We start from the raw sequence: 72,089 nt of genomic DNA, 5'->3' as shown, positions 1-72,089 counted from the left end.
CAATGAGTTTAGTAAACATGCTGAATAAGATACAATTCACAAAGGAAACCTATTTATCTAAATGAAGGAAAACTGAATTTTCTTGGTATAATTAGAGCAATTAATTTAACCGTTGGCTCTGACCATAGCTTGCTTATGTTGATTATTGAACTAAAGTCTAGTAGAAGAAGATTTATAATGGCTAATGTGACATGCTTAGCCACCATAAATTATGATGCTGAAGTAAACTTAAGCTGCACAGCCTCTTCTCATTTAGATTTGGTACAGACTTGTTTATTGGGATTTATTAACTGCTTTTATGAAGAGATTCACCCAAGGCGGTGAACAGCAGGTACAGTTTAATATAAACTTACAATTTCGTTAACAGCTTTGCAATAGTAAAATGACCAAACATAAACATAAATACAATAATGGGTCCTTTAAGAAAGCTGCTGTAAGAAGTGACCTTAGCGCACCCTTACGTGGGTTTTTCCCCGCATACTAAGGCCATATTTACTGCAACAGTAAAATGACCAATTTTCCATTTTTAATATTAATGGCCATATGCTAATGTCAACACAATAGTGGACCGTTTGTTCACCATGAAATTATATATAAGGAGAGATGGAGGAAAAAGTCTAATTTATCACCAGGTCATATTGTTGAAAAATCCTTTGGTGATTAATATAATCATCGACAAAAAAAAACCCTCCATCCAAATAAAGTGACCCAAAATTGGTACTTTAAATAACACTTTAAGTGATGCTTGATGAATCAATCAATCAATTGAAACAATGAATATTGTGCTGGGTGACAAACAAAACCTGAAAAACTATGGAAGGGCTGCATTTATCTTTGGCTCTCCAAATCCCAATGGACATCCAATTCGCCATCAAGGGATACGAGCCTGGATGCAGTAGCTTTACACCTTCTGTATATTGTCACCATTAGCATGTGGACATTAAAAACAATTACTACATGAGCACTTACAGCCTTACAATTTTGTAGGCTGTAAGGGTTCATTTGGTAATCCTGCCCTAATCAGTAAACATACTACTACTACTTATCATTTCTATAGCGCTACTAGACGTACACAGCGCTGTACACGTGAACATGAAGAGACAGGCCCTGCTCGACTGAGCTTACAATCTAATTAGGACAGACAGACAAACAGAACAAACAAGAGATAAGGGAATATTAAAGTGAGGATGGTAAAATAAGGGTTCTGAACAAGTGAATAATGGTTAGGAGTTAAAAGCAGCATCAAAAAGGTGAGCTTTTAGCTCAGTGGCGTAGCCAAGGGTGGGCTTGGGTGGGCCCAGGCCCACCTACTTTGGGTTCAGGCCCACCCAGTAGCAGCATACCTATGATGTGGCTGGCAGGGATCCCCAAGCCCCACCAGCCAAAAACTCCAAACAAGTGTCCCTCTTGCATACCTTGTAAGTAGCAGATCTTCGCCTGCAGTGAGCAGTGACATACATACTGCTCGCACCGGCCCCACAGCCTTCCCTCTGATGTATTTCTGCCTAGGTGGAAACAGGAAGTTGCATCAGAGGGAAGGGTGTGGGGCCAACATGAGCAGTGTGTATTAGTTGCTGCTCGCTGCTAGTGAAAATATGCTATTTAAAAGGTATACGGGAGAGGGGGGATGTTTGAGAGACCATATGGCATGCAGGCGAGAGAAGGAGAGACCAAATCACATGTGGGACAGGGCGAGGTTCTTCTGCTCACCCATCTTGGGCCCAGGCCCACCCAAAATTGGGTGTCTGGCTACGCCCCTGTTTTAGCTTAGATTTGAAGACGGCCAGAGATGGAGCTTGACATACCGGCTCAGAAAGTCTATTCCAGGCATATGGTGCAGCAAGATAAAAGGAACGGAGTCTGGAGTTCGCAGTGGAGGAGAAGGGTGCAGATAAGAGAGATTTACCCAGTGAACGGAGTTCCCGGGGAGGAATGTAGGGAGAGATGAGAGTGGAGAGGTACTGAGGAGCTGCAGAGTGAATGCACTTATAGGTCAATAAGAGGAGTTTGAACTGTATGCAGAAATGGATAGGAAGCCAATGAAGTGACTTGAGGAGAGGGCTAATATGAGCATAATGACACTGGCAGAATATTGGTTGTGCAGCAGAAGTTTGAACAGATTGAAGAGGAGAGAGATGGCGAAGTGGGAGACCTGTGAGAAGCAAGTTGCAATAGCCTAAGCGGGAGGTAATAAGAGTGTGGATGAGGGTTTTGGTGGTGTGCTCAGAAAGGAAAGGGCAAATTTTGGTGATATTATAGAGAACGAAACGACAGGTTTTAGCAGTCTGCTGAATATGTGCAGAGAAGGAGAGGGAGGAGTCGAAGATGACCCCAAGGTTACGAACTGATGAGACAGGAAGGATGAGAGTGTTATCCACAGAAATAGAGAATGGGGGAGGTAATGTAGATGTGCTAATTGATTAGAGCAGACATACCCACTCACCAGCCCCAGACACAACTCTTCAAGCCAAAAACATATTTGTTTTAGCGTGTGGGTAGCGCACATATTTGGGGTTTACCATGGGATGCCTGAGCACATTCTGCGATAAGCCCTTCAAAGCTTTGTAAAAGGACCCCTAAATGAGGTAAACTTGGAAATGACAAATCAAAACCTATCACAAACTGATACTAGTCAAGATCTTCTGAGGACTCCAAAATTAAAATGTTAACCTTTTTATCTTGTCAAAGGTAGAATGATATCTCCTGAGAGATAACTGCAACAAAATGCCTCAGACAAGAAAAAAATCCGTTTATATTTCAGATATAGATAGATTAAAGCACAAGTACCCAGAATCCTGATGAGTGTTGAAAAACAGGACCTGCTGTTGCTGGTAAGGAATCTGTATGTATGAATATATACTTGCTGGGAAAAGATGCTTTAAAACGGATGAAATGGAAATCGTGGGTTAAAAACTGATAAATACAATGTGTATTTTTTTTAAATTAAGCAGTAGATTAGTTAAAAGCATTCTGCTAGTCTATTTTTAAAAATAAGTAAACATTATTTTGGAGACATTGGTGTACTTTTAAAAAGCTTTCTGTTAATATATTTAAAAAATATAAGGGCCTCTTTTATAATGCCAACAAAGCCCATTCACTTTGAGTGGGCTTCGTCTGCATTGCCACGCGGGAATCACTAGCAAGGTTTGGTAAAAGAGGCCCTAAGTAAGGAAGATTCTAGTTAAAAACTTTTGAAAATTTCTATTTATATTTACAAAGAAAAAAAATACTTTGAAAAAGGAAATATGGTGGGTTAATCATTAAGAAATAATAAACAATCAAAACAATAAATTCAAACAAGGAATTAAATCAAAGCATAATCCACCTAATAGTCCACATAAAGAGAAGGATTCGAGGCATGATACGGAGGAGGATTATACTAAGGAAATTTTTCCAAGAAAGCAGTTATAACAAGCATTACACTAATTCTAAACCCTGATCCAGAAATACAAGAAGCAAATTATAAACTCCTCCGTCACTGATCCCTTATCCTCTAGAAAGGATTGTAGCTGTAAATAGATAATGAACCAGGGGCCCAGAGCAAAGTTTGGGGGGCCCAGACCCCCGTGGCTTCACCTAGCTACACCACTGGACCATATCTAGATATTTAGTGCCAGTACTGAATATCCAGACCTAACTCTGCCCATTCATGTACACTAGCTAATTTTCATGTCCCTGGAAGTTTCATAATCCAGATTTGTACCTAAGGCAATGGAGGGTAAAGTGATTTGCCCAGCAGCAACGGTATTTGAACCAGGAACCCCTAGATGTCAAACCTGGTTCTCTAACCACTAGGCTGCTTCATCCAGTTGAAATGTGTTAGTTCAGTCACTGTGTGGTACTTTGGTTCTAATGTGTGCGAAAGGTAAGAAAGAATATATAGTACATGGTGGAAAGGATTTCTGTTACTGCTTCACTGCCATTCTCTTTAGTAGGTTAGGAACTCTGATTCCATTAGCATGTTTAGCACATCCTTATTGCTGATGTTTTCAGGTTAGGTTGAATGATATAAGGAGATGAAAATTAGTAAAAGTAGGTCCTATGTGACTTAATTTCTGCTTCAAGATCACTGTAGTGCATAACACTATACATTTGATTGATTCATTGTGTCAGAGAGTTAGAGTATTACAAATGAAGGAATTATTAACAGATTGAGTCTCTCAGGATCAATTCAATACCTCGGCTAAGCAACAGAAGAGGTAAGAAATTTGCATTTGAAACAGTGTTGATTTTTTTATATGCTGTCAAACTCACTATTTAATTTTCATGAAATTCTCTCACAAAGTGAGAAAGGAACCTTGGCCATCAAAAATGAAAAAGAATAATTCCTGCAACAGCCTCTACTGGCAAGAGTAGCAGAGGGGAGGATGAGTGGGAGCCCATTTTTTTGCATAACAATGACAACTACTGACTTAATCCCTTAGATATATATATAATAGGGCACCAAATAAGTTATGGCTTGTGACACCTTATTGAGGATCAGTTATCATGGAAGGATAATGGAAAATAGAAGAGAAGTCTTATGGTAGTATTGCTCTAACTGAAGCAGGTTCTGACTGAGAGAGAACAGTAGGTTGCCTTGTCTAATTAAATAAACAATACGTACTTCCGAGGGAGTACTGGTCTTTGGAATTTGAGAAGAATATGGTTGACGTGATATACATGAGTGTTAACTATATGGGAAAGTGTGGGAGGAAGGATCTAATGGCGAAATTGGGGTTTTCAGCAGATGTCTGTGGTTCAGAACCTTATGGGGTAAAACTGGGGAATGATCCCTGTTCGAATGGGCAGGACCCAGAAGGGAGGTGGAATTCAAGACTCTCAGTGTGTACATAGGACAGTGTTGCAAGAAGGAGGGATTTCAATTTGTTGGGAACAGAACAACATTCTGGGAAGGGGTGATTGTTGTGGGGGAAGGAGGGAGGGAGGTAGAGATTACCTTGGCCAGAGTAGAGTCAGGCTGTTAGTGCTGGCATTTGAACAAGAGACAGCAGATTTGGACTGGAATCTGAGGAAGGACTAACAGGTGTCAGAAGTGCATGGATCAGAGTAGGCTATCATCAAGAGATACTGGCCAAATGAAAAGTTAGAATATCCTGATAAAGATATGATAAATGCTGAAGTAGCCAAGAATTATTTATATAAAGAACTGACAGAGATAAATGATTCCAAATTACTCTAATCAACCGCTACACCATTTGTAATACAAATAATAAATATTCTTTAAAATTGCATGCAAATGCCAGAAGTAGATAAAGAGTTAAATATAATTCCCCCCCCCCCCTTCTATAAAGGTTGGCAAAAATTGTATGCAGAAATTTAGGCATGTTCCTGATTTGCATGCACCATTTAATATAATAATTATCCAATTAGTGCCACTAATTGGCTTTTAACAAACAATTATCAGTACTAATTACGTTTAATTGGGACTAACACATGTAAAGTTGGCACAGGATCCACGCCTAAAATTTACTTGTGATCCAAAAAAGGGGGCGTGGAAATGGGAGGGTCATGGGTGTTTCGGAATGGAACAGGTGCATGGTTTTGAGTAGCTCACGTAATTACAGAATATGGGTGCTCCACACGTAAATTTCGGTATGGGCTTTTACACCACGTTTTCATGAGTGCAAATAGCAGTACCTAAATTTACATTTGATATCTCCACTTATGCAGTTATTCTGTGCTGAACGTTAGGTACAGCTTATAGAATATCACTTTTGCAGGGATTTTTGGGCACTGATTTTTTAGGCGCCACATATGGAATCTAGCCCAATAGGTATTAGACCAAGTGATAGGAGCACAATCAATAGGATACTGGGATACACAATGAGGTAGATCATACTGGTAGAGTGGTGTATTATACGTTAAGGATGCCATGGAGTCAAACAGGACAAACATTCTACAAGATACAAAATACAGTGTGGAAAATATGTGTCCCGCTGAGTGAAAAGGTACCGAAAAGTGGGGTTACAAATAAAAGAGATAAAGGCTACAAAATTTGGGGGGCAACTTTTATTTTTGAAACTTTTCTGTACTATAGGGTCAGTAGAATGGGAGTATGCAATTTTTTTATTTTTAAGAACTTTGATGTTTTTCATAATCTATAGCCTAAACACTGCAGGTACCTAAAGTGGGATATCTGATTTCTGAGGTTAAATACTTTTTCATCAATAAAACTTTCTCATTTTTTTAAAGATGTGAGACTAGTCCATGCTCTAGTCTGACATTTTACAGGATTATATATTTGATATTCCTCTATTTTGTGGCATAAATAAGTCACATACCCCACTTTTAGCACCTTTTCATTCAGCAGGTTGCAATGAATAGAAATTGCATGTGAAATACTAACCAAAACTAGGAAGGCTGACAAACTTGGTAACAACATAATAATGGGAGATTTTGATTAGAAATATAGACATTTGATTACTTTGTTACAATTAGAATTGTTATCTGTACTGTTGAATTGAATGTTCCAATAAAGACCTCCTTTAAATTAAAAAAAAGAAAGAAAGAAAAAGAAATATAGAAACAAGACAGCAATTAAAGCCCGCATAGTCCATCCAATCTGACAATTCACACCATCCACTGTCTCCTCCAAGAGATCCCACATGCTTGCCCCATGATTTATTGAATACAGATAGAGTCTTTGTCTCTGTCACCTCCACCGGGAAACTGTTCTACACGTCCACCACCCTTTCCATAAAAAAAGTATTTCCTTATATTACTCCTAAGCCTAAAACCTTTTAACTTCTTCCTCTGCCCTCTCATTCCAGAGTTTTCTTTAAATTGAAAGAGACTCCCCTCCTGTGCATTAATGCCAGAGAGATATTTAAATGTCTCTATCATATCCTCTCTCTTCGGCCTTTCTTCCAGAGTATGCATATTGAGATCTTTAAGTCTGTCCTCATATGCTTTTTGATGAAGACATTGGACCAATTTCATAGCTGCCCTTTGGACCCATTTTGAAATTGTCAATGTCTACATTATCAACTGAGTCAACTCACTAACATGATTTTTGCATGTGCATGTATCAGCATATACAAATGTATGTTGACATTTTAGTCAAGAAAGGAGTAGAGGATGAACAAAAGGACAATCAACCGTGGGGATATGGTTTTCAAATCTTTATTAAAAGTATCAGTGCAATGGGAACCAACACCCTACCTCAGGGGTCACAAAAATAACTATATAAAACATTTATCAGACTTTTTAATGTTTTATATAGTTATTTTTGTGACCCCTGAGGTAGGGTGTTGGTTCCCATTGCACTGATACTTTTAATAAAGATTTGAACTTTTTATACGTCTACAGCTTGAACTTTTATCAGACTTTTTAAAGTTCAAGCTGTAGACGTATAAAAAGTTCAAGGAGAGGACAGAACTGAGAAATAAGCATGTAGACATGAATAAAACTTATTGATCAGAATATGTATAAAATATGCAATTAATGAAAAATACATAAAAGAACATATAGAATGATATTTAGAAATACTGAGTCCATAAAGATATAAATGTATGAATAAATATGTGCGATTGAACATGACATGGCAAATTGACCCAAAGTTGCTATAAAAATAAGACATCCATACTGTAAATGAGACATCCATAATAAAAATATGATAAGGAACAATACTATATGCAATATGTATGGCCATCTACACAATCACCCTCCCTCTAAATATTTTTAAACTGCTAACTCACCAAAATCACTCTTAATATGCCAGGATTTATTCACCCACTTCTTCATCGGAAAGCAGTGTGTTTTTTTAAACAAAGTTCTTTATATGTGTTTCTCACATACTTTTCATTTTCTTCTGTGGCTATACAGCTACTAAGTGAAATAAATCAAACTTAAAAGTTTTAACAGACTGATACTCATCTTTTGTTGTTGTTATCAGCTGGAGATATTTCTTTGCCGACAAAGACTATGTGTCGCTTGCCCACTGTATGGAAGCTTGCCCCCTAAAACGACAAAAGTATGGGTTATGAATAAAAACCATACTCAAGTCTGCCTCTTATCCCAATCTTTATTATCCCACCCTTTACATGCTAAGAATGACCTCTCTGCCTTCCTGGCCATATTTCTTCCCAGCATAAGAATGGCATTAGGGTTGTATGGTTTTTATTTGTGCATGCAAGTGCATGCAAGTGCACTTCCCCCAACTGAGTTGGGGAGGGGGCCAGGGCCCAACTCTGACTCTGAGTTGTGACAATTCTGGGTTCACTGTGGACCTTGGTAGGATAAGAGGTGGCCTCAAACTACTGGAGGGCCACTCCAAGCCGGACACCTTGCTTGAATTGGTAGATGACGGATGGGGAAAACCCACTGAAAGGACATTGTATTGAAGTGTGAGGCTGGGACTGCTATAGGTGAAGGTCTGGAGGGTGGAGTAAGGATCACAGCGTGTAAATGGATTACTAATAGCATACCCAAAGGTTTTTACCTTTTAACATATTTATAAATAATCTGAAGATAGGCGTGATGAGCGAGGTGATCAAATTTGCAGACTGAATAATTCAAAGTATTTAAAATGGGAGAGGATTGCAAAGATTTGCTAAAGGATCCTATGAGAGGCAAAGACTGGCCCTCTAAATGGCAGGAGACTTGGGGGGGTCCCTTTGGGGGAGGAGGTCTTTGTGGAGTCTTTTCAGCATATGTTAATGCCCTTGATGCATATTAGGGCCTTCTATTAAGCCATGGCAAAATTTGGGCTTGCCCCCCTAAATCTGCAAAAGTTGTCAAAAATTGTGCACAAATTTGAGCGCACACCTAACTTGCACCTGCAATTTAATTAAATAGTAAGATAATTAGTGCCAATAATCAGCTTTTTATCAAACAATTATTGGTACTAATTAAATGTAATTGAACATTTGCATGTAAATTTAGGTGTGGGATCTACACCTAAATTTAACATGTGATTTGAAAAAGGGGTGCAGAAAGTCATGGGTCATGGGTGGAAAGAGAACATTCCTAAAATTAATGCACTTATTATAGAATAATGGTGATAGGTGCATATATTTGCACCATGTTTCAGTCAGTGCAAATGACCACTTCTAAAGTTAGGCGCGATTCCTGGATGTAAGTACTATTCTATAGAATAGCGCTTTTTTCAGTGCTGATTTTTTTTGGCACAATATCTAGAATGTAGACCTTAATGTCTGCTAATGCAGGACTTTTTCATGCTAAACACAGATTTACTGCAGCAGCATATTAAGGATTTTGTCTCTTTTTTTGTTTTTGCAGGTCATATGCTAATTTTTCCATTAACACGCGGGACTTGTAAGAACGTTAACACTGAGCTCCTTTTTAGGTGGTGCTAAGTGCTCATGCGTTAAGTCTGCATTACCCATGTAGCAAGTGATAATCAGAATGTGCTAGCAGAATAATGGTCCCACACCTGGTACATGCCCCTCTCTAAAAATATTTTTAAAAGTAAATAAGTAGCGCATGATCAACATGCCCTAAGAAGAAAACTAAGCATGCATTAGCGCATAATAAGGTGTAGGGCTCCTTTTACCAAGCTGCAGCAAAAGGGGGCCAGCGCTGGCATCCGCACTTGTTATTCAAGCGCTGAAGCCCTCTTTTTTTACTGCAGCTGGTAAAAGGGAAGTCTGGCCTTCCTGTAGGAAATGGCCATGTGGCAAGTAAAGCACTTGCTGTGAGGCCATTTTGGGGTGGGGGGAGCCATTACCGCCACCCATTGAGGTGACGGTAAGGGCTCCCGCGTTAGCTTGGTGATAACCAGGCAGCATGTGGCACTGCCCGATTACCGCTGGGTACACTCCAGCGCTACAAAAATAAATACATTTTTGTAGTGCTGGAAATGATGGCGCGCTAGGGGTGGGAAGTACCACCGGGCTGCTGCGGTAGCCCAGCGATACTTCCTGTATAGCGAGCGGTAAGCCCGCATTGGGCTTACCGCCGCTTAGTAAAAGGAACTCTTGATGAAAGGGCCTCATTATTAGTAACTATGGGCCTCTTTTACTAAGCTGTGCTAGTGATTCCCAGTGCAGCAAGTGAAAGGAAACCCATTCAATTCCTATGGGCATCCTCTCATTTGCCACATAAGAATCGCTAGTGCGACTTAGTAAAAGAAGCCCAATGGGAGGAAGTTATCAACATGGGCTACTGTTGTTAGGTTATTTCACCGCAATTCAGGTTGTTTTGGTGCAGGGTCCCATTATATGTGATGAGCCATTGTGCTAAAATAGCACGTCTTGTGGTAAAATAACCCAACTTAACAGTAGACCATGTTGATAACTTCAACCCTAAATTCCTTTCCTTAAAAAGAGACCTGTGGTAAAATAATGCATATTAATGGCATTAGCGCCCCCTATCTAGCTGTTAGAGAGTGGCTCTGAGGAAGTACAACAGCATTTTCAGGAGTGATAAAACGTTAATTTGAAAGACATCCTCAGCAAATGGATAAAGGAAGCATTCATGATTTTTGACAGCCATATAAACTACTTTTGGTCAAAGATTTATAACTAATCAAATTGGCTAAGAATTTAACCACAGTCTCAGTGGAAGCACCAAGAAGCTTTCATGAATAAAAAAAAGATGCATCCACTACTTCTAAATTATTTTCTTCTACAATAGCAGAGATAATGGATGAACAAATCACACCAATGTCTATGAGAGGAAAGGCAAACTTGACTCATTGTGGCATAAAGAAATCTCTGTCTCCAAGATCTGTCTGGAACAATCAGGCCACTGATTAAAAATATACAAATAATTCAAAGTTGAAATTGAATCACGGAGCTCAGGGTGGTTCTTGCAGTTCCACTGACAGATTGGATCAATCATTCTTTAGAGAGTATAAGGTGCTTCAAGAGCACAGGAGAAGGATAAATGTTACTTCTTACCACAAAAATCAAACTAGGGAGGAATCTGGAAATTACAGGAGAGTTAGGGCAAATTCAGAATTGGGTTTTCATTTAAAATGAAATTCACAAACACTCTTCCAAGTAGAAATACTGGCAAGCCATATAAGTTATAAAAGAGATAGAAACTCTAAGGCAAAAATATAGGAGCTTAAGAGCTTTAGGAATTTACAGGCAATCACCTCATTGGCATGAAAAAAAAACCTCCCATACTTAGGAGCCCTTTTACAGAGCAGTGATAAGCCCAACGCAGGCAATGTGGCCACCAGCAGTAGTCCTGCCCTTATCGCCACCTCAGTGGGTTGCGATAAGGGTTCCCCACCGCATGGCCACGCAGTAAGAGTTCTCTCAGGGGTTCTTTTACTAAAGCTTAGCTTGACTAACTGCAGCAGGGTCCATTTTATTCCTATGGGCCCTGCTGCAAATAGCTCAAGCTAATCTTCAGTAAAAGATCCCCCCCCCCCCCCCCGGCTATGAGTGTCTGGGGGATATTTACCCTTTGCGGTAAAAAGGACCCTGCTGTGTACTCCAAAGTAGGAGTTGGGCGAATGATGTGTCCATTCAGAGTTATAATGAGTGAACATAAGAGTTGTTTGAAACATGCAAGACTACAACCTCCGATGGTTCCACACTGTATAGAATACAAGGACGGTCAAAAAAGTCTCCAACAATGGGAACAGTTTTGGATATTTAGATTGGCCAGTGTCATCCCTTTGATTTAAATAGGGTTGGTGTCCTGTGGCCCTGTTTGGGGGACCTAGTGATGATGAAAGTGAGCAGCGTGTGAAAGGCAAGCCAGTAATTTTGAAGCTGATTGCTGTTTTACAGTTCTAACAAAGATTTCATGTTTTGAGTTTTTTTCTAGTTAAGTATTGGAGGTTTTTTATGCCTATGAAGTGATTGCCCATAAATTCCTAATGTTTTATAGAGTGGTAGGTTTGGCTCTGAGGCTTTTTCCTCCCACATTTTTGCATTTGAGTTTTTGCACCTTTATAGCTTGTATTTGGAAAAGTGTTTATGAATTTCATTTGTTTTCTACCGTTGCTTCTGGGATTGATTCATTTAGGGCCCTTTTACTAAGGTGCTCTAGCATTTTTAGTGTGCACTAAAATTAGCACATGTTACATGCTAGAAACACCCATATATTCCTACGGTTGTCTCTAGCCTTACTACGTGCTAAAAACGCTAGTGCGGCTTAGTAAATAGGACCCTTAAAATGAAACAGGAAATGAAAGAGATTCCATGTTTTATTTTGTTTTTGAACACACAATGTAAAGCAAAAATGGTTCATTTTGATTTATGTATACATGTATTTAAGGACCATTGTATTAAACGGCAGTAAGCCCAATGTGAGCTTACCGCTTGCTAATAGGGAAGTACAGCCAGGCTGTCGCAGCAGCACGGCAGTAGTTCCCTCTCCCAACATGTGCCATTTCCAGTGCTGCAAAAATATTTCAATTTTTGTAGCATCAGTGTGTACCCATTGGTAATCGGGCAGTGCTGCATGCTTCCCGGTTACCGCCGGGTTAGTGCGGGAGCCCTTACTGCCACCTCAATGGGGGGGGGGGGGGGGGGGGGGGCAGTAAGTGCTGCGTGGTAAGTGGTTCATTTGCTGCACAGCCATTTCTTTAAGAAAAGGGAAACCTGCCTTTTACCCGCTGTGGTAAAAGGGAGCCTAGGCGCATGTAAAAAAACACTCGCCAATGCCAGCTCAGGCCGTCTTTTACCACAGCTTCATAAAAGGACCCCTTATTGATTTTACTGTGCAACTTTCCTATAAGGATATGAGGTGGTTTACAACACAATCAACATCCACACATAAAAATTTAAAACAAATTATGCTAAAATAATATCACATTCACAACTTAATCAACTCTTTTTTTTTAATAGCAAGTGTTTTATAATGTTAAGGTAAATTTATTCCATTTGCTTAATCCAGTGGTTCCCAAACCTGTCCTGGAGATGCCCCAGCCATCATGTTTTCGGGATATCTGCAATCCTGAAAACTTGACTACCTGGGGTTCTTCCAGAACAGGTTTGAGAACCACTGCCTTAATCCTATCAGAAATATTAAAGGAGCTTGCTGAGATGAACAGAATGTTTTACTAGGAGCATAAAGGAGCATTATTGTAGTCACCTCTGCTTTGCCTAAGTAGGGATAAATAGAACAGATATTATGATAAGGCTACTGCCAGGGTGGCTAGGATGAAGCATTTAGACCCTGAAATACAAGTACCAGAAGCCATTGCAAGGAGGGAAGCAGAGAGTAGACAAGGGAATGGATTCCCAGCTCCAGCAGGGAGAGCCAGGGGGATAGCCAGGCTGAGCCTATAATTTTGTCACCCACTAGGGGGAGGCGGAGGGAAGAGGCTCAGTTCCCCTGGATATGCAATCAATATACCATGCAGCCCAGATGGAATAAAGAGGGGCCCATGGAGAGGGAAGGAGATGATTGGATGGATTATATGGAAGGGGGGTAGATCAGAAGGAGGAGGAATCCCAGGTGGGAGGAGAAGCCTCTATGGAGTGGGAAAGTTCGAAGGCTGGGATGGCCAGCTCATGAGTGTTTGGGAAGGGTTGGAGGTGAGAGTAACCTGCTTTATTGGAAGCCTGATGTATTTGGCAACCTGCTTTAGTGGAAGCCTAATGTGCTTGGAAACCTGCTTTATTGGAAGCCTGATGTGCTTGGAAACCTGCTTTATTTACCTGCTTTATTGGAAACCTGACTTATTTGGAAGCCTGCTTTATTTGCCTGCTTTACTGTAAATCTATGTTCTGAAGTTTGTGACAGCTGTTATTGGCTTAATAATAAAAACTGTTTAACCTAGCCACTATCTGCAATTGTGGTGAGATCTGGAAGAATGACTGGTGGATGGCTTCACCTTGCTGGGAGGTAGTGGACCCTTTTCACAATATGCCATTAGTGTAACATGTGCTCCTTTAACACTGACTCAATCTGTTTCTGCTTATTGAATAAGGATTATTATCATACTTCAAGAATTTCCCCTATTGCACTAGCCAGAAAACACATATATACTCTTTTTATCCAAAACATCTCAATTTAATCACTTGTTGCCACCTACCCCCTTCCCCCGATATTCTGTGGCACTAAAGCAGGCAATGCCACTGAATATTGCCTATGACCTCTGCCAAAAAAGGGGGCAGGCTAACAGCAGTACGAGGGTCGGCGTTAGGGAGGAGCCCAAGGTTATGTGGGTGCCAGTAATATTCACTGCCAGCACACATATAGCAAAGCAGCCAAATTTAGTACAGTTCCAAAGCTAAATCTTGAGCTGGGGCCTGCATAACTATTTTTTAATTTAAAAAAAGCAACAGAGCCCCCTCCCAACACCCAGTAATAGCCCTTGTTCCTTCCCCCTCCCCATCCTGCAGCAAGAACCTCCTAGCCGTCCAGGTAGGTTCTCCACCCAAGCCTACTTGTAGCCTTGGAGGTCCATGGTGGTTGTTGGGGGCAGGAACACAGACCTCTTGCTCTTGCCCCTGCAGTTGCTGAAATAAAATGGCTGCTGCGAACCATCTTGACGGCTTCAAGTACTATGTAGTACTGTGAGCTGCCGCGAGAGGTTGCAGCAGCCATTTTCCTTCAGTGGCTCAGGTACCTCGCTCCTGCCCCTTGTGCCACTGACCACCACGGACCACCAGGGCTACAGGTAGGCCTGGGGAGGGTCTACATGGAATGTTGGGGGAGGTAGGGGGCCCTCTGGGAGGATTTCCTGCCACAGGCTGGGGGAAGGGGAAGGAAGGAGGGCTGTTGTTGGGGGCAGGAAGGGGCTCAGTGGATTTTATTTAACAAAAAAAAAAGTTATGCGGGCCACAGCTCGATATTCAACTGAGGTTGCATAACTCTTATCTAGGCAACAATCAGCATTTTAAAAAATGTAGACTGCCACTGGCTGACTATTGGGGGGATTATTATTATTATTTTTTACACAATGTAATGGGCATACACTGTAATCCCTTATTAGGTTGGGATTACTAAGAGAGTAGGTCCCTGTAGAGAGTCACTGGGGGGAATGACTGGGAGGTACCTGGATGTAAGGAAGCCCAGGCCAAGGGGAGTATTTTGGAAATAAAATGCAGAGAGAAAGTACACTGAAAGGAAGAGTGAAAGGGGAGGTGAAGTTATTGTTAATAAAAGAGTTAGTTGCTCTTTAGGAGGGGGATCTAGGAGAGCTGAATTTCTGTTTATAGCTGTGGGTCTTAGGTTGCCTGCAAGCCCCTGCCAAGTGACCCAAAAAGAAGAAGGGGGAATCCCATTGAAAAGAAGTGAATCCATTGGCTAAAGAAAAGGAGAGCTGCTGTTAAGAGAAGCTCTATATAGGCAGTGGAGAGACTCATCCCAGGAATGTGGGATAGGAGCCAGAGAATGCCCATCCCACAGCCAGGGTGAGCCAACGCAAAGGTCACCTTGGGTGGAGGTCAGACCAGGAAAGTCTGAACCTGAAGCACAGAGAGGAGCACAGCCTTTGTGTAACCAGGGTTAAAAAAATAAAAAATAAAAATGTTTTTACCTGGGTCTCTGGGGGGCTCAGGGGAGCTGCAGGGTCCGGGCACGATTTTGGGGGGCAGTCTTTGGGGCCGCAGTGAGGTGGTCTGTGGATCCCTGCGTGTTGGGCCATTTTTTTTCGGGTCCGGCGATTTTTGGGCCGATTTTGGGCCCATTTTCGTGGATGGGAGCGCTGCGGGGGAAGAGTGGCGCTCCCGAGAGATTTTTGGGGCTATCCGGTGCCTGGCAGTGGGGTCCAGGCCCATTCTCAGGAGGGTGGAGCGGCGTCGCCGGTTTTGGCTCCCAGGGTTGATTGAAAACGTCCCCGGAAGTGAAGAGGACAGCGCCGCGGTTTCCGGGGCCAGGAGGAGCACGCGACGTCTGGGTCCCGGGCCGACGAGCGAAGAGTGGCAGCGGTGGAGAGCCGGGTAGGAGGACGTCGGCTGGAGGCGAGGGAGACGCAAGGAGAGCACTACGGGTGTATCGGGGGTGCGCCTGCTCGCATTTTGCTGGAGCTCCGGCGAGGCCTAGAAGCCTGGGCCTCGATTTTTGAACCGGAGTTCCAGCAAAATGGCGGTTTTTGGGACTGTTTTTATTTTTCGCTCCGTTTTTGCCCCAGGACGTGCGGGACCGGAACCGAGGGCAGGCATCGAGTGTGGAGAAAATCGACTACAAGGTAAGGGGTTTTAAAACCCAAAAATTTGATTGGTTAATTTTTTATTTGTATAAATCGCGTTTTTTATTTTTAAAAAATCGGGGGTTTGATGGATTGGAAATATTTTTGCATAATTGGGTTCAGGGTATTTTTCTTTATTTTTGTGGGGGGTTACATTTTAAATTTTAATATTTTTTAGGGGTGTTCTGGAGTAGTGTGGGTTTTAAGGGGTTAATTACATTGTAAAATTTTAAATTCGACGTGGCAGGTAGAGGAGAGGGGTACTGAATTTTTAAAATGGGTTTCAAATTATTTTGGGATTTTTGATGGGGGTTTAGGAGAGATAATTGCGGGCGGACTGTAAAAAGTGGTATTTTTAAATTTTAAAAGCAGGATTTTATAGGGAATGGGAAGTTTAATTGGTGTAGAAATTTTGGGGTGATTTGGATATAGTTTTATAGGGTTTTTATTTAATTTTATTATTTTTCCATTAGTTTCTATGGTGTTAAAATGGGGATTTTGCACTGCTGGTCAGAATTCCGCTGGTCAGCAGTGGAAATTGGAATGTTGGTACTAGTCAGGGATTGGCTGGAAGGGTCTTGGAACGCAAGCCAAGGCTGGTTTGGAAGGCAAGCCAAGGCTGGTTACCAAGGCAACCGGGGAGTGGGCAGTTGGTCAGAGTGAGATTGTTGGTCAGAGAGAGAGGAGGTGTTGAGGAGGTGCTGGTAGTGAGAGGAGGGTTTTAATGGTAAAAGTTAGGATTTTGGGAAACGTTTCTGGTGATTGATGGTGAATGAAAGTAAGGTGTGTAAGGAAGGTGTGATTTATAGTATAAGTTTTAAAATTTTGTTAGGTTTGTATGAACTGGGGTATAAGGTAGGAGTTAAGTGGAATTGGTTAATAAAGAGTTAATGGGGTAATAGTAATAGTAGCTTAAGGTGTATTTGGGTAAGGGTTTAGGGATAAATTTAAGGAATAATTCAAGGAAAGTAGAGTCATAGTTTAAGGAAAATTGAAAAATGGGAGTTTGAATAAGAGTGATTAAGAAATGTGAAAGAGTAATTGTGTGAAAGGGACGGTCAATCTCTCTCCAAATAAGTTAAGGGAAGAAAAAAAACTAGAGTATAGGCCTGGAAGATAGGGAACATTTGATTAATTTTATTTTTGAAGAATAGTTGGCCACAGTTTTCCATATATCACTCCTTAGCTAAACTGGTTTCAGTTCAACCCAGGAAGAGAGGGTTTTGCCCCCATTTCATTTTGTTAAGGAAAGGTTTTGTTATGATTGGGGTCTGAACCCCTCTCAAACTTACCTCTTTCCTGGGGGTCAGCTTCTTAGCTGGCTTCTGTTTCTTTTGTCTGTCATTTCTGAGCTGGCTCTGTCTCTCTGTGCTGGCAGCTTCCAGCAGCAGGGCTCTAATTGTTTCATTATACTGCACCTGTGTGGGTAGTCTGAGTTGCTCTAACTCTCTTTGGGTGTACTGGCTTCAAGTGTTTCACGGTTTTGCATTGGTGTGGGTTGGGCCTCTCTGGGTCAGTGTGTTTTTGCCTAGGTCTAGGGAGTGTGACATCATCAGGGAGGGCCTTGATAAGGAAGTGGGGTTCTTTCCTTCAGGGCCTTCGCAACGTTTGCTTCTGGCTACTTGCTTTAGGTCCAGGTTAGTTTAGTGCAGTGTGCACTTGTGACTTGTGTGTTTGTTTTCCCTGTTTTTCCCTTTTGTTACGGAGTGTAGCACTGCTGTTAGTGCAGTGCTGGAGTTTGGTGCTGGGAGCACCCTTGTTAGTAAGTGTTTAGGAAGCACCTTTTGTTGTTTGGGTATTTGGCTTTCCTGCTTGTTTCCTTGTGCTTTCCCCGCTTTTCCTTGTGACCTGTGTTTAGCTGCTGTAGCTGGGTGCTTAGGAAGCACCAGGGTGAGAACCCATGTTTAGCTGCTGCAGCTTGGTGCTTAGGAAGTACCAGTGTTAAGGTCTGGCATTTGTCTTCCCTTCCTTTTCCCTTGTGGTTTCCCTGCACTTCTGTTAGTGTAGGGCGTAGGGGCACCCCTGTTAGTTTCTGTTGGGAGCACTGCTGTTAGTGGAGGGCTTAGGAGCTTTTCTGTTGGTGCTGGGCTTAGGAACACTTTTGGTCACTTTAGGAGTTAGGTGCACTTCAGTTACAGCTTGTTCTAGTCCTGGTCCCTGTGTCGTCCAGTAAGTCCTGCCGGCTACTCGAACCCATGAGCTCAACTCTTGGGGGGCTTAGTAGCTAAGTGCAGGTGAAGCTGTGTGGACCAGTCCAGTGTGCGCCAGTCCCGTGTTCCAGTCCTGTGTCCTCCAGTCCGGGGGACCAGTCCAGTGTGCTCCGGTCCGGTGTGTGTTCCAGTCGGGTGTGCTCCAGTCCAGTGTGTTCCGGTCCGGTGTGTGTTCCAGTCCTGTGTCCTCCAGTCCGGGGGATTCCAGTCCATGTGTTCCGGTTCGCTGGGCAGTGCCTGCAGTCCCTGCCGGTGTGCTTACCCAGTGTTGGTTTGTGGGTTTTGCCTGCTGCTGTCGCTCCTTGTCAGCAGCCCAAGGGCTCACGTTTGCTCCAGAGCCCAGCCCTGCGGGCTCTGAACCTGAGAACCTGACAGATTGCGAAGGCCATGAGCCCGGCAAGAACCCCCACCCAGCTGACCCAGCTGGGGTCCAGCTCCATCGTTGTGCTTGATCCTTCTATGACTCTTCGTCAGTATCGTGGGAAACTTTTGTCTCATCCTGTTTTGAAGAAGACCCCTGAAGCGGCAGCTGAGAGAAAACGTGTCCGGTGGCTTGGAATCGCTGAAAACCCAGTTTCAGATATGGACCCTTTTATCACGCTCGCTGAATATCGCCGCAGCCTGGTCTTGAATCCAGCTTTGTGGGATACTCCTGAAGCTGTCGCTGAGAGGAGACGTCTGGGGAATTCTACGCTGTGGGCTCAGCTGGAGTCCAGTCCAGTCCCAGCAGCGCGCCCAGACAAGCCTCTGAATCCAGTCCGAGCAGCGCGTCCAGCCAAGCTTCAGAGTCCAGTCCGAGGGACGCTTCTGACCGAGCCTCCGATGCCAGTTCAGGTGGCACTTCCATTCCAGCCTCCGAGTCCAGTCCGAGGGATGCTTCTGACCGAGCCTCCAAGTCCAGTCCAGAGGGCGCTTCGAACCGAGCCGCCTATCCCAGTTCAGGTGGCGCTTCCATTCGAGTCTCCGAGTCCAGTCCGAGGGATGCTTTTGACCGAGTCTCCGATTCCAGTCCAAGCAGCGCTTCAAGCCAAGTCTCTGCATCCAGTTCAAGTGGCGCTGTCTACTGAGCCTCCTAGTACCAGTTTGGATCCCAGTTCCAACCCCATTTTTGATCTGGATCCGTTTCTGACACTCCAGGATTACCGGGTTGCACTTTTGTCTGATCCAGCCTTGAAGAATACTCCTGAAGCTGCAGCGGAAAGAAGGCGTGTCTCCTGGCTTGGGTTCGAAGAAAACCCAGTTTCTGCTATTGATCCCTCTACCAAGCTGTTCTTTTACCGCTTCCAACTCCTCTCGGAGCCAACCCTACGGGATACTCCTGAAGCCCAAGCTGAAAGAAGGTGGCTTCCTGATTTTTCCCGCCAAACTTCTGAGTCCAGCCTGAAGGGCTTTGCCTGTCAAGATGCTGAGTCTGGATCGAGTTGTAGTTCCAGTCAAGATGCTGAGTCTGGAGTGAGTTGCAGCATTGGCAGTCAAGATGCTGAGTCTGGATCGAGTTGCAGTTCCAGTCAAGATGCTGAGTCTGGAGTGAGTTGCAGCATTGGCAGTCAAGATGCTGAGTCTGGATTGAGTTGCGGTTCCAGTCAAGATGCTGAGTCTGGATCGAGTTGCGGTTCCAGTCAAGATGCTGAGTCTGGATCGAGTTGCGGTTCCAGTCAAGATGCTGAGAGTTGTAGTTCCAGTCAAGATGCTGAGTCTGGATCGAGTTGCAGTTCCAGTCAAGATGCGGAGTCTGGATCGAGTTGCAGTTCCAGTCAAGATGCTGAGTCTGGAGCGAGTTGCAGTCCCAGCCGGGATGCTGAGGCTGGATCGAGTTGTAGTTCCAGTCAAGATGCTGAGTCTGGAGCGAGTTGCAGTCCCAGCCGGGATGCTGAGCCTACACCGAGTGATGAGTCCATGATGAGTGCTGAGTCTGCACTGAGTGTAGAGGCCAGCCGAGATACTGAGTCCATGATGAGTGCTGAATCTGCACTGAGTACAGAGTCCAGCCGAGACAATGAGTCCACGATGAGTGCTGAGTCTACACAGAGTGCAGAGCCCAGCCAAGATGACGAGTCCACGATGAGTGCTGAGTCTGCACCAGGTGCAGAGTTCAGCCGAGAAGCCGAATCAGAATTGAGTTACAGTCCCGGGCAAGATGCAGAGTCCGGGTCAAGTTACAGTCCCGGCCAAGATGCTGAGTCCGGTGAGAGTTGCCGTCCTGGTCAAGATGCTGAGTCCAGGTCAAGTTGGAGTTCCAGTCCCAGGCAAGAGGCTGAGTCCGGCTCAAGTTGCAGTCCCGGCCAAGATGCTGAGTCTGAGTCAAGTTGTAGTCCCGGCCAAGATGCTGAGGCCGGGTCAAGTTGGAGTTCCAGTCCCAGGCAAGATGCTGAGTCCGGGTCAAGTTGCAGTTCCGGCCAAGATGCTGAGTCCGGGTCAAGTTGGAGTTCCAGTTCCAGGCAAGATGCTGAGTCCGAGTCAAGTTGCAGTCCCGGCCAAGATGCTGAGTCTGGGTCAAGTTGGAGTTCCAGTTCCAGGCAAGATGCTGAGTCCGGGTCAAGTTGCAGTCCCGGTCAAGATGCTGAGTCCGGAGCAAGTCCCAGTGCCAGCCGAGATGCTGAGTCTACGTTGAGTACCGAGTCCAGCCAAGAGGCTGAGTCCGAATTGAGTGGCAGTTCCGGCCAAGAGGCTGAGGCCGGATCAGATTGCAGTCTCAGGCAAGATGCTGAGTCTACTCTGAGTTCCCACTTCAACCAAGATGTTGAACCCCTCCTGAGTTCCAGCTCCAGCCAAGAGGCAAGGTCCAGTCTGAAGTCCTGTTCGAGTTCCTGTCCGACTTTAGATTCCAGGATGGGTGTGGGCTCTAGCCCAGTTCTGGCTGCTACAGTGGAGTGCCAGGAAGTCAAGGAAGTTGTGGACTCCTTCAAGAGATGGTTCCTGTTGAATAGGACTCCACTTGTTGCATCCAAGACTCTGATCCTGCCTAGCAGCCGTTCTAAAGAGCCTCGTGGCGGCCAAAGCCATTCTGGTTTCCTAGTTCCAGATGTACTTGTCACGTCCTGCCCAGCCGCCCAGATTTATGTTGTGAAACCCATTGGGAGATTTCATCACAGCTACCCATGGAGACCTAAATTGTATTTGGAGACCTGGGGCTCCCGTGGGGACACGGGAGCCTTGAGGGGGAGGTGCTGTTATGATTGGGGTCTGAACCCCTCTCAAACTTACCTCTTTCCTGGGGGTCAGCTTCTTAGCTGGCTTCTGTTTCTTTTGTCTGTCATTTCTGAGCTGGCTCTGTCTCTCTGTGCTGGCAGCTTCCAGCAGCAGGGCTCTAATTGTTTCATTATACTGCACCTGTGTGGGTAGTCTGAGTTGCTCTAACTCTCTTTGGGTGTACTGGCTTCAAGTGTTTCACGGTTTTGCATTGGTGTGGGTTGGGCCTCTCTGGGTCAGTGTGTTTTTGCCTAGGTCTAGGGAGTGTGACATCATCAGGGAGGGCCTTGATAAGGAAGTGGGGTTCTTTCCTTCAGGGCCTTCGCAACGTTTGCTTCTGGCTACTTGCTTTAGGTCCAGGTTAGTTTAGTGCAGTGTGCACTTGTGACTTGTGTGTTTGTTTTCCCTGTTTTTCCCTTTTGTTACGGAGTGTAGCACTGCTGTTAGTGCAGTGCTGGAGTTTGGTGCTGGGAGCACCCTTGTTAGTAAGTGTTTAGGAAGCACCTTTTGTTGTTTGGGTATTTGGCTTTCCTGCTTGTTTCCTTGTGCTTTCCCCGCTTTTCCTTGTGACCTGTGTTTAGCTGCTGTAGCTGGGTGCTTAGGAAGCACCAGGGTGAGAACCCATGTTTAGCTGCTGCAGCTTGGTGCTTAGGAAGTACCAGTGTTAAGGTCTGGCATTTGTCTTCCCTTCCTTTTCCCTTGTGGTTTCCCTGCACTTCTGTTAGTGTAGGGCGTAGGGGCACCCCTGTTAGTTTCTGTTGGGAGCACTGCTGTTAGTGGAGGGCTTAGGAGCTTTTCTGTTGGTGCTGGGCTTAGGAACACTTTTGGTCACTTTAGGAGTTAGGTGCACTTCAGTTACAGCTTGTTCTAGTCCTGGTCCCTGTGTCGTCCAGTAAGTCCTGCCGGCTACTCGAACCCATGAGCTCAACTCTTGGGGGGCTTAGTAGCTAAATGCAGGTGAAGCTGTGTGGACCAGTCCAGTGTGCGCCAGTCCCGTGTTCCAGTCCTGTGTCCTCCAGTCCGGGGGACCAGTCCAGTGTGCTCCAGTCCAGTGTGTTCCGGTCCGGTGTGTGTTCCAGTCGGGTGTGCTCCAGTCCAGTGTGTTCCGGTCCGGTGTGTGTTCCAGTCCTGTGTCCTCCAGTCCGGGGGATTCCAGTCCATGTGTTCCGGTTCGCTGGGCAGTGCCTGCAGTCCCTGCCGGTGTGCTTACCCAGTGTTGGTTTGTGGGTTTTGCCTGCTGCTGTCGCTCCTTGTCAGCAGCCCAAGGGCTCACGTTTGCTCCAGAGCCCAGCCCTGCGGGCTCTGAACCTGAGAACCTGACAGGTTTAGAATGAAGACTTCACAGAAACAAAGCATCTGTTGACAACGGGCCCCCACGCAAGAAAGACGGTGACAAGAACGGAAAGTGAACCAACGACAGCTAAGTGACATTCTGGGACACAAAAAGTGTTTAGAAGTAAAGAGAGAAAGACTAATAGGGAAGAAAAATAAAACAATACTTACCTTATTTCCTTGGTGAGAGGGGTGGGCTGCTTACGGAGACCTGAAAAGAGAAAAGAAAACACCAAAGAATCAAATTCAGGGAAATACTCACAAAGAGAGAGAAAATACAGAGAAAATTTGGGTTTGCTAAGGTTAATTTATACTTATCTGATTTTGGGGTGTGTTCTGACGAAAGTGAACCTAAAAGAGAAAAGAGGTACAAAAATAAGTAAGATATCACAACAAAAGAGTAAATCTGCACATTGTATTACAATTATTATTTACTTTAAATGTTATAAGATTTGTTATAGTGCTTTCTGAAATTAAAATCTGTCTTAATGTTTAAAACTTTAATAGTGTGGTGGTTTTAGTTAATTTGGTTAAGTATCCACTTTAGTTTATTTTTCCTCCCACATCTTTTTGAAAGAGTGGGACGAGGTCAGTATTCCTGCACCATCCCCTGAGCTCCGTGTGGTACCCAACATTAGCCACGACTACTAACAACAGGTGTTGGGTAAACCACCACAGATACAACGGAGCGCAGGAGGGTGGTGACATTTGGAACACTGACCTTAGGGATAGGCACAGACTGGAGCTGTTTAAACTGTAAATAACATGAGTGCCTTGTAACATATACATCATTAAGAGGAGAATACAGGACTTCTGCTGAGGGAATACCAGAGGAAGGTTTACTTAAGGATTGTACTGTTTGATGAAGAGTTCATACAGTTGGATGTTCCTGTGGTTTGAAGTTGAAGAATAAACTGTTTTGAGTTTAATCTGACTGCAGCGCGGTCATTTGGAGTACATGGTTTGCAACAACGGTTCCCCACAGACAGCCTGTTTTAGCTGCCAGCTTTGTTTCCCACAGAGATTTGGACCTTAGCTTGGAGTTAGCACAGACCTTAAAGAACTGTGCACCTGCTATAGTTTCCTGTACCCTGCCAGGCACCAAGTGACTTATAAGAATAAAACTACTATGTTACTATGTACATGGATCAAGAGGCTGTTCAAAATATGATTATCAGTCACATGATTGTTTTTGCCAAAACGTCAAATCGCTATTCTGAAACCGATTTTTAAGACAGTTTTCTATGCAGTTCATATGCAATGTGTTGAAATCACAACGGGGCGAATTGAAGGCATATTTTGGGTGGGATTTGGGCATTCCCAAAACTTGGATGTTTTTCTGCCATAATAAAATAAAGAAAAAAACATATGGGACTAAACGTTAGGTGGTTTGGTCTAGGCCTGTTTCAATCACAAGTAAGTCACAAAAAGGTGCCCTAAATGAGCAGATGACCATTGGAGGGATTAATGCATGACCCCCTCAGTAGTCACTGACCCCCTCCAAGCCTTCCAAATATGTGAAAGAAACAGTACATACCAGCCTCTATGACAGACTCAGATATTATGGCTAGTCCTATTACAACTGCAAGCATGTCCCTGGAGTAGTGCAATGGTTCGTGCAGTGGACTGTAGAGAAGGGGACCCAGGCTCATATCCCATTCTAACTGTTACACTTGTAGTGGAAAGTGTGAGACATCCAAAACCCACCAAAAGCTACTGTACTCATGTATAGATGACACCTGTGGGTATAAGGGCTATTGTAGTGTACAGTTGGATACAGTAGGTTTTTTGTGTGTTTTATAGTGCACCGCATACAGTATAAGGGGGTAACGGTGAGATGTGGAATTAGAAAAGGTACAGAGAAGGGACAAAATGATAAAGGGGATAGGACGACTTCCCTATGAGGAAAGACTTTAGTGGCTAGGGCTCTTCAGCTCAGAAAAGAGATGGCTGAGTGGAGATATGATAGAGGTCTATACAGTGGAACGGGTAGACATGAATCACTTGTTTACTTTATCCAAAATTACTAGGTCAAGGGGGCACAAAATAAAGCTACTAAGTAGTAAATTTAAACAAATCAGATAAAATATTTCTTCACTCAATGTGTAATTAAACTCTGGAATTCTTAGCCAGAGAATGTGGAAAAAGCAGTTAGCTTAGGTTTGAATAATTTCCTAAAAGAAAAGTCCATAAGACATTAATAAGATGGACTCAGGAAAACCCACTGCTTATTTTTTGGATAAGCAGCATAAAATCTGTTTTACTGTTCTGGGATTATGCCAGGTACTTGTGACCTGGATTGGCTACTGTTGGAAATAGGATGCTGGGCTTGATGGACCTTTGGTCTATCCCAGTATGGCAATGTTTATGTTCTTATGTTTATGTTTACCCGAGACCTTTTATCTGAAATCCACTGCAGTGCCCCTATGGTCCGCCACTGCTATGCGGGAATGTCTGTGTGACCAGAACTAAGAATGCTGCCCCCCCCCCACCCCACCCCACCCATACATCTCAAAATCTTGTTTTTATGCATTTTTCCCTTGGACTTTTTTTTTTTTCAAAAGTGGTCCAAAAAGATAGATGCATTGAGTACAAAAACATCTAGCAAATGGTCATTTCTGAAACAAAAGGTTGAATGTTTTTTCTGGTTTGAAAGTGGCCATGTTTGCTACTGGATTGTTGGACATTTTCCACAAAATGTCCAAAATCAAATTTAGACGTCAGATAAAAAATGCCCCTCATAATGATATATATCACCATAGATGTAGAACAACTAGTGTACAAATGGGAACAAATACATTGTTTAGTTCAAATGTCTGATCAATGAGAACCAATCAGTGTACTTCAGCACCTCCGGCATCATCCACAAGACAGCCAATAGAAATGTTCCATTTAAAACCACTTTGTTTCTTGGAAAGAACTTCTTCAATGTTTCATCCCCTCTGGTAAGTTACTGTAGGGAATTCACCAAATATTGAGTGCAGCTGTAAAATGTGCCAGTGAAATTTTATTTATTTGGATTTTGCTCACATCTTTTCAGTAGTAGTTCAAGGTGAGTTACATTCAGGTACACTTGGTATTTCCCTGTCCCTGGAGGTCTCACATTCTAAGGGCCCTGTTTATAGCACTAGCGTTTTTTAGTGCGTGCTAACTCTAGAGACACCCATATATTCCTATGTGTGTGGGTGTCACATCCATATATTTTATGAGAGATTGATCCCTGAATCTAGCTTGTTATGTTTTAACAGTTACACCAGCCAGGCTATTTTTGGAATTTTATATCAGCTGGTGACCCACTGCCCCTGGCGCAGCCATTTTATACAGGCGAAACATGGCCATGTTGGGCATTTTATATTACATTTTTGGGACCTTTAATCTATTAATAAAAACTGTGTTTTATACAAGGTCTGCCTTGTTGTTTTATCTTCCATGATGTCTATTTTATACAGTGGAATGTTGAGCATCATTTTATAACTGAGCTAAAAGTGGCCTTGGTTTGTGAGAAGACCCACCTGGTGTTCACAGGGCAGGCCACTTTTTAGCACAGCTTAGTAAAAGAGTCCCTGAATTTTGAAAAGTTTTGGTGATCAAAATCTGTGCAAAATGATAAGGTGAAGGACCTTTGCAAGGTTGTCTTTAAGGGATGAGTTCTCTGTCATCTTTCCATTTTAAATGGGTGAACAAAATGTAAAGTCAACATTTTAGGATTAATTGTTCCATAAACAAAATCTGATGAATAACTTCAGCACCTTTTATGATGCTAAGGAGTCTCAGGTTATTGTAATTCACCTACTCCTGTTATTAAGATCATCAAGGTTCCTCTCCAATTGCATTATATTTTAAAATTGCTGTTGCAGGGTCTGTAATTTATCTGAGTGTTCTCCTGCTTGTATCTTCAGTACATTTTTCTTTGTAAGAACTGAACTGAACTGTGTCATTAAATCAGTGACCTCAACTTTCATCTATGTTACAGCCTCCTAATTTTCCTTTAAAAGATCTTTTACTTGTAAGAGCTCACAAATCAGAGACTGCAATGTGATCTGTCTTTTTCATTCCCAGCATTTTAGAAGATGGTCATGTTTTGATCATTTTAACATATGTGTCAATATACACATGCAAAATGGGTTTTCTAAAATGAGATCAGGCGTAAGAGTGCACATGCTGGCATGAATATGCATTCTTTTACTATAGGTATTGCTAGGGGCGTGGTCTGGGCAAAGCATAGGTGGAATTCTACTAATACTACTACTACTACAATTTAACATTTCTAAAGCGCTACTAGGGTTACACAGTGCTGTACAATTTAACATAGAAAGACAGTCCCTGCTCAAAGAGCTTACAATCTAAAGGACAAATGTACAGTCAGACAAGTAGGGGTCGTCAAACTGGGGCAGTCTAAATTTCCTGAAAGGTAAAAGGTTAGGTGCCGAAAGCAACATTGAAGAGGTGGCCTTTGAGTAAGGATTTGAAGATGGGTAGGGAGGAGGCTTGGCGTATGGGCTCAGGAAGTTTATTCCAAGCATAGGGTGAGGCGAGGCAGAATGGGCGAAGCCTGGAATTGGAGGTGGTGGAGAAGGGTACTGAGAGGAGGGATTCATCACGCACCTGCTTAAACCTTCATTATCCCAATTGCAAAGGACTTAAATACAAGTCTGTACATACATCCAGTTTATCATACACCTGCACACAATTATGGAATGAATTACCGACCACCATAAAAACAACACATGACCTGACAACCTTCCGAAAATTATTAAAAACTGACTTATTCATAAAGGCGTACAATAAAGATTCCCCATAATGATTTGACTCCCTAATTATTCCAATTACAACTATTAAGGAACCCTCCTATCTGTTCATCTTAATTACATCCTCATGACTGAATATTTTATCTTGTCCTGATATCATTAAGTTATGTTTATCTTTCAATCCACTTCCAATCCAATATGATTTACTTATGCACTTTTATTTGTAACAATTGTACAATTATTACTCCGTTAATATGATTGCTACGATATTCTATGTACCCATCTGTATCTATATTCAGAAATTCTTATCCTATAATGTGTATACAGTGGTGGAAATAAGTATTTGATCCCTTGCTGATTTTGTAAGTTTGCCCACTGACAAAGACATGAGCAGCCCATAATTGAAGGGTAGGTTATTGGTAACAGTGAGAGATAGCACATCACAAATTAAATCCGGAAAATCACATTGTGGAAAGTATATGAATTTATTTGCATTCTGCAGAGGGAAATAAGTATTTGATCCCCCACCAAAGAGTAAGAGATCTGGCCCCTACAGACCAGGTAAATGCTCCAAATCAACTCATTACCTGCATGACAGACAGCTGTCGGCAATGGTCACCTGTATGAAAGACACCTGTCCACAGACTCAGTGAATCAGTCAGACTCTAACCTCTACAAAATGGCCAAGAGCAAGGAGCTGTCTAAGGATGTCAGGGACAAGATCATACACCTGCACAAGGCTGGAATGGGCTACAAAACCATCAGTAAGACGCTGGGCGAGAAGGAGACAACTGTTGGTGCCATAGTAAGAAAATGGAAGAAGTACAAAATGACTGTCAATCGACAAAGATCTGGGGCTCCACGCAAAATCTCACCTCGTGGGGTATCCTTGATCATGAGGAAGGTTAGAAATCAGCCTACAACTACAAGGGGGGAACTTGTCAATGATCTCAAGGCAGCTGGGACCACTGTCACCACGAAAACCATTGGTAACACATTACGACATAACGGATTGCAATCCTGCAGTGCCCGCAAGGTCCCCCTGCTCCGGAAGGCACATGTGACGGCCCGTCTGAAGTTTGCCAGTGAACACCTGGATGATGCCGAGAGTGATTGGGAGAAGGTGCTGTGGTCAGATGAGACAAAAATTGAACTCTTTGGCATGAACTCAACTCGCCGTGTTTGGAGGAAGAGAAATGCTGCCTATGACCCAAAGAACACCGTCCCCACTGTCAAGCATGGAGGTGGAAATGTTATGTTTTGGGGGTGTTTCTCTGCTAAGGGCACAGGACTACTTCACCGCATCAATGGGAGAATGGATGGGGCCATGTACCGTACAATTCTGAGTGACAACCTCCTTCCCTCCGCCAGGGCCTTAAAAATGGGTCGTGGCTGGGTCTTCCAGCACGACAATGACCCAAAACATACAGCCAAGGCAACAAAGGAGTGGCTCAGGAAGAAGCACATTAGGGTCATGGAGTGGCCTAGCCAGTCACCAGACCTTAATCCCATTGAAAACTTATGGAGGGAGCTGAAGCTGCGAGTTGCCAAGCGACAGCCCAGAACTCTTAATGATTTAGAGATGATCTGCAAAGAGGAGTGGACCAAAATTCCTCCTGACATGTGTGCAAACCTCATCATCAACTACAGAAGACGTCTGACCGCTGTGCTTGCCAACAAGGGTTTTGCCACCAAGTATTAGGTCTTGTTTGCCAGAGGGATTAAATACTTATTTCCCTCTGCAGAATGCAAATAAATTCATATACTTTCCACAATGTGATTTTCCGGATTTAATTTGTGATGTGCTATCTCTCACTGTTACCAATAACCTACCCTTCAATTATGGGCTGCTCATGTCTTTGTCAGTGGGCAAACTTACAAAATCAGCAAGGGATCAAATACTTATTTCCACCACTGTATGTTGTTGTAATATTTTGTAAGCCACATTGAGCCTGCAAATAGGTGGGAAAATGTGGGATACAAGTGCAGCAAATAAATAAATAAATTACACATGACTATGGTAATCTGTATGTGTACTTCTCTACTTTCCCTCAGATTCTGTCTAAGTCACCCAAATTTGGATGCAAAACACAGATCCATGTGTGAACTAATTAATCAATTAGGCACTGTCAGTTATTGGAGTTAATTGGCATTTAATTGGCACTAATTAAGAAGTACACATGGTTCTGTCCTATGCCCTATTCTATAACATGAACACCTAAATTTCATAGGGGCCCTTTCACTAAGTTGCGTAAGCATCTATTTGCTCCCAACGTGCACCAAAATGGAGTTACCGCATGACTACCACGCGGCTCTTGTGGTAATCTCATTTTTGGCATGTCTGATACGCGCATCCGAAAAATAGTTTTTATTTTTGGATGCTCGTATCAGATGTGCACCAAGCTGCACTTGATGTGCGTAGGTCATTACCACTTGGTTACCATGAGTCTTTATTGCTAGGTCAATGGCAGGCGATAAGGTCTCAGACCTAAAATGGACGCATGGCAATTTTGATTTTGCCGCACGTCTATTTTCGGCAAAAATTTAAAAAGGTCTTTTTTACAGGCGCGCGGAAAAATGGATCGGCGCATGTCCAAAACCCACGCCTACACTACCGCAAGCCATTTTTCAGTGCATCTTAGTAAAAGGACCCCATAGTGTGCAACTCAAAGAGGACATGGAAGAGCATGGGCAGGTCAGGGTCATTTCCAGAAATTAGGCCTGGATTTGTACACAAGCATTTCCACTAGCTTTTTACTGACTTAAGTGCTCATACTCATGGTGCCAGGCTACTTCAGTACAGCCTCCATTATCCGACCTTCGCTTATGCAACCATCCGGCATATCTGACAGACCCCCTGGTGATGTCATCGCATTGCAATTAAGAAGTGAACAGGTTCTCTTTCTGTTTTCTGGTTTCACACGTTGCAAGGAAGCCATGTTTGATCTGAGACTGTGCTCTGCAAGGGAACCATGCTTTGCAGCTTATACTCCTTCACGCACCCCTCATCATCGTTGTTAGTTATTGTTAATAAACAATACTGTTTTTAAAATACAGATACCCTATGCTTTGTTCTTTATGTATGAAGTATGCTTTCTGTGCATTTGTTAAGGGGCTACCATTGTTTTCCATATTATCCAACTTTACACTTATCCATTTACATTGGATAATCAAGACTGTACTGTACTGTATTCTATAAAGGACGCTTTGCATAGAGCACTCTTTACAGGATAATATATTAGCATGGATTATTTATTTATTATTATTATTTATTGCATTTGTATCCCACATTTTCCCACCTTTTTGCGGGTTCAATGTGGCTTACAATAATGTGTTAAATGTTGGAAATACAATTTGTTACCGATTGGTTATAGATTACATTTTGCATAATAATGCGAAACAATTGAAGTGTCGTTAAGGAATGTAACCCTGGAGTATAAACATTGAAACATTGGAAGGAAACAATGGGAGCTTAGAGGGCGATAAAAAGGCATAAAGACATATGATATATATCTTTCTGTGATTGAAGGTATGAATGATGTGATGTTACAGGAATGAGAGTTCAGAGGTGAATGTGTGATGCATTCGTGAACAGTAGGTGTGGACTTTATGTGTTTTGGTTCTTTCCGTAAATCTTTTCAAAAAGATGGGTCTTCAATGATCTGCGGAAGGAAGCTTGCTCGTTGATTGTTCTTAAATTGCGTGGCAGTGTATTCCAATACTGTGTGCTCATGTGAGAAAAGGTTGATGCATGTAGCGCTTTGTATTTCACGCCTTTGCAGTTGGGGAAGTGGAGGTTTAGGAAGGTTTGGGATGATCTTTTGGCGTTTCTGGGTGGTAAGTCTATTAACTCAGACATGTAGGCTGGGGCTTCGCCGTGAATGATTTTGTGGACTAATGTGCATACTTTAAAAGTGATGCGTTCCTTTAGTGGAAGCCAGTGCAGTTTCTCTCGTAATGGTTTTGCACTCCCATATTTTGGCTTTCCAAAGATGAGTCTGGCTGCCGTATTCTGGGCTGTTTGAAGTTTTCTCAGTGTTTGTTCTTTGCAACCTGCGTATAGTGAGTTGCAGTACTCCAGATGGCTGAGCACGAGGGATTGCACTAGGCTACGAAAGACGGATCTTGGGAAGTATGGTCTTATCCTTTTCAGTTTCCACATGCTGTAGAACATCTTTTTAGTTGTGTTGTTAGCATGAGTTTTGAGCGTTAGTTGGCGGTCGATAGTGATTCCAAGGATTTTTAGCGTTTCTGAGATTTGAAGGTTCAGGTTTGGTGTGTTTATAGCTGTGAATTCTTTTGTGTTGTATTGGGAGGTGAGTATTAGGCATTGAGTTTTTTCTGCGTTTAATTTCAGACGGAATGCATTTGCCCATGTGTTCATGATGTGTAGACTTTGATTGATTTCATTGAAGATTTCATTAATGTCTTGTTTGAAGGGGATGTAAATTGTCACATCATCAGCGTATATATATGGGTTGAGGTTATGGTTTGATAGGAGTTTTGCCAGAGGGATCATCATTAGGTTGAAGATGGTTGGTGAGAGAGGTGATCCTTGTGGTACTCCACATTCAGGTGTCCATGCCTTAGACGTGGTCGAATTTGATGTGACTTGATACGAACGTTGGGTTAGGAACCCTTCGAACCAATTCAGGACATTTCCTCCAATGCCAAAGTATTCGAGTATGTGTAATAGGATTCCGTGATCAACCATATCGAAGGCACTTGACATGTCAAATTGTAGGAGGAGTATATTGTTGCCAGTTGCAATTATTTGTTTAAATCTATTCATAAGGGTGACTAATACTGTTTCTGTGCTATGATTCGACCGGAATCCTGATTGGGCGTCATGCAGTATTGAGTGTTTGTTTAGATAGTTTGTAAGTTGTTTGGTTACCATTCCTTCAGTTATTATAACAGCTCTTTACTATAGGTCATTTACTGAATCTTGTCCATTATGTGCTAGCATTTTCACCTGCTCTTAAGTGCACATCTTGTCCATACCTTCAATGTAAGTGCTATTATTGCTGGATTTGTACTATTATTTTATGAAGACACACAGATGCCTAATTGTCTTTAAAATATAGTGCCAAAATAGGCACCTTTCTGCCTCTAAGCCTAGGTACTTTGTTATAAAATTACCCTCCACACATCTTGAGAAGAAGTAGGAGAAAAATATATCTTGCCAGGTTTGGTCAATGTCATATTTAGGATAACATCCAGCTTATTTTCGAAGGAGATCGCCGGCCATCTTCCGACACAAATCTGGAGATGGCTGTCGAATCTCCTGAACCCGGCTAAATCAGTATAATCGAAAGCCAATTTTGGCTGGCACCAACTGCTTTCCGTTGCGGAGCCGGCCAAACTTCAAAGGGGTGTTTCGGTAGGGTAGCGAAGGTGGGACAGGGGCGTAGTTTGAGATGGCCGGCTTCGCCTGATAATGGAAAAAAGAAAGCCGGCCTTGACGAGCATTTCGCCGGCTTCACTTGGTCCCTTTTTTTCCAGGACCAAGCTTCAAAAAGGTGCTCCAACTGACCAACTGAGGGAATTGGGGATGACCTTCCCTTACTCTCCCAGTAGTCACTAACCCCCTCCCACCAAAAAAAAAATATATATTTTTTTCCCAGCCTCTATGCCAGCCTCAAATGTCATACCCAGCTCCATGACAGCAGTATGCAGGTCCCTGGAGCAGTATTTAGTGGGTACAGTGCACTTCAGGCAGGTAGACACAGGCCCATTCCCCCCTACCTGTTACACTTGAGGTGGTAAATGTTAAGCCCTCCAAACCCCCCTAAAACCCACTGTAGCCATATGTAGGCACCCCCTTCACCCCTAAGGGCTATGGTAATGGTGTACAATTGTGGGGAGTGGGTTTTGGTGGGGGGGATTTGGGGGGCTCAGCACTCAAGGTAAGGGAGGTATGCATCTGGGAGCAATTTTTGAAGTCCAATGCAGTGCCCTCTAGGGTGCCCTGTTGGTGTCCTGGCATGTGAGGGGGTCCAGTGCACTACAAATGCTGGCCCCACCCATGACCAAATGCCTTGGATTTGGCCAGGTTTGGGATGGCCTGCCTCGGTTTCCATTATTGACGAAAACCGATGCCGGACTTCTCAAACCCGGCCATCTCTGACATTTGGCTGGCCCGAACCGTATTATCAAAACGGCCATCTGTTTTGATAATATGGTTCGGGACTGCTCTTTGCGGCGCCGGCCAAATAGATGGCCGGCACCATTCGATTATGCCCCTCCATATTACAGTTAAGTTGTAATGAGAATAATTTGGGGCAGTAATTTTTTTCTTGTATTACTTCCTTGTAAGTACTGGTCTTCTAAGCAATCAGCGAGCAAGTGGTGTATTTTAAAAAGGTTTAAAGGCGATACTTGTACTTTGAATAAATTATGAAAGTATGTTTTATGTTTTCAGCAGCAGCCTAAAGATATTGTGAGTTCTCTAAAGTATTCTTCCTTGAAAAAGCCAATTGAAGCAAAACTGCATGCAAGGGCAAAAGCTCAAATTGAGCTGCTTGTGATAGAAGTTAAAGAAGATTAGAACTAGTTAGAGGTATAATACAGTACAACACTCATATAAATGTGTTACAATAAAATTAATCCTCCAAGAAAATTGATATAGCATAATGGCAGTCATGTAAAGTTTGTTGAATGATTGATAAAATAGGAAAAAAGATCAAGATGAATTTAAAATGCCATAATGATTAGGCCATGGGACTGAACATATTGATAAGTGAAGGAGTGTTTTTCTGGCATGCATTGATTAATCTATAGCCCTTAAATTCCATCTGTTTTTGCTATGTGAGGAGCTTCAGTAAATGTGCCATTTCAAAAAACAGTTTTTAAACCAGCAGTGATTTTTGAAGAAAAGCAAACAATTTCTCATTGTAAACTACGAGTGCTGAGACAGATATTCAGTGGCACTACCTAGATACTACAAAAAAACCCAGAGATGGTTCAAGAGTACAACAACTAAAATACAACAACAACAACAACAACAAAAACATACAAGGGCCTTCAAAACTGGGACAATCAGAAATCGTATATTCAAAAATGACCCATCACGGGCCATTTTTCGGCATGAGTCTACCTGCATCAGGGGTCAATAAAAAAGTCCAAGTTCTTTTAATGAGTATTGCAGACAAATCCATAGTAAGCAAAACAAAACTTAATCTTCATATAAGTATATACGTAGATGCAGAAAACAAAAGCAGCTGTCTTGACTATCAGACTGACTAGAAAATGCTGTGACAATGGAAGAAGAGCATGAGATTTCTCATTGTATAGTGCCACTGAATAACTTTGCAAACTGCTTTGGGTCCAGATGGTCTGGGGCGGAGTTCGGGTGGAGATACAGTTTATCTAAGTAGCAACAATTTTCAGTGCTGCTCTCCAGATAGCTGTCTTGAAAAGACTGCAAAAACAAAAAAGTGCTAAGTGCTATCTAGATAAGCTTCGTGGATAGTGGCTGAATATTGTCACTACTGAATACCTGCATTATGCTACCACCGCAGTCTCAATATGAGGGGGTATGTATGTATAATTCATAATAATAGTTGATTACTGATATTGTATGCCATTTTCCTAGTATTTGGATGGTCTTATGGGCAAATGGGCTAATCCATGTTTCACACCTGAGGTGGTTGGTTCAGTTATCTATGTGGCCAATGGGGGTAGCCCATTCAATCACATGCAAAAATCTGCAATGCTCATTGGCTTTTAGCTTGGTCCTCTTGTCCACAGGTAAATATTGATGCACTAGATTCAAAGAGGTGCACATGTCTGTAAGACCATCCGTTTGCTTTTGCAATAATGAATATTTGTACATTCATAATTTTAAGAATTTACTAATTGGCCCTGAATCCTCTATAAAAGCTAAACTCTGCTTCCATAGCAGGAATAAGTAATAGTCTTCACAATGTTTTGTCATGTAAGCTTGTAAATAGTTGGTTGCTTTAAACTGTCAACTTAAAGATCGAAGGCAGTCATGAGCTTAACTCAGATAAAAGTGAATATCATATATTTGAGATGCAGTTAAGTTCATTTATTTGAAGGTATGAATACACATGTGGATAAAGGTGAGCTGGTTGATGTAGTGTATCTGGATTTTCAGAAAGCTTTTGACAACGTTCCTCATGAGAGAATCCTGAGAAAATTAAAAAGTCATGGGACAGGAGGCAATGTCCTTCTGTGGATTAGGAATTGTTATTGGACAGAAAACAGAGGGTAGGTAGGGTTGAATGGTTGTTTTTCTCAATGGAGGAGGGTGAACAGTGGAGTACCGCATGGATTTGTACTGGGACTGGTGATATTTAACATATTTATAAATGATCTGAAAATCAGAACGATGAATGAGGTGATTAAATTTGCACTTGACACAAAAATATTCAAAGTTGTCAAAACACATATGGATTGTGAAAAATTGCAGGGAGACCTTAGAAAATTGGAAGACTGGGCATCCAATTGGCAGATGAAATTTAATGTGGACAAATGTAAGGTGATGAACATCAGGAAGAAAAATCTGAATCATAACTATTAGATTGTAAGCTCTTTGAGCAGGGACTGTCTTTCTTCTATGTTTGTACAGCGCTGCGTATGCCTTGTAGCGCTATAGAAATGCTAAATAGTAGTAGTAGTAGTAGTAGTAGTTACCTGATGCTATGGTTCATCTTATGACTAATCATCCAAGAAATTGATCTAGGTGTTATTGTAGACAGTACGCTGAAATCTTCTGTCCAGTGTGCAGCAATGGCTAAAAAAGCAAACAGGATGCTAGGAATTGTTAGGAAAGGGATGCAAAATACGACAAACAATATTATAAAGCCTCTGTGTTGCTCCATGGTGCGACCTCACCTAGAGTACTGCATTCAATTTTGGTTATCATATATCAAAAAAGATATAGCAGAATTTGAAAAGGTTAAAAGGCTGACCAAAATGATAAAGGGAATAGAACTCCTCCCATATGAGGACAGGCTGAAGAGATTAGGGCTCTTCAGCTTGGAAAAGAAATGGCTAATGGGGGATATGATTGAGGTCTACAAAATTCTGAATGGTGCAGAATGGGTAAAAGTGAATTGATTTTTCACTATTTCAGAAAGTACAAAGGCCAGGGGACACTCAATGAAATTATCATGGAAATACTTTTAAAATAAATAGGAGGAATTATTTTTTCATTCAAAGAATAGTTAAGCTCTGGAACTCATTGTCGGAGGATGTGGTAATAGCAGTCAGCATAGTTGGGTTTAAAAAAGGTTTGGAGAAGTTCTTGGAAGAAAAGTCCATATTCTGTTATTGAGATGAGTATGGAGAGCCACTGCTTGTCCTCGGATTGATAGCATGGAATGTTCCTATTAATTGGTTTTCTGCTAGGTATTTGTTACCTGGATTGGCCACTGTTGAAAGCAGGATTCTGGGCTAGATGGACCATTGGTCTCATCCAGTATGGCTATTCATATGTTCTTATTTCACTTTGTAAGTCTAAGTGCTTTGAAGATATACCACCACATGTGTATTTGTTAAGTAGGTACGTGCAGAAAAACACTTACCCCCAAATTCTATAAAGGGATACTTAAGTTGTGTGTGCTAATTTGGCCACATGGCCAAATTGTGCGCACAATGTAATTAATTAACAAGCCTATCAATACCAATAAGTGGTATTTAACAACCAATTAGCATTACTAATTGGCTTTAATTAGAATTTACATGCACAAGTTTCTAGGTGTATTCTACAATAAGGTGTGTGTTAATTTCAATGTGTGCAGCCAAAAAGGGGGTATGGCCGTGGGTGTGGAATGGACGGGTTGTTGGCATTTCAAAAAACTGTGCACACTATTATGGAATACACCCGATCTGGGCCTAAGTTAGTCACAGGAATTTAGGCCTGGTTTTAGGTGACCTAAATGGGTGCACCTAAATTTTAGTTGCAAAAACAGCGCGTGAGCATATTTTATAAACTACTAACTTGTTTTACTAAATACCCAGTGTACCTGAATGTAACTCACCTCGAGGTACTACTGAAAAAAGGATGAGCAAATTCCAAATAAATAAAAATAAAATAATAAAAGTGTGCTGTAATAGAATTAGCACAAGCTAAATGCTAAGAAGCTGATTTTATACCTATGAGCTTCTTAGCATTTCGCATGCTAAGTTTTAGTAAACAGGTCCTAAATCACATAATGTATATAGAGGGGCATAATCGACCAGAAACGCCTATCTCCATGGGCGTTAATCTCCGGAACGGGTCCGTGAAGGGGCGGAGTGAACCGTATTTTTTAAAAAAAATAGACGCCCATGCTTTATTCGCCAAGGTGTGAGCTGGGCGTTTTTGCTTTTCACCGATAATGGAAAATGAAATCGCCCAGCTCAAAAACGAATAAATGCAAGGCATTTGTTCGTGGGAGGGGCCAGGATTCATAGTGCACTGGTCCCCCTCACATGCCAGGACACCAACCGGGCACCCTAGGGGGCACTTTTACAAAAACAAAAAAAAAGGTAAAAGAGCTCCCAGGTGCATAGCACCCTTCCCTTGGGTGTTGAGCCCCCCAAATCCCCCTCAAAACCCACTGCCCACAAGTCTACACCAGTACTATAGCCCTAAGCGGTGAAGGGGGGCACCTACATGTGGGTACAGGGGGTTTGGGGGGGGTTGGACGACTAGTAGCATTAAGCAGCACAATTGTAACAGGTAGGGGGGGGATGGGCCTGGGTCCACCTGCCTGACGTCCACTGCACCCCCTAACAACTGTTCCAGGGACCTGCATACTGCTGCTTGGGAGGAGGGTATGACATTTGAGGGTGAAAGTAAAAAGTTGTGAAACATCATTTGTTGTGGTGGGAGGGGGTTAGTGACCACTGGGGGAGTCAGGGGAGGTCATCCCCGACTCCCTCTGGGGGTCATCTGGTCATTTAGGGCACTTTTTGGGGCCTTATTCGTCAAAAAACAGGGTCCAGGAAAAGTGCCCTAAATTCTAGCTACAAACGCATCCATTATCGGCGAAGGGCGCCCATCTCTGTTCGGGTGATAACCACGCCCCAGTTCCGCCTTCACCATGCCTCCGACACTCCCCCGTCAACTTTGTCCGCATCCGCGACGGAGTGCAGTTGAAAGCGTCCAAAGTTCGGCTTTCGATTATGCCGCTTTATTTGTTTTTGTGAGAAGAACGCCCATCTCCCGATTTAGGTCGGAACTTGGGCGTTATTCTCGTTCGATTATAAGCAGGATAGTAAAATAAGTGTATTTCGATCTGGGTGTTGGTTTCACTACCTGGGACAATCATCTTCTTTTTGTTCATGCTACATTTTTTTCATTAAGTGTCTCACATTTCAGATACAGTGCAATCCGCTTAAGTGCAAGGGTCTGGGACCAAAGAAAAACATGTAGTTAACCGGAGCGTGCACTTAACCGTTGTGACCAAAATAAGCTTAACATCTGATAAACATATGTACAGTACTGTTTATTTTTTATTTTATTTATTGCATTTGTATCCCACATTTTCCCACCTATTTGCAGGCTCAATGTGGCTTACAGTGTTCTGTTATGACATTGTCATTCCAGGATAGCATATACAGTTAGTGATGTACAAAGGTTGAGTGAGGGAAAAAGAGGGGAGTTGGGTGGGTAAGTATAAGAGAAAGATTTTCTTGACTTGGTGGGTTTGCGCGGTAGTTTAGTAAGGTTTTGGGTTTTCGTTGTAGACCTTGTTGAAGAGGGATGTCTTCAGGGATTTACGAAAGTTGGTAATGTCATCTATAGATTTCAAGTCAGTGGGTAATGCATTCCACAGCTGCGTGCTCATATAAGAGAAGGTAGTGGCATGTATCAGTTTATATTTTAGTCCTTTGCAGCCAGGGAAGTGCAGGTTGAGGTACTTGTGGGATGATCTTTTGGCGTTTCTAGGAGGCAGGTCCACGAGGTTTAGCATGTAGGTTGGGGCGTCTGCGTGGATGATTTTGTGTACAATTGTGCATATCTTGAACGCGATACGTTCCTTAAGTGGGAGCCAGTGAAGTTTCTCTCTTAAGGGTTTTGCACTTTCATATTTAGTTTTCCGAATATGAGTCTGGCGGTGGTATTCTGGGTTGTTTGGAGTTTTTTGATAGTTTGTTCTTTGCAGCCAGCGTACAGTGCGTTGCAGTAGTCCAGGTGACTTATTACCATTGACTGTACTAGGGTACTGAAGATGTATCTCGGGAAGAAAGGTTTTACTCTTTTGAGTTTCCACATGGAGTAGAACATCTTTTTCGTTGTATTCTTCACGTGGGTGTCGAGTGTGAGGTTTCGGTCAATAGTAACTCCAAGTATTTTCAGATTTTGTGAGATGGGAAGAGAACAATATGGTGTCATTATAGTGGTGAAGTTGCTTCTGTTATGTTGTGAGGTGAGTACCAGACATTGTGTTTTTTCTGCATTGAGTTTTATTATTATAAGTACAGTATACAGTCTCCGTTAACTGACGTTAGGCTTACTTGAAGTAATCAGTCATAGTCCTCTGTACACTCTTGTGTCTGTGAGTTCCATAGAGTACGTCTGCCAGACGGTAAAAACTGTCATAGCACTGACATCCAGTGGCCTCCAGATAGCCCTGCACAGTGTTGAGACTCTCCAGCGCTCTTGCAAAAGTGACAGAAGGAGGTTGTTGAATTTTGTCAGCATGTGCCTCGCTGCTCATTTCATTATCTGCAATGGAACTGAGTATGACATTTCAGGCTGGAAATACATGTTTTTTAATGTTTTTTTCAGGGTGGGAGGGGGTTAGTCACCACTGGGGGAGTAAGGGGAGGTCATCCCCGATTTCCTTCGGTGGTCATCTGGTCAGTTTGCGCACCTTTTTGAGGCTTGGTCATGAAATAAAATGGACCAAGTTGGCCAAATGCTCATCAGGGATGCCCTTCTTTTTTCCATTATCGTCCGAGGACGCCCATCTCTTAAGCACACCCTCGTCCAGCCCTCGGTACGCTGCCAACACGACCCCGGGAACTTTGGTCATCCCCGCGATGGAAAGCAGTTGAGGACGCCCAAAATCGGCTTTCAATTATGCCGATTTGGGCGACCCTGAGAGGACGCCCATCTCCTGATTTGTGTCGGAAGATGGGCGCCCTTCTCTTTCGAAAATGCCCCTGATAGGCACCTACGCAGCTTAGTAAAAGGGCCCCTTTGCTCTGTTTTACCTACTGTTAGTGATGTGTCTGCTAATATTATTTTAGTTTCTCTTGCAGCTGAATCATCTTTGCCATTTTTGGAATCTAGTATTGAAATATAAGTATGTTCGTTTTCAGGTTCCTTAAGATATGGTATAATAATTGGAATCAATCTCAATCACATTCTAGCAAATAAAAAAACGATAATCTTTGTTAGTCACAGTGCAAGATGCATAAAATAGTGCTAATATAAAAAAATTGATACAGTTGGTTGTAAGCTTTAAGGTTTTCTCTTTCTAACTGACATTTTGGAGAAGGATATCACCACTTTACAAAAAAAATAATTGAACATACTGAACAGACTGGATCTGCAAGGCTGTCTCTGCATATTTAATTAAAAAGAGTGCTGTGTTGTATTGTCAGAATGAATTATTAATTAATAATTTCAATTCTAAGAACATTATCTTAATTGGATTACCTTAAAATGCTGAAGAGGAATTTATGTGTTTCTCAGGGAGAACATATCTGCCTTATTTATTTATATATATATTTTTTTTATTTTAGATTTTGCTCACATCTTCATCAGTAGTAGCTCAAGGTGAGTTACATTCAGGTACACGTGTTTATTGACTTTCAACATCTATTTCATATTTATGTATTTATTTGTTGCATTTGTACCCCACATTTTCCCACCTATTTGCAGGCTCAATGTGGCTTACAATGTTCCGTCATGGCATTCGCCATTTCAGAGTAAAAGATACAATTGGTGTTATATACAGAACATGGATGACATAATAGAATTAAGCAAACAGATATAGTAATAAAACGTTCGGACTTTAAAGTAAAGTGGTGATGTGTTACAATTACAGTTACTGATCGTTGTGGTATGCTTTGTTGAAGAGATAGGTCTTCAGAGATTTACGAAAGTTAATTAGTTCGTAAATTGTTTTTAAGTTAAGTGGCAATGTATTCAACAACTGTGTGCTCAAGTAGGAAAAGCTGGACGCATGTGTTAGTCTGTATTTTAGTCCTTTACAGCTGGTGAAATGAAGATTAAGGAATGTGCGGGCTGATCTTTTAGCATTCCTGGGTGGCAAGTCAACAAGGTCTAACATGTAGGCCGGGGCATCTTCATGAATGATTGTGTGAACTAGAGTGCAGACCTTGAATGCGATATGATCTTTAAGTGGAAGCCAGTGTAACTTTTCTCTTAGGGGTTTTGCACTTTCTTATTTTGTTTTTCCAAATATGAGTCTGGCTGCAGTGTTCTGGGCTGTTTGAAGTTTCTTGATGATTTGCTCTTTACAGCCAACATACAGTACATTGCAGTAATCTAGATGACTCAGCACTATTGACTGTACCATGTTGCGAAAAATGACCCTTGGGAAGAAAGGTTTCACTCCCCTAAGTTTCCACATTGAATGGAACATCTTCTTAGCTGTATTCTTCACATGACTTTCAAGTGTAAGATTTCGATTGATGGTAACTCCAAGAATTTTCAGGGTGTCTGAAATGGGAAGGGAAAAGTTTGGAGTGGTTATATTGGTAAATTTATTTGTGTTATGTTGTGACGTAAGTATAAGACATTGTGTTTTTTTTGCATTAAGTTTCAATTGAAATGCATCCGCCCATGAATGCATGATTTGGAAGCCTTGGTTGATGTCATTGGTAATTTCCTTTAAATCATGTTTAAACGGGGTGTAAATCGTGATGTCATCTGCGTATATGTATGGATTAAGGTCCTGATTGGATAGTAACCTGGCCAAAGGTGTCATCATTAGGTTGAAGAGGGTTGGCGAGAGGGGTGATCCCTGATGGACTCCACATTCAGGTATTCATGGAGCTGACATATTCGAGTTAGATATTACTTGGTATGACCTTGTGGTCAGGAAGCCTCTGAACCAACTAAGAATGTTACCTCCAACTCCGAAGTATTCTAGGATGTTTAGTAGTATTCCATGGTTAACCATGTCGAAAGCACTGGACATGTCAAATTGTAAGACAAGTATGTTGTTGCCAGTTGCAATTGCTTGATTAAATTTAGTCAGCAGAGTAACTAGTACTGTTTCAGTGCTGTGGTTAGACTGAAATCCTGATTGAGAGTCATGAAGAATTGAGAATTTATTTAAGCAGTTGACGAGCTGTTTGGTCAACATACCTTCCATTAGTTTGGTTATCAGAGGGATAGATGCTACTGGGCGATAGTTGGTTAAGTCACTTATACTTTTCTTTGAGTCTTTAGGTATAGGGGTAAGTAGAATATTTCCTTTATCCTTTGGGAAGAGTCCATTTTGTAGCACATAATTCAAATGCTTCGTGTGAGGTCTGATATGAGTTGTTGGGGGGCAAATTTTATCAGGTTGTTAGGGCATATGTCTAGTTTGCAGTGGGACTTGGCGAATCTTTCGAGCGCATGGGAGATGGTATCATCCAAGAGTGTGTCGAAGTTAGTCCAAGTTCGGTCAGCTGGATGTTCACCAGGGATTAGGTCTAGACAATCAAGGAGTTTTACGTAGTCGATGGTATTGACAGGTATCATGAGTCGTAGCTTTACAATTTTCTCTTTGAAGTATTTCGCAAGATTGTCTGCTGATGGGTTGTCTATGCTGTTAGAAGTAACCAGTGTAGTATTTAGTAATTTGTTCACGAGTTGGAAAAGTTTATGTGTATCCTTGTAGTCTGGTCCAATTTTAGTTTTGTAATATGATCTTTTAGTTTGTCTAATGGTGTATTTGTATTTTCTTTGTGGTTGCTTCCAAGAGTTGAGTGTGGAGTCATCTTTCTTTTTATTCCATGCTCGCTCTAATCTTCTAACTTGTGTTTTTAGTTTTTTCAGTTCTTCATTATACCATGGTATTGAGTTCTTTCTACGTGAGGTTCTAGATTTAAGTGGTGCTATGTTGTCTAATATGCTTCTGCATCTATTGTCCCATTCTTGAAGAAATTGGTTTGAATCTGTTAGTGCTGTTCATTCATTGTTATAGAATTGTTGCCAGAATTTTAACAGATCTATTGTGCCTCTCGTGGTATAGGTTAGTCGTTCTTGTTTATGGTGTAAATCTTTTATTCGCCATTGAAGGGAAAGGTTTGCTTTGTAGTGGTCAGACCATGGTATAGCTGTCCACTTTGTATCTGTTAATACAAGATTTAAGTCTGAGGAGAATTTGTATGTAATGATGTCTAGTGTGTGTCCTTTAATATGGGTTTACTGCATATTTGGCCACTGAAGATCCCATAGTTGGAAGAAATCCTTGCATTCATGTACATTTATTGAGTTAGGATCTTCAAGGTGAAGGTTGATATCCCCTAGTATAAGAAGGTTGGAGATATAAAGTCCATAAAGTGTGTTTGGCAATCCTGCCAGTTACCTGGTGGTCTATAAAACAGGACTACATTTAGGTGATCATGCAGGTTTAGATGATTGATTCTAACTGAGGCAATTTCAAGTTGGGGAAGTATGGATTCGGCTATAGTTGTAACGATGAAGTGGGATCTATAGATTAAAGCTATACCTCCTCCTCTTTTTCCATTCCTTGTCCAGTGGGTAATACTGTAACCTGGGGGACATAGGTCTAAAATTATGGGGTCTTTAAGGTCATGAATCCAGGTTTCACTAATGAATAGAAGATCAAGATTGTTAGTTGTGATCCAATCAGTTATTGTCATTGTTTTGTTAACTACTGATCTGGCATTTATATAACCCAGTTGGATTGATTGGTAGGGGTCGGTTGGGGACGAAGATGTATTAATTTTTATTAGTTGTCTATCCTCTTGGTATCTGGGTTTATTGTGTCCTTTTTTCCCTTTCTGTTGATTGTGTCCATGTGTAGTAGATTTTCCTTTTAATTGGTTGTTATTCTTTTGGACAGGTGTATTGTATTTGGGTTATCTGCAGGGTTTGTGTAATGTGGGTAAATTATTGTCTATGAGAGGGGTTGTCAGTGCTTGGTAAATTAGGGGAAGAAAATAGATTATTAAGAGCAATTTGTTAATATTCATATTGGCGTTGATTTGTATAATACAGTAGGAATCAATGGTCAACAGTGCAAAGCAGTAGTGACTGATGAAAATTTACAGTCAATGGTGTAATTCAGTGTAATGCAGTATGGTGCAGTAGAAGTATTTAGGGTCCAGAAATCAACAATATAAGTCAGTAATACAATTCAGTATAATGCTATAAGATACTGAAAAAGCATTTAAAGGTTTAAAGACAACAAACAAGTCAGTAGTACAGTTCAGTATACTGCTATATGATGCAGAGAAAGCAATCAAAGGCCAGTAGCCAATAGTACAAGTTAATAGTTAATTGGGTACTGGGCTCGTCTAGGCAGCAAATCTCCTATTTGAGTTAACCCAGAAACAGGTTCCACAGTGTTGAGAGTTTGGGCAGTAATTGGAGGTGGTAAGGTACAGGATCTGTCTAGGCAGCAGAACTCCTTCCTCGTCGACCAACAGCTGAGCCTGGGCCTCCGATTCAGGGGACGATTGGTCAACACGTATAGATTTCTAAACCATCTTCTCATTCCTTCCTGCTCCCCAGCTTTCAATCAATTCATCTGGGGTCCTACAGTGAGATGATCCAAACTAACTTCTGTTTTGAAACTATACTGTCCCATTTCCTCACTTTGGTCAGAGGGCTCCCAGTGATTCTGCATTCCAGCACTACATAAGATCCATTTTTCTGAGACACATGCTTCTTGCTTTTTTATTGCTGGCTCAAGAGAGTAAAATAATATCTCCCTGTTTGTGTGTGTGTGTGTGTGTGTGTGTGTGTGCTGAATCTTATGGTAAATGAATAATTCTGCTTGCAAAGTCAAAGTAGCCATGGGGCTGATCAAAACTCTCCCCATCACAACCCTCTTATCCCCGATCACATCTCCACCCCTCAATCAAGCTCTCCCACCTGATAATCAAGATCGCCCACCTCTGGATTAGACCCATCCCATCCAATGCTTAAAATCCCACCACCACCTAAGCCCCCCCCCCCTCCATCATTGCAGGCACTATACCTGGTGGTCCAATTGTTCAAGGGCAGGAGCAATCTCCATTTGCTCCTACCCTACTGGCACTGTCTCCAAAATAGCACCCCAAACAGTAGTCTTGTGCTACTACTACTAAATGTAACCAGTTGTAGAAATTGGTTTAATGTGTTTACCTTACTGCTGAGAGAGCAGGGGGGGTAGGAGGTGTCCTGAGTTGCCATGGAAATATTCAGCCAGGAGGACTTCCTGCACATGAGCAGTTGATACCATAGAGACTCCTGCACATGAGCAGAACATACCTTAGAGATTTGCACTGACACCTAAGATTTTAAAAGTGCTAAAAGTTTTAAAAGTATTTGAATTAAATCTAATTGCAGAATTTAGGTGTTAGGAGATGGGATTGATATGCTATGTACTCAAATTTCTTTAAATCATATGCAAATTAGTCCGTTTTTGGGAGGCTCTCATTTGCATATTTATGGGTAAACAATTGTTGGAAATGTTACAGCCTTAATGTTAGGGCATGGCTCTGATCAAAAATGTGAAATTTGATCCAAAAACGAAGGGTTTATCTAGTGTTTTTGACTAAAAATTCCCATTAGATTGTCTGTATGTTAATCTGCATTCAAATAGAGCTCTCTGATTGGCTGAGCAGCTCTTGTTAGAATTCTGTCCGGGAACCAGGGTTGCCAGATGGGCGGTTTTCCAGCCCAATTGGGCGGTTTTCCGCAACCCGCCACGGGAAACTTTTGCCCGCAGCAGGTTGCGTTTTTTTGGGCTGGTTTTGGTTTTTTTGGGCCGGTTTTGGGCCGGTTTTTTGACCGGCGGGGGGTGGGGCTAATGGTGACAGGGGCGGGGTTTATGACGTTTTGGGTGGGTTTGCCGACATATTGGGCGGGGCGATGCCATTGGGGGCGGGGCTGATGACGGCGGGGGTGGGGGTGATGACGGAATGGGCGGGGTTGATGACGTCGGGGGTGGGGTGTGTGCGGTTTTTGGGCAAGTTTTGGGCGGGTTTTGGGCTGTTTTGGGTGGGAATTTTTTTTTTTATATGGCAACCCTGCCGGGAACAGAGCAGAGGAGAGCAACTGAACATTTGACTGAGCCAGGACCTGCATTCTGTGAGCTCTGTGTGTAAGAATTGAAAGAAATAATTGATAAAATTTGACTGATATATTAAAAGAGTGACTGACTTGGTTGAAGTAAACCAGGAAATTGAGGAGAGGTTTGTACTAGATTTGAAAGTTTTAGTTCTCTCGTGAGGAAAGGATTGTGAGTTTCCAAGTTGATTTGGTCCTAATAGTAAGGATCAGAAATCATTAAACATTTAAGGAAAAAGATTTATTTCTGAAAGAGATTGGTTGAGATTTACATGTTTGAGGTTTCTCTGCTGAGAGAGGAGTGGATCTATGAATGTGTGTGTGTGGATGAGATCCAGCAGTGGGCTTCAAGATCTCAGCAGCTTGGAAGAAACAAAAAGGTTTGCTCTTTAGATAGTCAGGGTAAAGTACAATAAAGCTACTTAGGAAATTAGAACTGAGGAAATTCAATTTATTTTATTTTTTTAATAGTTTAGCACTCAGTCCAGGTTCCAGTTTTAGGCAGGCTGATCTAAAGACTCACATCCTGCAGGGAGGCAGTATTTCTCCTTTTATTTTATTTTTAGAGTAAGTTTAGGGAGAAGAATCTGGAAGACGACTGTTAAAGGAGAGATCTCTTGAAGATTCAACTGGAAGTTTCCTTCAGCTAAGTACAAAGACAATTCACACTTTTCCTGAAACTCTTGTTTACTACACAAGTGAACTGAGATTTTACATGAAATACACCTAGGAAACATTCCTATGTAGAGTTGGAAATCTTTGAAGTGTTATACTGACTTGTAATTTGGTTAGGAGACTAAATGTTTGATTAGTAAAGAAAGTAGAGTATATACTGGATCCAGTAGGGAATCAGCAGTTTTACTGGTCTAATCCTGTACAATGTAACTAAAGAGTATTTCTTTCTGTTTACCAGTACAGTTAAATAATTTTATTCCACTTTAATAAATAATTTTTTGTTATATATATAAGGGAGTAGTATCTGAATTTATTGTAAATCAAATTGATTCCATTCACAAGAATTTATGTTCATCTTTATGCATTCATCCGGTATTATCTTTTAAGGATGATGTTTTATTCTATGTTCACTCTGTCTCTGGTGACCTGAGCACAGATAGTTCCCTCGGCTGGCGCGACTACATATTAGAGGTATTTTGATGCTGTGTGAAGTCTTACCACAGACGGGTGACATAAAGATCATAAACTTGAACAACTGGACCATGAGATACAGAGCCATTAGGCCCGGGGTTATGAAGGGGAAGCTTAGGAGGGTGGGGAATCTTGATCAGCAAGGGGTGGTGGGATCTTGAGTAGAGGGTGGGGGGCTCTGATTCATGGGAAAATGAATCTTTCCTAAAAGACAGTTACATGTGCCATCTTATGGTCAGTTAGGCTAGTTAACCCCTAATTGCCTGCAGGGCTAACAGGCTATCTATAATTCTATCTTCTGTCACTGCCCCCTGATGGAGAACCCAAAAAATAAAAAAACCAAGGTTAAGTAAAGGAATTGGTAGTAGCAGTAGCCGACCCTTTCAAGAGACATGGACCGAGATGTATGGCATTATAGAAAAAAATGGCAGATCATTTTGCTTTCTATGTACTGAAACGGTAGTAAGCAGAACGTGGAATATAAATAAACATTTTGAAACTAATCATTCCCAGCTCTTGAAAAAAAGTGAGGATGAAAGGAAGGAATTCATTTCCAGGCAGCTACACTTTTATAAGAGCCAATCTAATTCCATCCTTAAATTTGTAAAAGGTTCTACAAATTTAACATCTGCAAGTTTGAGCATTGCTCACTCCATAGCTCAGCATGGAAAAGCACTCAGTGAGGGAGAATTTATTAAAGAAACTCTCCTAAGATGTGCACCAGTTCTATTTCACGATATGCAGAATAAAGATGCAATTATTAAGAGAACTAGTAAAAAAGCCCCGTTTCTGATGCAAATGAAACGGGGGCTAGCAAGGTTTTCTTCAGAGTGTGCATGTGGGAGTGTGTGTCCCTGCCCTCTGCCCTCTCTCCCTCCCCTCCCCCCTTCGAGTCCAGTCCTTCAGTGTTAGGTTTCCTACTGTTCTGTGTTTGTGTTACAGAAAGAGTGAGGGCATCTCTCTCCCCTCCCCCTCTGAGTCCTTCACCGTTACAGAGAGAGGGATTTCGTGCTGTGCTGTTTTCTTTCACTCATGGGGAAACCGGATATCTCTGGCGCTTCACACTTCCGGCTGGAGGCTTCATAGAACGTTGGTGGTGCCTTATATATATATATATAGATATCTGAGTTACCACTCAGTAGAAATATCATAAAAGACCAAATAATGTGACTGAACACAAACGTACAACATCAATTAAAGAGAGACATAAGTAATTGTAAATATTTTTCAATCTCTCTTGATGAAACTACTGCCCCTGAATATCACCAGCCAGCCCTTTGGACCCAGATTGGGTAGGACTAGAGGCCCACTAGACCATTAGGGATTAACTTCAAGTAAGTCCTGGGGTTGGTGGGGGTTTAGGGGGTTGGGGGTTGGGTTGGGGAGAGATGGGGCAGGACCTGAATTTGGAAGGGGGCATGGAAGGGAGATAGAATAGTGGAAATCAGAAACAGGAGGGGCTTGTAAGGGGAATCAGGCAGGGGCCATCAGAGCTTGGAAAGGGGATTTAGCAGTGAGATATCAGAACTGGGAGGTTTAGGATGGTGGATCAAGCAGGGAGATATCAGAACCAGGAAGGGCCTTGGAAAAGAGATTGGGAGGGGAGAGAGCAGAACTGGGGGGAAAGGCTTGGAAGGGAGATCAGGCAAGAGGGAGAAAAGAACCAGGGGTAGGGGGAGCTTGTAAGTGGGACTGAGAAGGTGATGATCAGAACCAGGGGCGAGGGTGGAAGTGGGTTGAGGCTTGGTGGAGATCAGAACAGGGAGTTGGGATGAAGCAGGGAAATTAGAATGCAGGGGGACTTAAAAAGGGAATACAGAGGAGGATGATCAGAACTAGGGAGGCTTGGAAGAAGAACAGGACAGGGGTCATAAAAAATGAGAAAGGCTTGAAATGGGGATTGGGCAGGAGGGAAAGATCAGAACCTGGGGATGAAGAATGGAATGGGGACTGGACAGGGGGATATCAGAACTGAGGGTCCTTGAAATCGAAATTGGGCAGGGGATGGGGAATTTCTGTTTTTCCCCACATACAGCTTTCTAAAATCTCTGCTCCCTTCAGATGTTGAGGGACTTACATGTGCCATCCATCCTGAGCTTATTTTACAAAAAGCGCTGTATTTGGCAAAGCACTTTTATAAAATAGCATGGACATTCTCTACATCTTGACCTCTAGGTATGACTTCTCTAAAATCTGCCTTTATATGCCTAATCTATTTCTATAAAGCCCATTTTTCCTTCAACGCTTTGTATGTACAATCTTGGTATACATTCATTCTTATAGATAGCTTTATAGGCATGGAAGCTTTTTATTGACCACAGATCTAATTTTCAAGATCTTTGAGGCCAGTCTACAAGTCCAAAATTATGGGCTCCTTTTACCAAGCTGCAGCAAAAGGGGGCCTGCACTGGCGTCAGCACATATTTTTGATGCATGCCAAGGCCCCCTTTTACCGCAGCCGGGAAAAAGGTAAGTCTTTCTTTTCTGCAGGAAATGGCCGTGCGACAAGTAAAGCACTTGCCATGTGGACATTTCGGGGGAGCCCTTACCGCCACCAATTGAGGTGGTGGTAAGGGCTCCCGTGCTAAATCAGCAGTAACTGGGCAGTGTGCGGCACTGCCCAATTACCACTGGGTACTCACCGGCGCTACAAAAATAAATATATTTTTGTAGCGCCAGATATAATGGCTCACTGGGGTGGGAACTACCGCCAGGCTGCTGCGGTAACCTGGCAGTTCTTCCATTTTAGCGAACAGTAAGTCTGCATTGGGCTTTCCGCCGCTTTGTAAAAGGGACCCTATATAAGAATACAGGATTTGCGTCTGTTAGCTTGTATCTTAATCTTGCTTTAAAATCATTTTTCAATATCAGTTGTAATCTCATAATATTTAATAACTTTTCTCTCAGAAATCTGTGCTGGATTGTTATTCCTTCCTCTAATCCTAGATATTTATGAATACCTCCCTCTTCAAACTCTTTATTGTTACAGTTAGAGAGGATATGCTTTCATTTTTTGGTCAATCTTTTTTGGGTTTTTTTCAAAAATAAATAGCCACAGCCAGGCAAAAATGTCAGCCTGAAATAATTTGAGTTACTCACTAACCCTCTGATAGCTGGGTGTCCATATTTAGGCACCTTGTGTGCGAATAAATGTACAGAATATCGGCACTTTCCATGGGTGAAGGTATACCTACCTGCAAATCTGTCAGCAGCGCAATTCTTTTAGGGTGCATGTAAGTGGTATACTGCATAACTGCAAGGGCAGTCACATGGCTGAAGCATGGAGAGGGCATGGGTGGGGGTTCCTACTTACATATGTAACTTACAGAATATTTCAAGTTACATGCAAACTTTGCCACATTTATATGCCTGTAGTTATGCACTGTGGGCATACAAATTTTAAGTGTAACAATGCCAGGTTAAGACAGTATTCTTTAATGGAATCTAAGTGCTTAGATGCAAATATAGAATAGCAGACTTATTTTCGAAAGGGATTGCCGCTGATCTTCCGACACAAATCGGGAGATCGCCAGCGATCTCTCAATCCCGGCCAAATCAGTATTATCGAAAGCCGATTTTGGCCGGTCCCAATTGCTTTTTTGTTGCGGCGCCGGCCAACCTTCAAGGGGGCGTGTTGGTAGGGTAGCAAAGGCAGGAAGGGGGTGGGGCGGGGTTACGAGATGGCCGGCTTCACCTTATTATGAAAAAAAAAGGCCGGCTCGAACAAGCATTTCGCTGTCTGGACTTGGTCCATGTATTTTTAGGACCAAGTCCCAAAAAAGAGCCCCAACTGACCAGATGACCACCAGAGGGAAGCGGGGATCACCTCCCCTTACGCCCCCAGTGGTCACCAATCCCCTCCCACACACACACACAAAAAAAATTAAAACATTTTTTGCCAGCCTGTATGCCAGCCTCAAAGTCATACCCAGCTCCCTGACAGCAGTATGCAGGTCTTTGGAGCAGTTTTTAGTGGGTGCACTGCACTTCAGGCAGGTGGACCCAGGCCCATCCCCCCCTACCTGTTACACTTGTGGTGGTTAATGTTGAGCCATCCAAAACCCCCAAAACCCACTGTACCCACATGTAGGTGCCCCCCCTCACCCCTTAGGGCTATGGTAATGGTGTAGACTTGTGGGCAGTGGGTTTTGGGGGGGATTTGGGGGGGCTCAGCACACAAGATAAGGGTGCTATGCACCTGGAAGCTAATTTTGTTTTTTGTTTTTTAAGATTTTTTTAAGTGCCCCCTAGGGTGACCGGTTGGTGTCCTGGCATGTCAGGGGGGCCAGTGCACTACAAATGCTGGCTCCTCCCACAGCCAAATGCCTTGCATTTCACCGGGTTTGAGATGGCCGGGTCTGGTTTCCATTATGGCTGAAAATTGGAGCCTGCCATCTCATCTAAACCCGGCGATCCTATTCTAAACCCGGCGAGCGATTTGGCCAGCGCCCGCTTACGGCGCCGGCCCCCAAGATGGCCAGCCATCGATTTTGCCAGCGCCATTCGATTATGCCCCTCTAAGGCACCTGAATGGCAGTGCTCAGTTATAGAAGTCTATGATTTTTCCTATGGCTCATTGACATCTTTAGAATGAAGACTAAATTCATAGCCCTAGGAGTTAAAAGGAGTCCAGCTTGAATTAAATGCAATACAAAACAAGATTAATGACAGGAAAGTTTCATAAAATATTCCTCAATGGATCTTGATGTTAGCAGTGACATACTGTCCATTTTCAGATTTCAAATGGTGAATGTAATGAACTCAATAAATCCACAGTTGAACTTGTGCATGTCAAGGCAATTTATTATAGGACTGTGAGATGCTGTCTATGGCTTTCTTATAGTCATGTTGGCAAATATCAGAATATATATGTGAAACACAAAAGTATTCTTAAAATCATTGATGCAGTGACATCCTGGTTGTCATTGTGATGTTTAATATTATGTCTATGTAAATTGAATCTCAGCAGGAAACCTACGGACAGATGCAGCTACCTCCACAACTCCAGTTTCCACCCTTCACCTACAAAAAATCCTGTACACACAGCCAAGTCACATGATAATATCATTGTATCTGCTCTGACCCAGGAGACAGAGACAAACGCCTCAAAATCCTGATTGAATATTTCAAAAAAAAGGGGGGGGGGGAAGAAGACATTGATGAGGGAAATAAATCCATGATGAGGGGATTGGGTCAAGTGGACAGGTGGTTGGTGGGCCAGGCATATCATCTTTGTTGTTTCTTCAATATAGCACCCTCTTCATACCTTTTGCATTGAATGATACTCTTCACACCTTTTGCATTGAATGATATAAACCACATTTGAAGACAAGAGCATGAAGGATCCCCTTATATTGAATGTTTTTCCCATGTGAGTGATTGTGGGATCCTGAGAAAAGTGTTGGCATAGTTTGCAGCTTTGTTTATTGCAGGGACGTGTGCCATTCTCTTCTTTTTGAGCTTGTAGTGGGAGCTTGCTTTTTACTAATTTGTGTTTCAAATTAGGTGACTGTCAGAAGGCCCAGCACTGGTGAATTTGGGAATATCTCACTCAGTAATTAATACTCCTATAATAGTAGCCAATGGAATGGCCACTCCTCCCCAGGACCTGGCAGGCCAATATCTGGGTTAGAGATTCTGCTTTGCAAAGGCCCCACTTCGTGATGGCCTACAGCCACAACGTGGCACAAGGGAGTGTTAACAGACTGATGGCCAATGTCATCTCACTCCCTCCCCAGTTATACAGTCTCCCTTTCCCTGGGCTTGTGTAGTAGTGGTGGAACCACAGCAGAAGAAAACAAAGGAGGGGTAGGGAAATAGGCTTTATCCAAACAATGGGGGAGACGTATATTTTAATTAAACAATGATATTTATTGCAAATGGTTGACTCAACACAGCCATGTTTCGGCGCCGTAGCACCTTCTTCAGGAGTCTTTCAAAGGTATATTCAGTGTTTTGGTGGTTAACACACTGGGAGATAAAGCACTGAGGAATACACAATTCCTTCTCTTAAACGAGCAAAAGGCGGTGCAGCAAATCACACCTAAACCTTATAGAACACGCTTAAATCTGTGTGGATTTTTTAGGCACCATATATAAAATCTGGCCCATTATGCACACATGTGCAGTGGTTTGTGCATCAGCAATAATTTGCATAAACGCAGAGGATGCTCTCTTTGCAGAGAGTGTGCACTATTATCAGCAAATGATTCAACACTAATTTTTGTGTTTATTTTCATTTTATAATGAGATGCAGTGACATGGCCTATATTGTTGACATTTCCCATATTGTTCCAAATGAATGCCCATTCCTACCCTCCAACAGTGCCTCTGTAAAAGGATAAGGAATTAGATTGCACAAAGGATTTCCACTTTAGTCTCCAAATTCTCCTCCTAATTGTCTTATATAATGCCTAAAAGGGGAAGGAATTGTTACAGAGAGATTTCTAAGACATAGAGCCTGACCAAACCCAGAATCTTCAGTTTCTGCTGGAACAGAATCTGCAATCAAAATAGGACTCTCAGTTTCACAGAAACAAAAATTGAAAACAAACTGCCCCCCACTCCCACTCCCACACCCAACCAAAAAAAAACCCAAAAAACTCAGCAATGGCTTACCTCACTTTTCTCCCCCATCCCACTGGATCACCAATAGGACCTAGCCGGGCTTACCTTAGGAAACCTTGGTGGTCTAGTGGCTTTTCTGGGACAGGAACGATCCCCACTCATTCCTGCCCATTCTGCTGCTCCCATCACAATGGCTGCTGAGACTTCCTGTAATCAAAAACAGCGAAGATGACGCAAAAAAAACGGAAAAAAGAAAACAAAAAAAAGGAAAAAATAAAAAGTAAAAAAAGAAGAACAGTGGAAAATAAAAAATAATAAAAAGTGAAAAGTGCAAAATACACAGATGGAAGAAAAAACTATAAAGAACAAAACTATAACTAAAATGCAAAAATAAAAAAAAAGGGGGGACGACACAAGCAAAATGAAAAAAATTAATTAATTTATTGAGGTGATATGATTCGACACAGCTGTGTTTCGGCCCAACTGGCCTGCATCAGGAGTCTAAATAAAACAAATAAAGTTTAATTTAAAACATATCAAATTTAGACACCATTGGTATATAATAAAAGATTAATCAATATACAATAAAAGACAAAAAACAAATAAACTACAATCATTGGTCCATTGTTTTCTTCAAATACAATTTTAAGAGGGAGACTAACCAAAGACAATAAAAAAACAAAAAGAATGCATGTTTTAAATAGACTAATCATGTAATGAAAATCATTAGTCATTAAATTTATATTTATCAATAAATCTTATAATGTTACTAATAAAAAGCAAATATATCTTTTAAAACTTATTATATATACTGGAATATAACAGAATTGTCACAACTTCTAAATTTCTGAAGGTCTTAATCGTTATATATATATATATATATATATATAGTTATATGCTAGTCATTAATCGAACAAAAAATAATAAAATCTTTATAGGACTAAAAATGTTATATAAAGCCATAATGTTCAATCCATAATTCAGAATAGAGATAATTTTAATTTTGAGATTACCTGTTACACCATGTATGTATTTTCTGGTAATATCAGTCCTTGAAGAGTATTCAATAAAACGCACCTTTATTCAAAATCACTCTACCTTTAAAAAGGCTGTGTGCATGATCTGACAAAAATCTATATGAAAAGGGGAGGAAATATTCAAGCCGTAAAGGTTGGTATTCCTGATCTTACTGTAAAACTTCTGACTCCTTATTATAGATTATATATAGCGTATCCATTTTATACTGTCTTATACAATATTTTATTTATAAAGAAATATTTAGTAATTCAAATACTGTCAGAATACAACATTTACGTAATGTGTGTAACAGGAGACACAAAGGTATATTAATGTGCATGTAAAGAAAGATCTTATAAACATCACTTGTCACGTTATTTAACTGAGTATATCCGTTAAAAATCTATAACAGAAACAAGATTACGGATGCTATTCAGTAATCCTATATTTACCCGCATAACATGAAATGTTGAAAAATTTCATGAGGTCAGCACACTGGGATCTTCTAATTTTAGCTACCCGAGAAATTATCCAATGTGCATAGTGTATACGCATTTCTATGTATCTATACCATATTGATAGTATATACACATTGTTATTTATTATAGCATCTTACCGTTATGGAAGACTCTGGCTCTGAAAATATATATGTCTCACTAGAATAGCTGAAAAACAGCTTAGCGTTCGCTGGCAATCACCTAGCGTGACGTGTGCATCCTCCTTTATAGAAATGTTTAATCTAATGAAAACATCACTACTCACGTAATGTCCGCATCTTTCAAAAAAATTTTTCCCGCCAAAAGTAAACTGTAACAGATACACGTCACTTCCTATGTTTTGAACCACTTAGATGATAATATATATTAGCTCAATCAAACCTACGGTTATTAATAAGTGTAAATGATGTTATCTAAGTGAATTCTCCTTCATGATGGAGATAGATCAAAAATGAATGGGCAGTCTCATTTAAACCTGTTACCTTGAGAAGAGTGTATAAATCTTCTAAACTTATATATTGTCTCTGTTCAATGAACACCTATAATATACATATAGATCTAATGTTCTAATTAGTAATTAAATAAACAAATTGTGGCTCACGATTTAGATCGAGTAATAATCTTGTAAGTTAAACGTGACACAAATGATGCTGATTTGTTACTAATTACCTATGGTTGTATTGCTAGTTTTATGATCAACCTAAGAATCAAAAAACAGTGAATGGCTAGTTTTTGTGAAACGATAATTAACTTACTAAATCAAATACAATTAATAAAAACTGCATATGTTTTAATCATACTAGTCTGATTACTTATCAAAGAGAAATATGTATTGGTCAAAGGGACTTCTCACAAGTTAAAATGATCGTAATAGCTAATGATTAAGCGTCAAAGTTAAAATCATATTGGAACACTTCATATAGCATCAGTTATTAGACACCCAAAAGCATGAAGATTCGATGACACCTAAAAAATGTGATTCACAATGAAATCTCTATTCTAAATCTTAGTTTAATATACGAAATTCTTTTTCTAAATATGTAGAATTTATAAAAATAAATTATTTGTATAATATACTATAAGGATATCGATCTAAACATATCTAATGCAGATAATTAGTACAAAATGACTGAATATTAAAACCTAATAGTAAAGTGCTTATATTATTTTCAAATATTCTATCATATAATGGCGTGTATATAGTTTTTGTATTCTTTCTCACAGCAAAGATTAAACATGTTGAAAAAGTAGTTATAATGAATGTATATTAATCATTTTAACATAGAATTTGTGTGCCTTATGTTGCATATATGGATGCTACAAAAATAATATGTGTGATATAGTTTTAAAATTACATTTGAATGTTCAATGTTGTAATTCTATATCAGTGAAAATTAAAAATTTGATCCAAAAGGATGTCAAATAAAATTTGTAGAAGAATATTTGGTCAAAATGTATGCCAATACTCTACAAGAAATGTGATTATATTATCGTATATTCAGCTTATTGACAATTATGTCTATAATCATATTTGATCGGAAATAAGAACGACAAATTAGATTCTCAACGAAACGGAGGCCGAAAATGGGAAGAAAAGAAAGGAAAACTAATCTTTAATCTACATGGACAATATATTTAAATTGCCATATAATAGTTAATGACTCTAAAATAAGTACATGTGACTACATCTAACTACAACTAAACAAGAACGGAAAAACTCCAACTGAGACGGGGAAAAAGAAGATTAGCAATGTATGGAAATGTGTATAATCACACAAAGGGAATTAAATCTAGTTCCATGTTAAGACCTTGTGGTGAAACGGTATTTAATGTGTAGATGAGGCGTTGTTCTTCTCTCAGTAAAATGTTGTCTATGTTGCCACCTCTCCATTTCTTTTGAATATGTTTAATTATAAAAATTTTTAAATCATTTATTGTGTGTTCTGCCTCATACCAGTGGTTAACTAACGGAGCTGTCGCAATATTCCTACTTATGCAGGACCTATGTTCTATGATCCTTGTTTTAATCATTCTTTTTGTTTTGCCTACATATAGACGTTCACACGGGCACTTTATTACATATATAACATGAGTGGTGGTACAGTTTGTAGAGTGTTTCAACGAAAAAATCTTTTTGGTGACTGGATGTATAAAGTTTTGTAAAGTAATACAATGTTTACACACTGTACATTTCCCACAGGGGTAGTGTCCAAAAAATACAGTGTCACCTAAAATTTCTTCTGGAAGTGTTGAAGGCACTAAATGTTCCTTTAAATTCTTATTTCTTGCGTATGCAATGGTGGGACGAGACTCTTGAAAACATGTATGGGTTTCTAAGATATGCCAATTCTTATGGATAATTTTCTTAATCTGATTTGAAATTGTGGAGTATTTTAAGGTACAGATTAGTTCTGGTGTATTCTCTTTCTTTTGGATGAGTAATTGATCTCTCTCTTGTATCCTTGCTTTATTTCTACATTGTTCTACTACTTTAATGGGATACCCTCTTTGAATAAATCGCTGGGACATCTATCGTGCATGGAATTCAAAATCTTCAAGGGTCGTACATAATCTTCTCAGTCTTAAGAATTGAGAATAAGGAAGATTTGTTTTAAGACTTCGATTGTGGAAGCTTTGAAAATGTAAATAAGTATTACGATCTGTTGGTTTCTTACAGACTTGTGTGATTAATCTGTAAGGAGTTTTAATAATCTGAATATCTAAATATGAGATTTGGTACCTATCGTATTGTATCTTAAACTGTAAATACATATCTAGACCATTAAGCCAATTAAAAAACTCTAGTAGTCTATTTTCATCACCTTCCCATAAAATCAAGATGTCGTCTATATAACGCTTGTAAAATATTATTTCAGATGTATATGGATGATTAACTAAAAATTTTTTTTCAAAGTCTGCTACATATAGATTTGCAACATCTGGTGCCATGGGAGACCCCATAGCCGTGCCGCGTATTTGTTGGTAAATATTTTTTTGAAACTCGAAATAATTCTTAGTTAAGGCATATGTCGCAAAAGCCATAATTAAAAAATTGGGTATTCTTCGTAATGTAGTTCTGTTTTGTAACGTTTTTTCTATAATTGCTAAACTCTCTAATTGAGGTATATTGGTGTACAAGGAATCTATATCAAGAGTCACCAGTATAACATTCGTTAAATCTCTGTCGAAATCTTCTAGCATGTTTAAAATATGTGTAGAATCTCTCACGTATGATGTTATCAGAGGTACGTATGGACGCAAAAAGAAATCTACGAACTGTGATAGAGGTCCTAAAATGGATCCATTCCCTGAAACTATTGGTCGTCCTGGTGGATCTGACGTGGACTTATGGATCTTAGGTAAAATATAAAATGTGGGTATGACTGGAGCTGGAACTAGAAGAAAATCTTTTTCTTTACTTGTAAGGTATCCTGCATCACATGCTAAGAGGGTAATTTCTTCAATTTCTTTCTGTAATTGATTTGTAGGATCTTCCTCTAATAAAATATAGTAATTCTTATCAGTGATCTGTCTATTTACCTCCTGAACATATTTGAATCTATCCATAATAACTATGCCTCCTCCTTTATCCGCCGGTTTAATGACAATTTGTGTATTTCTGGATAAGTCTTGAAGAGCAGAATATTCGTCTTGTGTCAAATTATGAAAACTTTTTTGGCGATGAGTTTTCTCAATATTTTCTATCTCTTTCAACGTACATTGGTAAAATGTACTGATAATGGGATCAGGTGGTCCGGGAGGAAACCATCTTGTATTACGTTTAAGGATGGAAGTATCTGATGTTGCTGGAGCATTTCTGAAAAAATGTGTAATTTGTAATTTCCTAAAAAATCTGAAAAGATCTATTCTGGTTTGAAACGGATCATATTTTGAAGTGGGTACAAAAGAGAGACCTTTGTGTAGAACATGTAGATGTGACTCTGACAATTGAAACTGGGATAAATTAAAAATAGGGATTTCTTCTTCACATCTACTATAACAATTGTTTAAGTCCATTTGTGGTTGTTGTATGGTCTTCGCGTTCTTCCTCGGCTTCTTCCTCTGCCTCTGTTGTACGTATAGGGTTTGTTGTACTGGTGATCTCGTGGATGATCATAGGGCAGAGAGGGGAGTCTGTCTCTCTCTATATATCTCTGTCGTTGAGCTGGTAGAATCCGATCTAAAAAAGCTTCTGCTGTTTCTTCTCTATGCTGAGACTTCCTGGCAGCCATTTTGTGATTGGAATCAGCACAAGCAGGAGTGAGTGGGAATAGTTCCTGCCTCTGAACAGGCCACTAGACTACCAAGGTTTCCTAAGGTAGGCCCAGGGGGGGCCTATGGGTGGTCAGGTGGGATGGGGAGAGGAAAGAGTGACCGCAGGGGGGAGAAAGAGTTTTGGTTTCAGGTGAAAATGCACAAGCATTTTTGGCCAAAATTTGAATCCGTACTTCTGAAACAAAACCAAAATTTGGTCAGTCTCTACTCAGAGACAAACAAACCTTGAACATAATCTGCAGTGTTTTGTAATAATAAAAAATGTGAATATTTGACAAATAATTAAGAATAGCTGTCTGACCTTATATTCATGTTTTGATAGCTGCACGGGAGAATCGTATTTGTTGTACAGGAACTTAAGGAGATTAATTCTGTATTCATGTGCCAAAGATAGCATGATGCTGCCTTCTACAGACTTTGAAGCAAGAATGGACACAGATTCAACACCATTGGAGCCATGTTATGTAGCACCTGCTAATTTGGCCTAGAAGGCAGGATGATTCGGGAGCAAGAAGGAGGATAATGAAAGTCTTTAGTGGCATTATAGTAAAGTGCTGTAAGTTTTTGATAAGCGCAAAGCCATGTGGAAAATGTAGGGGTGTGTTAGGCATCTGCCTGCATTTAGTGCACAAAGCAGACTCTTACCTTATGGGCACCATGGTGACAGGCCAATGTTATACCCCCAGCATAGTCGCACCAAACAGACCCTGCCCCCACATGGTATCTTCCTCAATCTGTCCCCATCAAAAGAGCTGACCCCCTATATAATCCTCCGCACCCGGTGAGCTGACACAGTTTTGATCCCCTTTCAAAAGTCCCTCCCCCAAAGAAAACAGTGACCATGCAGTAAAACCAGCACTAGCTACCTAACACAGCTTAGTAAAAGGGATCCCTTTGTACTCTGCTTGTAATTGTAATTGTTGTAGAGGTACAACTTTTGAAACTAGATCTGCCTCTAGAAATCATTTCTACTGCTTTTCGCCACATAAAAGCCCAAATTCATGATATAAATGGAGACATAGGCAGTGTGCTTTTTCTAGCAAACAAGATGCTGGTACTCAAATGCTAGGCCACCCTTCAGGAGTGGGGTGATCACTGGAGGGATCCACCCCATAATAGCCAGGCCCCCTGCAACCAGTCATAGAATCTATGACAAGACAGAATTGGTATGTAAAACCTGAGCTCTATCATTAAAATATGGGTTCCATGGGTCAATTTTAGCTGACAATGGAAAAGGTGCCAGTAATCAGTACCCCCAAGTACCCCCTCAAAAAAAGCCCTGGACATAGGTAACCACTTTTTTGGTTTTCTGTTAACTTTGGTGTCTATTTATTAAAACATATTACAATTTACCATCACCATGTGGTAATAGCCAAACTTGGCGTGTGGTAACTACAGAACCTCTCACTAACTGCTGGGGGCATTCTTTGCACTTTTTGGAGGGCTACCATGAAGTTGATGTCGAAAAATTCACTACTGTGCCAATAATGCACAATGGGCCCAATATTCAGTTGGTGGTGATCAGTGTTTTGCTGACCGCCACTGGTGTTACAACTGGAAATTCAGTGCCGGGCTGAGTCCAGCATTTCTGGATTTGCGGAGCCGGCTAAAACATAGGAAGTGCGATATTCAGCACCTAATTGGTTATGGGTTACCATATAAACATAGAACTGACCTTTATGTGGTCCTAGTTGTATGGTTAACCTAATTGGTTAAGTGCTGAATATCAGCACTTAACTGGCCAGGTGCTGACTGAACCCCCGGAATGCTGCCAAAATAGCCGGTGTTCAGTTCGGCACTAACTGGTTATTTACAGCACCCTAATCAGTTAAGTACCACTGAAAGTTAGTGGTTAGCCCTGAACAAACAGCCAGGAGCCATTTCTATCCAGTTAAATCATATTGAATATCCATCTGAATGAATTTAGTAACTTTTGTTAAGATAACATTCATTGCTCTTCATGATCTGCCACATTAACAGTTAACATGTGAAAATGACCTTCATTTTAACTCTAAGGCATAGTCTTCCACCCTTTTCCAATCCAAAATGGCACTTTGTGCCTTAGCTATTTAGTAGAAGAGTAGCCCAGTGATTAGAGAACTTGGCTGACAACCACAGAAGCCCAGTTTCAATCCCACTGCTGCTCCTTGTGACCTTGGGCAAGTCCACTAACAGAGGCATAATCGAATGTCGCCGGCCAAATAGTTCACCGGCGATCTATTGTGGTGGCGGCGCTACAGCTGGCCGGAACCGTATTATCGAAAAAGATGGCCGGCCATCTTTTTTTTCGATAATACAGTTTAGGCCGGCCAAATGTCAGAGTTCGCCGGGTTTGAGATCGCCGGTTTTGTTTTTCAGTAATAAAGGAAAAAAAAATGTCGGCCATCTCAAACCCGGCGAAATCCAAGGCATTTGGTCATGGGAGGAGCCAGCATTTGTAGTGCACTGGTCCCCCTGACATGCCAGAACACCAACCGGACACCCTAGGGGGCACTTCTAAAAAGTTTTAAAAATACAAAAAAGGCTCCCAGGTGCATAGCTCTCTTCCCTTGGGTGCTGAGCCCCCCAAATCCCCCCCAAACCCACTCCCCACAACTCTACACCATTACCGTAGCCCTAAGGGGTGAAGCGGGCACCTACATGTGGGTACAGTGGGTTTTGGGGGGGTTTGGAGGGCTCAACACTTAGCACCACAAGTGTAACAGGTAGGGGGGAATGGGCCTGGGTCTGCCTGCCTGAGGTGCACTGCACCCATTAAAAACTGCTCTGGGGACTTGCATACTGCTGTCAGGGAGCTGGGTATGACATTTGAGGCTGGCATACAGGCTGGCAAAAAAGGATTTTATTTTTAATTTTTTAGTATGGGAGGGGGTTGGTGACCACTGGGGGACTACAGGGAGGTCATCCCCCATTCCCTCCAGTGGTCATCTGGTCAGCTGGGGCACCTTTTTGAGGCTTGGTCGTGAAAATAAAAGTACCAAGTAAACCCGGCGAAATACTGCTTAACGCCGCTTTTTTTTTTGTTCCATTATCCTCAGTGGGTGGCGGTCAGGGCTCCCTGCTGCATGGCCACGCTGTAAGAGTCTTCTTACTGCATGGCCATTTTGTTTTGGGGGCTTTTTATTCACTGCAGTAAAAAGAGCCCTGTCAAGAGGAAAAATAGCCTCCACCACTAACGAAGGGTCCTTTTTCCCACAGCTTGGTAAAAGGACCCCTAAATTCTCAGTTGCCTCGGGTATAAATGATGTGAGCTCTCCAGAGTCAGTAATACCTAGTAACCGGAATGCAACTCACTTTGAACTACTGCTGAAAAAGGTGAGTTAAATCCAAATAAATAAAACATGGCAATTTGTTTAACAGTTAATGCTGTGTATCGATGTACACAGGAAGCCATGGTAAACAGCTAACATGACTTAGTAAATAAGCACCTATTTTCAAAGCTTTATAGAATAACATCAACGGTTCTAGCAGATTTTTTTTTCTTTTACTTTCTTTTCCATCTTTTGAAGGTTCTCGTTCAATCAATTTCCTTAATAGGAAATGGTTCATGTTGAAACTCTTAAGTTTTACTTTCTAAAATGATTAATGGCAAGCAGGACTTTTTTAGGATACTGACAACATGACCTCTGTTAAACTGCTGTCACAGTTCTGCTCAGGTTGAATAACTTATCTGCTGGATAGGCGTGCATGAACAAAACCAGTTATGGGATATAATTGAAAGGGACAGAGAGAGGTGAGCACTCACAAATCTCAATTAAGAATTGGGAATAGGAAGAATTGGTCCATGACTGCACTTTGGCAGAACAATGCACTTGACAACAGGGGAATCTATTCGAAAGCAAGACTATCCAACCAATCTATAGCAACCAGCAATACTGAAGTTCCTTCTCTTTTGGGTTCCCTTTCTTAATTCACAATTTTTGCACTGTAACATACAAAACTCCTAGAGCCTAATGAACTAATTTTGCTTTTTTTTTTTTGTTTTGTTTTCATTTATACAGCAATGAAAACAAATACAGTATAATTAACTGATTGTCTCAGTGGGCCATGCTTTCCTAGAACTTAAGTTGTCCAAATATGGCACTTTAAGAAAGTTTCCAAATGTGATCCAGAGATTCTGTGCTTAAAAAAAAAATGTTCCCTCTGAGTGGAAATTTAGAACTTTGTTTTTGTTCTAGTATGTTTTTTTTGTTTGCACTGAATCATGCAATACATGCATCAGAGTAATATTCACAATCCTCATTACCCCTATGCAATGTTTCCCTCTTGAGGCATGCCTCAAACTAACCTAGGGGAATAATTTTATAAAGATTTTCTGATCATAAATTCTATTATACATGCTTCTGATACCCCAAGTGGGGGTTTGACAGTGGACCGGCGAAATAACACAGCTGGACACAAGTTTATAAACAAAAATCAATGACATAGCTATGGGGGGGGGGGGGGGGCTTGGGGGCTTAGGCCCCCTTACTCCAGCCTCAGGTCCCCCAAACCTGGCTGCCAGTCAAGTGCCTGGGTTTTGGGCACTACTGGCTGCTCTTCTGCTCCTTGCTTCAGCCGTCATTCCGTCTTCTGTTCTCAATCTAACCGCCTTGGTCAGCTCTCTCCTACTCCCTTTCAGCTCACTGCAGTGCTACCTTCAATTTTCCAGGCTGCCGGCAACATCAGTGAAGTAAGCACACTGCCTTTGGTGGCCCGGAAGCTTTCCGTGTACTGCAATTTCTTATCCCACAAAGGCGGGACACTGCAACAGAGGGAGAGCTTCTGGGGCCACTGAAGGCAGTGTGCTTACCTCACTAACACTGTCGGCAGCCCAGAAAATTGAAGAAGTGTTGGGAGCCGGAACTAAGGGAGCGAGTAGGAGAGAGCTGACCAAGGCGGTTAGATTGAGACAGCTGAAGCCCATGAGGTTAGTCTCCCTTTCCCTCTCCTCCATGAATCCATCATCCCCGTTCCCCAAACAAAGCAAGCAAATCTATCAGCATCTCTATCCACGATGTTCTTCTTTATTGTTGGTGGCATTTTTATTTGATCTCACTTATATTTTTCAGCATGCCGGCTTGTGCAACATACGGATGTACACAGACAAAGTGTTGGTTTCATCAGTTAGAGTAATAACTAGTTGTAAATCATACTCATTGTGTTATTTGGAGGGGCTGGTTGTAGGGACTTACTGTATTCTGATGTTTTCACCTAATAAAGGACCACCAAATCAGACATTATGAATATCAGGTGCTTAACAATCAGACTTACAATTTATAAGTAAAGTTTAAAAATGATCATTAATTAGGTTGAGACCTTGGAGCATTTAACATCTTTTCTTCCCCGTGCCTACATTAAAAGAAAAAGATGGCATGTGGGAACTTGCTCCTTTTGTTTTGTGGATTGCAATGGTATATTATAAAAATATACTTGCCTTTTTTATTACTACTATTTCATAGAGAAGGTATTGAATAATGAGGGAAGGGTTTCCTTCATGCAGAACTGTCCAGAGTCAGTCTAAATGTACCAGCATTGTCCAGTTCAGCACACTATTAGCCGCCAAATTCATACAAAATTAATTATGTTCAATGGAAAATAAATCTGTTGGCTTGGTTTGCTTGCTATGTGAAATTCCCATCAGTGTTTCATTTTTGCTACCAAGTATTACATATTAAGGGCATTTGCTTTAAACTTTGTTTTAATTTGTTTATCCAGTCCTTACATGCACATGGGTTTGCTTTTTAAACCCAAAGGTGAATCCTAAGGGTGGTTGAACAATTAGGTATAAACTGTGTTGTTTCTGACTTTACTTGTTTTGAGCTGCTTTGGGTCCTACTGATCTGTACATCTGCTGTCTAGGATTTTGGAAGATGGAAATGAGAAAATAAAATAAAGTTTTGGATATACTCTGTAGAAATTGATGTTTTGCAATGTGTGCACAGATGCCTGTTCTGGTGTGTACACGTCTATACACAAAATGCCCAGTATATGCTAATCTCAACTTTGTTAAATGTTGCAGACTTATCCATCTACTTGCTTCCATGATACAATTTAATTCTATTATTCTGTTTCACTGCATTTTCAAATGTAAGCCACATAAAGACTAACTCAAAATAACCTATTCTTTAGTTGAGCTCTAGTATTGAAAATGTGACCATACCGCATCTCCATGGTTAAGTTCCACTAATAAGTTAAACAATTAACTGGCTTTCTTGAAAAGATTATATAACCTTTGGATGCATGACTAGGAACACAGGCATATGCTTATTTATTCAATATCATAATTCATTATGTAATGGAGAAGGGGGTAGAAGGAATACTGTCAAGAACTCCAGGGAGAGAAAGCAGTAGAACCAGAGGAAGGGACAAGAAGACTTATTTTATTAATACAGATTAATAAGGCATTTTACATTTGTTATAAGGCAAAGTTGAGGGACATGTGCCACTGTAGTAATTATTTTCCGGGATACTATGATGTACTCAAGTTTACTATAATGGCAAAGTTTAAATTATGGGATAAATCAACTTCATTTAAAAATGTTAGTGTTTTCAAGGTTTCCATAAGTGTGCATGTAGTTTATATTGATGTAGGACAGACTGTTTGCTTAGAAATCCATTATCAAGTGCACTTTAAGGCATTATTTAGGAGTATACCAAGCACTACTCACACCTATATGCCTAGTGCCACCTATGTCAACTCTCAGCCTCCCTCAAAATGTCAGGTCTGGCTACGCCCCTGACAAAAATAAGTGGTTTGTTAACTGAATCCTGAGGCCTGTTACATCACAGGGCCAGGAACACGAGGTGACATGCTTCTATAGTTCAGTAAATACAGTCCCAAGCAGGCCTCTGGCTGGCAGGCAGGCCCAAAACACAGTCTGTGGGTCGTGGGGCTGCCATGCCCCAAATACAGCCTGCAAGTTCTTCTCTGTCCTTCTCCAAGTTCAAAGTCTGGCTCTAGCCAGATGTCAGAGCAAGGCTTGCAAGTCTCAAATCAGGAAAAATGATGGCTTATCTCAGCCAGGTCGCGATCATTAAACATAAGTTGTACGGGCTTTAGTTCCTCCTTCCCTGGGCCTCCTTAACCTCAATCTGACCCTGTTTTTCATACTTCCTTGTTCTGATTCCACCATAGGCATTGGAATGGGGGAGCCACAGGTGCCATGGTACCCCCCAAAATCCGGCATGGGCAGGAGATGCACAAGGCTCTCCCCACTCCCATAGGTGCCCACTCCCCATTCCTATAGGTGCCGGGTATAAGAGGGCCCCAACTATGTCCTCCCTTACCTTCCTCTACCATGTTGCTGATTAGTGCCTAAACACAACAAGTTGGGCTGCAATCTCTACATGTAACTGCCGGCTCTGCTGGTCATGTCCCCTCCGATGTCAACTTCCTGTTCCGGAGGGAGCATCAGTGGCAGTCTCACATATGAAATCAGAGGCACAGTGCCTTGCTGCCTTTTTTTTTTTTTATTACTGCTGTTGTTCTCCAGATGCAGCAGCAGTCGGGGTGCCAGGGTGGATGGGTGTTGCAGAGAGAAGGCTGCAGTGGAGGAGGGGAGGGACAGAGAGAGAGAGAGAAAGGGAGATGAGAAATTGGAAACAGCAAATTCTGGCTGGAAATAGGCAGTTGGAGAGAGAAGAGACACTGCAAGGCAGATAAAGGAAAGAGATGCTGGCTTGAAGGGGGTGAGAAATATGGGAGAAAAACTGGATAGAGAGAAAGAGGGAGATTCTGTATGGAAAGGGGGAGAGGGGAAGTTGGCAGATGAAAGAAGGAAGAGAGGAGAAACTCTGGAAGGAAAGGAGAAGAGAGAAGGAGAAAACACTGGCTGAAAGTGTAGAGGAGATGCTGCATGCAAAAGGGAGAGAGAGAAAGGGACATGCTGCATTGAAAGGGGGAGAGGAGGAATGTTGGAGGATGGCTGGAAGGGGAGATAGTAGCTGGAAAAAGTGGAGAAAAGGGGGATATGCTGGATGGAAAGGGTATAAGAGGAGATATCTGAATGGAAATGGGTAGTGAGAGGGAAGGTGATGGATGGAAGGAGAAGAGCTGATTGGATTGGAAGGGGGAGAGAGAAGAGGAGAAATGCTAGATTTAAGGAGAGAGGACAGAGTTAGTGAAAGACTGGAGAATAAGAGGAAGGGGAATGGGAGAGCTGGGATGAGAAATAGAGATGGAAAGCTGTGGGTAGATGCAGTAAAAAGAGGAAAATTGAATACTAAGAATGAATGAAATCTGGATAGAGAGGCACTAAAATAGATGGAAGAAAGCTGAAAGGAAAATATCAATGTTGGAGATGGATGAAGCAGAGATGATGAAGTAGGCAGGAGAACAGAGAAAAATGTCAGACAGAAAAAGAGACTTAAGAAAAAATAAAGGAAAGCAGAAACCAAAGGCTAGGTCCAACACAATTAGAAAATTGAAATGATCAGACAACAAAGGTTAATATATATATATATATATATATATATATATATATATATATATATATATATATATGTGTGTGTGTGTGTGTGTGTCTATATCTTCGTTTCAATTCCTTCACGTCTTCACCAATCCTCAAAGTTCTTATTGAAATGAAGATATAGACACATAGACATATATTAGAAGTTCACTGAGTAATATGGTTGTCCAATACTGTGAATTACAAAATTTTGTTTAGCTATAATTAATGTTAAATGTATGAGATAATATAGGGTTTTAATAAGTTTGTATATGCTTGGTGTGAATGAGAGTGAATGATTGTGTATGGGAGTTAGTATGAAATGTTAATGATTATGTGTTAGAAGATTTTTTCTAAATAAAGATTCAAATAAATTTGATATTCAACGGTTGTTGATGTTGGCATATATATATATATATATATATATATATATATATATATATATATATATATATATATATACAATAGTGTAGTAGTTGTGTTAATCTAAAAAAAAAAAGAAAACATAACAATACATTTTTCTACTTGCAGCCAAATCCTTCCTAAGATCAGGACAGTGTATCAGACTGTCCTGACCTGAGGAAGGAAGTTTTGGCCTTCAAAAACTTGTCAAAAATGTATTAAGTTAGGAGGCCTTATAGGAATATAATGGGCATCTCAAAGTTTACCGCCAGCTGATTTTTACCGTGAGCTAAAAATGCTAGCGCAGCTTTTGTAAAAGACCCTCTTAGTCCAATAAAAAGGTATCACATTTTCTTTTTTTCTATTGTATTTTTATTTCTTGGGGGGGGGGGGGGTCTTTTACTAAGGTGCGCTAGCCATTTTAGCTCATGCTGAAAATCAGCTGGCGTTAACCACTGAGGCAGCCATAAGAATATAATGGGCCTCTCAGCGTTTAGCACTAGCTGATTTTTAGTGTGAGCTACAAATGCTAGCACATAGACCCCCTTAATTTTTTATGTAGTAATTGGAATATGTCAGTTTTGGAACTTATACCTGCTATCTCTTATTTTGTACTGCACAGGTGGATGTATCACTTTTTCTCATTTGGCCTCTTGGGGGTTCAGTTTAATATTTGTCTACATATTTCTATTTTTAATTTCTGGTTAGTTATTTTATGCTACATGAGGGTCTCTTTCTTTGTCCTGTGTATATAACAGAGATACGCTTTTCTGTTAGCAATAATAAAGATATGTACTAAGCTGGTTTCTTTACATTTCCAGTAGGGTTTATTGATGTTCTAGTATGCATTGCAGTGTTTTTCCTAAGTAGGTACTTGTTATGCAACTCGTGAAAGTTGCGCTGCTATTGTGGTTTGGTAGACTTGCTGAGTGACATTTGAAGTGTTTTGTATTACTTCCCAGTATGCCTGGTATTGGATTTGAATTTAGATCGCAGCTTTCTCAGTAATAGCTCGAGGCAAGTTACATTCAGGTACAATAGGTATTTTCCTGTCCCTGGAGGGCATTCAATTTAAGTTTTGTACCTGATTCAATGGAGGGTTAAGAGACTTGTACAAGAGCTCAAGGGGCAGCAGTGGTCTGCCCGTTTCTCAGTCTGCAGCTCTGTTAGGTACAGCTAATACAAATAGCACATATTATCTATATTGGCTGTACTTAATCTTTGATAACCCAACTGCTTGCTACAGGCTAGCTGAGCTGAAGCATGGTGGTTATTTGGCATCCTCCAAAAAACACCTATGGGTAAATTATTTTATGGATCATCAAACTTTTAAAAAACTGTTAAAAACTTATTTGTTTACTAAAGCCTACCCCGAAGTCAGCAATGTTGTTTAACCTCTTTTTTTCCCGTTTTGGTAGTTTACCCGCTCTTTACCCACGGTAGCCAAGTTCTTCAAATTGACATCCAGCTTAACTATTGAGTTCACAGGGCCCGATGCACAAAGCATACTGTGCTTACAATGTTTGCTTTAGACTGGTTGTAGCTAGTATAAAGCAAACATTATTTAACTTCTAATACTCAAACGGGTTCTACGTCCCTTTTACTGCCCCCATAGCAGCTACTGATAACCCTATGCAAATATATTACAACAAGCTCATCAGTACTAAAATGAGCATTCTGGATGATGCACAGACATTTCCGTGTACTGAGCACCTACCTTTAACGTGTAAAACTTAACTGCAGGTCTGGAGCTGTACTTAAGTTTTGCATAGTATCACTGGAGGTCCAGTGGACCCCCCTCCTGACACCCCTTAACCTTAAAACGCCATGATGGTCCAGCAGACCATGACCCCGGCCCCCCCCCCCAAAACCTTTAAAACCTCCATGTAGTCCAGTGAACCCCCTCCTGACCGCTCTGCACACCCTCACCCTCCCAGAACCAAAACATCCCTGTGGTCCAATGGACCTGCTCTCAAGTCCCCACTGTGCAACTCAAACTCTGAGGTGGTCTAGTGACCCCTCTCCCCTCCCCTCCCCTCCACATACCTTGTAAGTATTGAAGGCAGGAGGGCATGAGCAATGCCTACTCATGTCTGCCTCTGGGCCTGTACTTCTCAAAATGGCAGTGCCCAGTCTCTGCCCGGTGTATTGTGGGATGCATAGGGAGGCGATAAGCACCATATAACGGAAGAAAACTCATTATATGGTGCTTAGCCCCTCCCAGTCCATCCAAGAATTCACTGGGCAGTGACTGGGTACTGCCATTTTGAGGAGGGCAGGCCAAGAGGCAGGAGGGGATGCTCAATGGGGTGTGGAAGGTGCCAGGGGGATTGGGAGGGGACCACCAGGGAAGTTTTAAAGGTTTTGGGGGTGTCAGGGTCCACTAGACCACCAGGGAGCTTTAAAGGTTATGGAGGGATTAGGGTCTGCTGGACCACCAGGATTTATAAAGGTTGGGCGGGGTCAGGAGGGGTCTGATAATTCCTGGACATGCCCACAAGAGCTGTGTCTACTGCACAGCTCTTGTGGGCATGTGCCAGGCTTGATCGGACCCTTTTGCCTACCAATGTTCAAAATTAACAGTGGCTAGTACACAAACCAGGACTAAAAACCACCCATTTGTAAAAACTGTTTGTCACAGCTCACACAAGTATAATTTCATATGTAAATTTTTGTATGTATATAGAGTACCCTCAGATCTTTCCCACAATTTATGCAGACAATAAAGCTGCTATATAGTGGTATAGCACTTCTTTCATTGGGTTACCCTAAAATATTTTTTTGGGGAACAACATTTTGCTCATTTTTAATTTGCTTCCCTTCACCACAGTGCTATTAAAATCACTTTAAAAGTGTATAAATACTTGGTGAAAAAGCTATGCACTTATCTTGCCTTGCTGAAAAACATTCATCTCACATCTTCCCCTGGAACCGCCCGACTCCGTGGGTTTCAATTGTTTTCTTCAGGGATGAGGGTTAAGAC

This window comes from Microcaecilia unicolor, chromosome 2 (genome assembly GCF_901765095.1).
Source record: "Microcaecilia unicolor chromosome 2, aMicUni1.1, whole genome shotgun sequence".
Classification (NCBI taxonomy): Eukaryota; Metazoa; Chordata; class Amphibia; order Gymnophiona; family Siphonopidae; genus Microcaecilia; species Microcaecilia unicolor.
The sequence above is the reverse complement of the archived record's forward strand: the minus strand, read 5'-3'. Positions refer to the sequence as shown.